The sequence below is a fragment of the Taudactylus pleione genome, unplaced genomic scaffold (genome assembly GCF_031769625.1).
Source record: "Taudactylus pleione unplaced genomic scaffold, aTauple2 ptg000848l, whole genome shotgun sequence".
In the NCBI taxonomy this organism is placed as follows: domain Eukaryota; kingdom Metazoa; phylum Chordata; class Amphibia; order Anura; family Myobatrachidae; genus Taudactylus; species Taudactylus pleione.
This window is the reverse complement of record NW_028285250.1, coordinates 227,711-290,670: the sequence shown is the minus strand read 5'-3', so window position 1 is coordinate 290,670 and position 62,960 is coordinate 227,711. Positions and strand designations below refer to the sequence as shown.

Below are 62,960 nucleotides of genomic sequence, written 5' to 3'. Positions count from 1 at the left end.
CGCTCCTGATGCGGTAGTTGGTACAATGACTCTGCTTTACACTATCTCTCCCTAGAAATTGGGTTGTGTGTGTGTGTGTGAATATATAATGTTTATACTTCCACATTCATTAGGTTTACCTATTATTCCACGGATGCGTAGCCGTCTGGGTTTACCATAAGCTGTAGGCTATATCCATTCCTATTATATGGTGGTTCTATAAACTAGAATCATGTTCTGCAGCTTACATAGTGATAGTCACAATTCCCTGGGCATTGCTTCCAGTATGGTCCCTATACATGTCCTGGGGCGCGCCCCATTCGGGGGATCTATTCTCATTACAACTACAGTGGTGCACTTGTATTAATATTTCCGAACAGGTACCCTTCTCAGTATCTATTCCGGTACTCCATATTTTTGTCGCATATCTCAATAAAATGAGTCTCAAAAGGGCCTTAGGTACAATTCATACCATGAGGCCTTGGGCCGCCCACAGAACAGGCTCAATTTAGAGTCCTGTTATACGACCACCTTGTCTCCACTAACATTTTATTAGTTTCCACAGTAATTTCTACTGCACTTCTCCAGACTAAGGTCCGTGCTGTGGAGCATTGGTCTTCGCCCACTGAAGCTACTCTTTATACCTAACATGGCGGGTTGCTGTGTGATAAAAGGTCAGTGACATTCTACATAGCGTCCAGAGTGCTTCTGGTCGCTCACAGGTAAGAGCTTACCTCACTAATGCCTAGGAAGATGCTCCTATTTCATGCAACCTGACATACATAACGTTAATCTCCCATACGGAGCCTAGCGGCTGTCCTAGCAGCCCTCTGCTCTTTTAATCAGTTGGCTCTACACTTTAGAGTTTCCCTGGTGTGTGGGTGCATAGTTTGTACATTGAGATTAGCGACACTATTCTACTAGAATCTGTTGGGGTTATGGACCAAAGCGCATCTCTGGGCTAGTGCACATCTTTACATAAGTGTGACAGTCACTATGTTCCACGCAGGGGGCCTGGTTGGGTTTTCCTGTTCAGTATATGTTTATATTTTATCACACTAATAGGTACCTGACGGGTACTTGCATGGTTGTCCTGCTGCCCTGGCCTTGCTGTGTGGGATGCTTCCCTATATTGGTAGCTCTCCCTGGGTGGGGTTACATTCGTGCTCCTTTACTGCTAAGTTCCTGGTTGTTTTCACACTATGTTCGGGCCGGCAGTTGGTACTGACTACGCACTTCCATCAGGTTGGAAGTTGTCTTTTTATCCCTGTTTTCAGTATGGGTTATACTGCTGTCTGACCCTCTGAAAGGAATTGTAGTCTCCATCCTCTCGTATTCGCCTCTGCCTCATGTCCCGTGGGATCTCCACACGTTGGAGACTTCTATGGTGTAACCTTTCCGCTGGTTCACAACTTTGTTGTAGTGGGACCTCAATTATCGTTCCAAGCGATTGTTCGGTCTTGTCTTTGACCTCCCAGTATACTCTTTATTGGGAGTCTGTGGACAGGATCAACTTTGTATCTGTTGATTGGTATTGTCATACTTCTATCTATATGATTATGACCAGCGGTGCTGGGATTCTGCTGTCTGCAGCTGTTGCAGTTTCCTGTGCAGACTCTAGTACGATTCACGAGTTTTTCTCGTTTTCTGCCCTTCTCCTATGGATTCTTGTTGGGGCTCTCTGCTACCAGCTGTCTGGTTTGGTCTATTTTCAGCCGCTTCTCAACTGTGATTGTTTTCTCGCCAGCCGTTCTGTTCATTTTGGCTTCCGCTGTGCGTACGCTGTGGAAGTTCTTCTGTGACTGTCTCCTGAGGAGTAGTGTTTGTCTACTGTGCTCTACGACACTTGATCCTCTGCCTCTGCTGGGCCTATTGTTCTTGGCAGTCCCTATTTCGGTTTGGCCGAGGGGTCAGCAAGTTCTCCGCGCTTCCCACCCAGGAGGTTGGCTTTGGGACGTCCCCACTGTCTTGAACTCCAGTGTCCCCTAGTGGATGAAGGAGAAAACAGGATTTTGGTACTTACCGATAAATCCCTTTCTCCGATTCCACAGGGGACACTGGACGCCCGCCCAGCGCTGCGTACCTGACGTTTTGTTGGGTTCATTATATGGTTGTGTGACTGCATGGTTCCCTGTTATGGGTTCCACTGTTCTCATTCAGTCGGTCTTGTTCCGTTCTGTGGTCTTCTCCTTCTCCTCGTTTTCTTTTCTCTTGTCCTCCGTCTCCTCTCGGGCTCAGTTCTTAAACTGGGGCTGATGGGGCATAGAGGGGGAGGAGCCAGTCACACTTTTAAATTATTTAAAGTGCCAAGCTCTGCTCTACCACCGTCTATACCCCACTGTCTTGAACTCCAGTGTCCCCTGTGGAATCGGAGAAAGGGATTTATCGGTAAGTACCAAAATCCTGTTTTCTCCTCTTGTGGCATGGCAAATGCTGTAAGTTGTGGCTCTGTGTGGCATGGTTGGGTCTAAAATGAAACAATTTGTGTCATTTCAGCCCCCCCCTCCATAGAGACCCACAATTCCCAGCATTATCTTCCCGGAATCATGTAATACCGCCGGCCGCATGGCAGCCTAGCAAGGGTGAAAATCCCTATCGTTAATTAAGGTAAGTATCGCTAACCTTACTCCCTAACCCTCCCTTAGGGGTACCTAACCCTAACCTCACCCCTAAGTGCCTAAACCTAACCCCCCTTCCTCGCAGCCTAACTCTAAGTCTCCCGGGGGTGGGGGCCTAACCCTAACCCCCCCTTCCCCTAGCCTAAACCTAACCCTCCTGGGGGGTGCCTAATCCAAGTCCCCCTCGGAAGCCCTAAAACCTAACCCCCCACCCCCCGCAGCTGTCCGCGTCCAGCTCACCTTCGTTCGGTGCGTCGGGCTCCCGGCGTAGGTCTAATGATAGGCGTCGGGATTTCAACTCCTGTCAGTAGTACCTTGCCGGGATTAGACAGTCGGGAAGCCAGCAGTTGGGATTTCGTCAGTCAGCTTCCCGACTGCTTCCTGTCCTGCCCACTTCACAAGGAAGGTGGGTGGGATGCGGGAGATCCATCCACTCCGAAAAAATAATTCTAGCTGAATTCTAGCATTGCTTTTCAAAGCTGCCACGTCTTCTGCGATTTTGGCCTCTGGTTTTAAAGGGTGCAATACAATTACAAACAATATCAGGAATGTTTTGTATATAATATTATTGACCCTTTAAATTCAGCCTCCAAAGACATGGAAAAATGCTGTATAGCAAAATTTACCACTATGGGGTATATTTACTAAGGTACAGGTTTTTCGAAGTGGAGTTGTTGCCCATAGCAACCAATCAGATCTTAGCTATTGGGTTCCGGACTATAGACAGACAGTAATTAGTTAGACAATGTCTAGATAGACACCAGATGTTAGACAGTTAATAGTTAGACAAGGATAAAAGTTCGACACAGACAAAAGTCAGACACAGTAAAGTTAGACATGTAAAATGTTTGACAGGTACAAAAGATCGACAGGGTCAAAAGTTTGACATGAAAAAGAGTGACACAAAAATGGTCGACACATTTTTTTAAAAAATTTTTTAGGATTTGGGTGAGGTTAAGGGTTAGGCACTTACTGGAGGGTTAGGCACTTACCCAGACGGTTAGGGTTAGGCACCAATGGGAGGGTTAGGGTGAAGATTAGGGCTAAAAAACAAAATTGTCGACCATTTTTGTGTCGACCATTTTCATGTCGAACTTTTGACCCTGTCGACCTTTTGTACCTGTTGAACTTTTTACATGCCGAACTTTAGTGTGTCTGACTTTTGTCCCTGTCTAACTATTGACTGTCTAACATCTGGTGTCTATCTAAACTTTGCCTAACTAATTACTGTCTATCTCTTATACCACACACCCAGCTATTATCTTCTAGAATGTGAGGGATAAATAAGTAGAATCTGATTGGTTGATATGGGCAACATCTCCACTTCTAAAAACCCGCACTTTAGTAAATATACCCTTAGACGTTCTTTTTCTTTAATAGTTGAGTTTTTTTTACTGTATCTCAACTCAGTATTACTTTTTCTTTTCTTAGACAACTTTAAAGGTGCATACACACACAACGATTTTTTGATGATTTATCGTTCAATCGTTGAAAAAATCATTCACTTTCTAAGTTAAAACGATGAACGATCATCGTTCATGCGCGTTCACGTTTGTAGTTCAGTCAGACTGAGCAACCCAACGATTTTCATTAAGGGAATATGCAAAAATCGTTTGTAGTTCAAAAGAATCGTTCATTACATTTAGTAAATGAACGATTTTAGTAAACGATTTTGGTTCATTTTTCCATTGAAAAAATGAACGAAAATCGTTTACTAAAATCGTTAATTTACTAAATCGTTGTGTGTGTATGCAGCTTAGAAATGGTTTTGGGTTCTCTTGTTATGACTGAAACATGCCACACACAGTCATGGCTATTGGAAGCACAAAGAAAGGGGGCCCAAGCACCCACAGAGCAGCTCCTACTATATGCCCTGTAGTACTGGTTAAGATGCTGGCTGAAGTTGAGCTGTTGTGAACTTTGCAGGTGCAGAGTTTTCATCTATGATTACACCTGTTGGTGGTTACCTGCGGAGGACGAGTGGGGCGTGCCAATGTCACCTTTTTGTTTTACTTTAAAAGTATTGCCAGAGATGAGGGACTCTAGCTCCATAAATCTGGCATCTGGAATGATCCGGGGACCCTTGTTTGAAAGAAGGGAGTCTCCTCTTTCAAACTATTTACCCCAATTGAGATTTGTGCCTGGTAATCAATGTGCTCACCGGGCAAAACCCCCGCACTACAGAAAAATCATGGAGTCCAAGGTTGGGGGACGGTCTCCCCTCAACCTGGCATGCATGAAATCAGTGGCACTCATTTTAGAAAATGATGGATTTCCTTTAGTACTTATTGTCTGGTGATCGCCTATGATCATTGGACAGTGTTATACTGGGCTATAGAAAGCTCTTTTAATGACACAGGCAACTCAGTGGGCACCCATATTTGCAAAATGAGAGTCGGCTCTTTCAAATTATGCGGTCCACTAGTAGCTATTGTCTGCTGTTCACCTGTGATCCCCAGTCAATTATATATGGGTGGGAGGGGTGTGTACAAAAGGTCGAAAATAAAAAGGTTTACACTAATTTGGTCAACATGAAAAACATAAAAAATGTTAGACAGTACAGGAGGTCGCAAGTACAAAATGTTGACATGTTCAAAAGGTCGACATGGAAATAGTCGACACAAGCAGGTTCAAACGGGAATGGTCGACACATTTTTTTTGTTCTAATACTAATCTTCACCCTAACTCACCCCTTGGTGCCTGACCCTAACCGTCCCTCCTAGTGCCTAACTTTAACTGTCGGGGTAAGTGCCTAGCTCTAACTGTCCCTCCTAGTGCCTAACCCTAATCCTCCGATAAGTGCCTAACCCTAAACATAAAAACTTTTTAAAAAGTGTCGACCATTTCTGTGTCGACCATTTCAATTGCCAAACTAAGAGGTTAAGTGTCCAGCGCTCACCTTTATGTTGTGTGTCTATCATATATAGGATATGTGTAGAAATGAATGAAATGAGAATCAAAAGTTCTAAAATTATGTTTATTAACTAGATTGCACTTATTGTTGAGACACAATGGTCCAGTCTAACCAAATAATATTGACAATGTCCTCAACCGTAGTGTGGGGTGGTTGTAGGTGAGGTCAGATGGCTCCTTTAGGGTGCCTCTTTCAGTACAGCACAGAGGGCCTGATTCAGAGCCGGACGCTCTGACAAGAGCGCTCGCTCTGAATCAGGGCCCTCCTACCTATTATTGGGGCGGCCTCCGGGCCGCTCGCATAGCTGTGGGTGACCACCCACAGCTTATGCGGGCACCCAAAAAGATGGTCGCGATGGTCAAGACCATCGCGACCATAGGGCTTGCGACGAGACCCTGCGGTAGGGTCTCGCTGCTGCAAGCCCAGGAGTGCTTTTGGCTCTATCAGAGCCAAAAGAACTCCCACTGACAACACTAGTGATGTCAGTGGGGCCGGCCCCAGACGGTAGGCGTTCCCATGGGAACGCTTCCGTCTGGGCAGCAACGCCCCCGGCACGCCCACCAAAGGGGACGTGCTGTCACTCACCATCGACAGCACGCCCCCTTTGGTGCGAGACCCATAGCGACGGCTTGGCCTCCCTCCGTCGTGCGCATGCGCACTAGGGCACCATTGACCCGCTTGCGAGCGCTCAGCGCTCGCGAGCGGGTCTGAATCAGGCCCAGTGTGTCTACGTCTCTCTTAAATACACCCAATAGTGTAACAACCTGTACGGTTAGATGGTCTGTAAAAAGTCAATGCCCTCCCTTACACCTAAGTAACCTGCAACCATAAGTTTTGGGTGCCTCTTTCCATATAGCATGTGGTGCCTACGTCTCCCTTTTAACACTGATTGGTGACACCCTTACTGGTGTGTATTTGAGTTCTGACTCCTTTCATTCACTTGTATTGCTGGCAATATGGACTGCCAGGGAAGTGGGTGGGCCTTCTGTAAATGGTCACCCTTTGTTCCAATCCTGTGGTCGTGGTTTCGCATCAAAGTAGCTTGCTCTGATGGTAATACAGTACCAGGTTGTGAGTCTGCCCTTGTTATGGGTGATCTTCCGTATACGCAGCTAGGACATACTGTACCTCCCCCTCACTGATCTAGTGTGAGTCAGTGGTGTTTGTGAGTGGAAGGAGTGTACTATATGCAGTGGCAGCGTACCACACTACTGCTCTTACTGGTGGAAGTCTTCTGACCTTCTGTACCGCTGATTCCATGATCTTCAGTGTTCCAATACAGCTCGCAGAAGCATCTCCCCTCAGGTCCAGGGCTGTGTCTCCTGCTGGAATAATGGTCGTGGTCCGTTACTTAAAAGACCTTAGTAAAAAAGTTGTGGTGTGTGTAGTTCCTGCAGACAGCGGCGGGTCACGTGTACTCAACGCGTTTCAGCCAATAGGCCTTTCTCAAGGTTACACGTGCTCTGGTGAGAGATGGCTATGTATACAGATTTTGCATTTCAATGACGACCTTCTGTACTGTCGACCTTTTGTCATGTCGGCCTTCTTCAGTGTCGACCAAATCATTATCGACCTTTTCATTGTCGACCTTATGAATGGAACCCGGGTGGGAGGGCACTACGTGCACTATCACACCCATAATTACATCTGTAAATCAGGGGTCACTCACATATGAAAGAGGGCCCCATCTCCCCATACTGGCCCGCGCACACATAGGGGCACACTGTCTATTAAGAGAGGAGTCTCCTCTTTCAAACAATGTGCCCCCTCAATTAATTTCTGACAATAACTGAAACAGTACACAAAAAAAGAAATGTCACACACGAGGGTGGATCTAAATCCCGTATCTCCTCCATTTTGTGCCAAATATAAAAAGTGAGCCCTCATTTAATGTGGTAGGTCGTAAACTTTTTTTTAAATGGTATGCCTGGTTCTTCCTACACTTTTCAATTATAGGGCCTGGTTCAGCTCGGAATGCTATTGCGATCGCAGGTGCCTAATCATACGCAGTTCTTCTGTGAAAATACGCTGTTTGTAACCGCTCAGCCAGCATAGAGACGCCCACTACCGCTATCTCACATCCGTAATACCTCGCAGTCCTGCATACACATCGGTAAGATTGAGTAACATCGGCCCTTCACGCATAATTACAGCAGTTCTGACCTGTCTTGTCGCACACAGTGAGTACTCAAACTGCGTATGCCATCGCAGTGGCTAATTTATGCACGCCCATGCAACGGTGTTCAAACGGACAGGCACGCCTGCGTTTCTCCAACCACTTCCCCGTCATCACCCCTCAACGCTGACGTCCCCGTCACTCACTCTGCGATGGCTTTCTGTGTGCAGGCGTGATCGTAGGGTGATCGCAATGCCATCGCTGTGCAGCACGCACCATCGGACGATCTGCGTATGCAGTTGCAATTGCGATCCGTGCTGAATCAGGCCCATAGTGTAGATTTTATTTATTTTTTTAAACTTTGAATTTACTATTTTGAAAATGTGATTTTTTTTTTTTTTTTCATCAAAACTTAACGCCAGATAAGTTTTCACCCTAGTCGCCAGTTTCGGTGCGACATTTGCACGCTCCCGTTTTTTCGCCCTATCCATTTACAAAAAAAAACTAGAAATCTACGCAGAGGGGAGGCCGGTGATGCGATTTGCGCTGAATCGCGTCATCGTGGCCCCGTCCCCTGCTTCACAATGCCCAAAATAACGGCATTGTGAAGAGGGGGCGGGGCCACGATGACGCAATCGCATGGCTCGACCCCCAATGTCTCATAACTGTCCGGTCACGCCCCCCGCTGTTAGCCGACAATCAGCTCCCTCACGGAAGGAGGGAGCTGATTGTCGGCATGTATGAACTGAGGCCCTGATTCAGAGCCGGACGCTCTGACAGAGCGCTCACTCTGAATCAGGGCCGCCCTCTGAATTTAAGAGCGACCCCCTGGCCGCTCGCATAGCTGTGGGTGACCACCCACAGCTATAGCGAGCGGCCAAAATGATGGTCGCGATGGTCAAGACCATCGGGCTTGCGACGAGACCCTTGCGGTAAGGTCTCGTTGCCACAAGCCCTGGAGTGCTTTTGGCTCTATCAGAGCCAAAAGCACTCCCACTGACATCACTAGTGATGTCAGTGGGGCCGGCCCCAGATGGTAGGCGTTCCCATGGGAACGCCTCCGTCTGGGCAGCCACGCCCACCAAAGGGGGCGTGCTGTCACTCACCATCGACAGCACGCCCCCTTTGGTGCGAGACCCATAACGACGGCTTGGCCGTCGTTATTCGGGTCTCGCGCATGCGCACGACGGAGCCGCCTCCGCCGTGCGCACTTGGCCAACATCGACCTGCTTGCGAGCGGGTCTGAATTAGGCCCTGAATTCCCCCCTAAGTGTTCTGAAGAAAAACAATTTGTGGATTTAATCGTTGATATTGATGTTGGAATGTGATGAACGCAAATGTGAAAAAATTACCGCAGCAGAAGGGTGAGAAACCCTCAGCAGCGAAGGGGTTAATGGGGTCCATGCAGAATTCTATATCCTTTTGGGAAGTTGCTGTAGATGTGGCATTTCTTTGAGCTACTTCCCACACTGTGGGGGTCATTCAGACGGAGTCGCAAGCACCAATGTGCTTGCAACCGGGTCGATGGGTAGCCCTGTGCACGTGCAGCGGCCGCACTGCACGTGCGCAAGCCCCGGAGCGAGATAGAAACTCTCTCGCTCCGGAGCTCGCTACAAAAGGGGCGGCTGTCGATGTTGGTCGACAGCTCGCCCCTTTTTGTAGGCGGGCCAGGGGGGGTGGTTTCCAAATGGAGGCGTTCCTTAACGAATGCCTACCATTTTGTGGGCCGCCGCACTGACATCATCAGTGATGTCAGTGGGGAGCTTCCGTCTCGATCAGAGCAGGAAGCTCCCTGGGGCTTGCAGGTGCCCAGACCCAACCTTAGGGTCTCGTCGCAAGCCCTGATGGTCTTGACCATCGCGACCATCACCCTGGTCGGTCGCTAGAGCTGTGGGTGGTATCCCACAGCTTAGCGATCGACCAAGAAGCGGCACTACAAGATGCAAGCAGCCACCCTCATTCAGAGCGATCGCTTGCATCTAGCGACCGCCTCTGAATGAGGTCCTGTATGAGATTACAAAGTAGTTTAGTATGATGACACAGAAAACAATGGGCCTGATTCAGACCCACTCGCGAGCGGCTGTCCGCTCGCAAGTGGGTCGATGTTCTGGACGAGCATGCGCACGACGGAGGGAGCTCCGTCGTGCGCATGCGCCAGACGCGATGAGCGAAGGAAAGTCCTTCGCTCGTTGTGTCTGATCAAAGGGGGCGTGCTGTTGATGTTGATTGACAGCACGCCCCCTTTGGTAGGCGTGCCGGGGGCGTGCCTCCCGTCAGAAGCCGGCCCACTGACATCACTAGTGATGTCAGTGGGAGTGATTTTGGCTCTGATAGAGCCAAAATCACTCCGGAGCTTGCGGTTGAAAACCTCAACCGCAGGCTCCGGCTCGCAGTTTCGATGGTCGCGATGGTCAAGACCATCGCGGCCATCAAACTGCACGCTCGTATAGCCTGTGAGTGGTGACCCACAGCTATACGAGCGTCCAGGAGGACGCTCCATTTTCATGGAGGCCAGCCCTCATTCAGAGCGTGCGCTCTGCTCAGAGCGTACGGCTCTGAATGAGGGCCAATGTTGTTTTCAAGATCCAATGGATTACCATCTCTGCTGTTGGACCCACTGAGTAAATCTTGACAGACAATCTTGACTAAAGAGGCCCATACATCTAGCCGCTATCATAGCAACAATTCCTCGTTCTGCCGGTGTCTGTGCCAGGGGATGGGAACAATCAACATGCTTCCCCGATCCTGACCCGAAAATGGTTGGAATTGGCGAATCAGGTATTTTTAACATGTTGAATTTCTCCAATCTGCCGGCGGATCGCCGTTCAACTATGTCTGCGAATTGGCAGTATTGGTCGCAGATCAGGCCGGCAGAACGGGGAATCGCAGCTCAGGTGTATGGGGCCCTTAGCTGTACCAATCTTACTTTGGTATCTCAGAGCAGCTAAACTATTACTACTGTTATGGTCCTGATGTATTAATTGGATCACAACTGTGTATTTTTGCTATTCACACAAATACATCAATATATTAAAAGTGCATATTCTGACTTTCACATTGAGGGCCTGATTCAAAGGTGGACATAATGCCGGTGCTTGTGCAGTTCAGCGTTTATTTGCTACTGCGCAAAACGTTCTTAAAACCCCTACAGCGCCTGTGCTCCGCAGTGTACGCAGCTGTTGTGTCGAGTCGCTGGCATCAGAATTGGCTAGGCAAAACCATGGGTGTTCCTGGCTGGTGGTCTGAGGTGGCCTGGTGTGCGCAAAATAAAAAGCCCATCTAATTGGGGTGTTATGAGAGCGTCACCGGCGTGTCAGTAAACGCTGCTGCATTCCCCAATGCAGAACCGCACCCACAGGGGTCATATTCATACAGATTTCAGGAGACACTGCGCCTGCCATAAGCTGGTTACAGGGGTCAGTGGTGAACGTGAGGGTGCGCTGGCGGTGGAGTGTTCAGAAATACCAGCGGCGCTGCACTGGTCAGTGCCAACAGTATCCCACGGCTTGCAGTCTGAAACTAGTATTTGTATATTAACGCCGCTGGGACTTCATAAAAAGCTGCAGTCGCTGGATCAGACCCTGAGACAAAAATCAGAGCCTGATGGAAATTAGGTCATATTTGTGTAATGTAATTATAGGGGAAATGCTGGTGCGCTTTGGGTCACTATTGTTAATTCTTTTTAGTGTTGCCCTGCTCAGACTCCCTTATATTAGTGATAGAGCCACGTGACATTTGTGCCACATTATATTAGTTATATTATATTATATATTTGTCTTATATTAGTGATATAACCACGTGACATTTGTGTAATGACCTAATCGCAGGGATGTAGTGCACGACTGCAGCTCATTGTACAGCAGACTGACCGGCCACTTATAGCAGCAGGACAGTAGCACTACAAGTCCAAGCATCAGTGAGTCACTACCAGAGAGGACACTACTGTAGTAGAAATAAAAGTGCACCTAGGGAGAGCACTACAGGCCTCCCACCCTCCCTGCTCCGCCCCGCCCACTCTCCCTGCTCCGCCCCGCCCACTCTGCTGTACTCGGTACGGTCACATGGTCCGCTGACGTCAATCTTGTGCGCGCCGCGGTGGCTGTCGGCGTAAACCCTTCAATAGCGCGTCATCCGTCGGCTGCTGTTGGGCTCGCCGGGCACACAGAACAGGACTCAGGAGAGAGATGGGCGCCGCCGAGGCCGACAGGACGCTATTCGTGGGGAACTTAGATCCCAGGGCCACCGAGGAGATCCTGTTCGAGCTGTTTCTGCAGGTAAGGGGGCGACTTTATGGACACACGGCGGCTCTATAGGTGGTGGGGGGCGGCGACCTATGTCTGTAGTGTTCCGGCACATCATGTTCCACTGGCTGATCGGTGGTGAGAGTGGGAGTAAGCTACACATAGGACGCGTGAAGCCATGTACTAAACGGTCCATCAGAAAGAGAAACCATAGGGCCATTTGCTGCAATTTCCTTGTAGGCCACTAGATGTCGCCATGTGTTGTGTTCCTTCTACCACTATGCTTCTGGCATCTACCGTATAAATTATTATTATTATTATTATTATTATTATTATTATTCTGGTTTGTATAGTGCCACTATTTATGCAGGGCTGTACAGGAAATATATAATTGATTTCAGTTGCTGCCCCATTGGAGCTTACAATCTACATACACTATGGTAATTTGGTCAGAATCCCAAGCGTGGGAGGAAACCCACGTAAACATGTAGAGGACATGCAAATTCCACACCTACGAGACATGAATGGGAAGTGAGCTCCTGACCTCAGTGCTGTGAGGCACTGGTGTAACCACTACACTAATTACGGAGCGCTGTACATAGGTCATTTGCCTGGAAGGTACTCGGGTAAGAGGATGGAAGCGTTTCAACACTAGCATGCTTGTGTATCCTAACAACCATTCCTTTTGTAGCATAGCCTTTTTTTTTTTTTTTTTTTCTGCTGGTCTTAACTAACTGCGTTTTGGTTTATAGGCTGGTCCTGCAATTAATGTTAAAATTCCAAAGGACAAGGATGGAAAGTCAAAACAATTTGCTTTTGTCAATTTCAAACATGAGGAGTCTGTTCCCTATGGAATGAGTCTATTAAATGGAATCAAACTCTTTGGGAGGCCGCTGAAAATCCAGTTCAGATCAGGTAACCAAGATGATCTGAAAATGATAATGTGAAGATACTTGGAGTAGGCTTTATTTAATTGGGAGAGGCAGGAATTGTCCTTAGAAATTTGTCCCAATGACCTGTATTTTCTGAGCTGATGTGTGTACAATATTTGTAACACTCAGAATATTAAACATTCTAACAACAAGTTATGATGTGTAGTAGCAGATCTTGTTTGCATGAAGATTTTTATTTATTTCTGGCTGGTAAATCATTAAACCTCATGAATGTGACACACTGCCACCCCAATGATGATCTCCTACAAAATGGATGGGTTTTGTGGGTGAATCGGTCAGTGGCTTTCAAACTTTTGGTCTCTGGGACTCCCTCTGCCAAAAATATATATATATATATATATATATATATATATATATATATATATTATACATAATATACATACAAGGACCCAGCAATTTACCATAGAACAGAGCTGCGAGAAAAAACATCCCTGCTTGCCCCTGGCATGGCCGCAAAGCTCCCCGCATACCGCTAAATCAGACCTGATTATACTACTTCACACTAACGGCCCCCATAGACGGGGAGATTTGTATCAGATCTGATCTGGCGTACGATTACCTTAAATTCTTTCCTTAACATTCTGTATGTGTCACATTGTACTGTTCGGTCGAAATCTTTCTGCAAAACCATTTGATCTACGATGCCAATACACGACTGCGGGGACACGCATCGTAATTGTCTAGAAAACAAAATTATTTTTTATGTTACACAATTGGTCGTTACGATTAGTCGAAAACAGCGATATCGTGTGAAAAATCATCCCGTGTATGGGGGCCTTTACTGTTTTGGTGGGACATGAATTCTGGAGCCTGTACAGATGGGTGTGAGGACACTCTCCTCCTCCTGCCTTGAATGCTGTATGTGTCTGGGGTGGGGTGGGGGGGCCAAAGAAAAGGATGCGTGTTTTTGACGCGTCCTCTTTTCGTCACTCCTTGGGGAGTGCCCGGCACTTACGGGCATGCCGGGCAGCCCCCAAGCGCTGCGGTCACAGTGAATGGATGCCAAGTGTATGCGCCTGGCATCCATTCACCGGCGAAGACCGCTGCGCTGATGTTTTGACCACTTGCGGGACACTGTGACCCGCGGGTGGAGACAGAACCTGCAGGCTGTCTCAGTGGGGAGCCGCACTGGAGGGCAGGGTGCTTTCTGCCCTTCAGAAATAGAGCAGGGCGCGGTGCCCTGCTAAAACAGCCTAGCGGGAACGCTAGGATCGTACATTGCATCCTCAGATCAAGTGAACATGCAGTAAGATCTGGAGGAGCGATGTACAACCCCACAGGAGCGCGTGCTGTCCGATATCATGCCCCCACATGGTACGATATAGCAGCGATGCACCAATCCATCGGATCGGCTGGTATATCGCACCGTGTATGGGCACCATTAAGGCACTGTGCTTCTCATCAGCTAGGAGCCAGATCATGCAACCTCATCACAACTCTGTTTGAGAACCGCTGCTCCGTTTAGATCAGAGGTTCCCAAACGTGGTCCTCGAGGCTCCCCAACAGTTCAGGTATTAGATCTGCGAGGGTTAGTAGTGACTGCTGGAGCAAGGTGTTTTGAAAAGCAAAAGCAATAAATAAGAGCAGCAAGCAGAGTGGAAACTCCTGGCAATGTTCAGGAAGGAGTTTCCAGGACATGCAGACAGCATATCACAGGCTTTTTCCTTTTCTCCATGTTTACAGAAGAAACCAGATTTTATCTTAAGTTTTAGTGCAGAGGTTCCCAAACTCCGCCATTAGATTCCATGTTTTAAGGATATTCATGCTTGAGCACAGGTGACTTAATTAGTACCTCAGTCAATTTGATTTAACCATCTGAACTCAAGCATGGATATCATTAAAACCTGGATTGTAATGGCAGAGTTTGGGAACCTCTGGTATAGTGCATAAGGTACTACAAAAATGGTTATTTCACTGCCACTGTTGTGCTATGTCTCTTTTTGAGAGACACTGAAAAGACCGGGTAATACAGTAATCTGTCCACGTGGACAGCATGCATATGTCTATGATAATACAACTTGTATTCCTAGTAGAGCTGGCAGGTTAATTGGCCATGTTTGCTAACTTTCATGTTGTTTTTGCATATGTGCTTTTGTTGCTAGGAAGCAGCCATGGGTCAGCAGAAGCGAATAGCGCAGCCTATTCACCACAAGGAAATGGCAGTTTTACTGGAAACAGTCCATCAACACATGACCGCAGGTAAATTGGACCAAACAATTCATGTTCTCATCTAAGCCTATTTCCTAAGTGTTACACTGTGAAGCTGCTTCCTCAGGTCTGTGATTTTGAAGCCTTGAAATGTTGTTGAATGCTTTGCTGTAGCCATTCACACAAGTGCCACTTTAGGTTTACAGATGTGCTGTAGTAGGAATGGGTGTATTGAGGGTACTTTTTAAGGGTGCCATGTTACTGGTTTGTCAGATGCCGTATGGCGAGAAAGGAAACTGACATTAACAGCAGAGTTAAGGATGGATGTAAATGGGGGGAGGCTAGAAAGGAGGAGATTATAGTGAGCAAAGTCAGAGATGAGTGCATGGCTGGGAGTTATGTCGGCATCTGGAATGAGGAAGGGGAAATTCCTGGGATGTTACAATGGCCTGAATGTTAGGGGTGGCACTGATGTAGCGGACAGAAGGTAAGGGTGATGGTCAGGGAAGTAGCAATAGATTTGAGTGTCATCAATGTTTAGATGGTATTGGAAGCTGAAGGAGATGAGATTTCCAAGAGTGAAGTGGGGGCTAAGAACGGTCCCTTGTGGGACGCCTATATGTAGAGGAGATGAGGTGGAGACGGTAGTAGAGACTGAAATGGAAAGGCAGGAAGAGAACCGTGAGTAGACCTATGCGGAGGCTGGTGGAGTGTGTGAAAGAGGTTATGATGGTGAACAAACAAATGAAGGAGGCTGGTCAGACCCTTAAATGTGGCTGTGAGAATGTCGATGGTGACCGCAGTTTCAGTTGAGTGGCGGGGGTAGAAACCAGGTTCAAGAGGATTGAGAAGCGAGTCTGGTATGGTTATGTTGAGGCAGACTATTCTCTCAAGGAGCTTGGAGGCAAGGGGGGGGATAGACCATGGCTCAAGATACAGATGTGTCCTCAATACACCACGCAGCGCAACTTGCTTGGAGTGAGTGAGCTGCCAGGTCCCGTGCTACTCTGCTACTGTCAGATGTGTTTTTTTTGCAGAAAATGCGTCTAAGTTGTGATGCGACTAGAAGACACCAGCAGTCTGTGATATGTGACACCTGTATATCTGACTGCACCTGAGTCTGTATATAGGAGACTGTGCTGAGTAATGTGATATGTGACATCTGTATATCTGTGTGCTCCTGATTCTGTATATGGAGACTGTGCTGAGTAATATGATATGTGACACTTGTATATCTGACTGCACCTGAGTCTGTATATAGGAGACTGTGCTGAGTAATGTGATATGTGACACCTGTATATCTGTGTGCACCTGAGTCTGTATATGAACCACAACGGAACTTGGAATGAAAAAAGCTTCGTCCATTACATTGTAGCACTTCGTATATATAGATTCAGAGACTCATTTGCACTCGTACATGCAAGTGTCACGTATCAAATAAATCAGCACAGTCTGCTGGTGCTTCCTAGTCACATCACAGATGCATAGATGTAAAGACACATCTGTAGGGCTTCTTAAGGCTGACTATGACAAAGATGTGGTGAAGGAGGGAACTAATCTGGGAGACGTGGGAACAAGTAGCAGGAAGGATAGAAGTGGTAAGGCCAGTGTGGGGTGATGGGAGGAGGCTGGGGGGGGGGGATAGATCGTGGTACATAGGTCAGAAAGAGCATGGTATCCAGTGAGATGGAGAATAGGATGGGGGTCTAGGGCATGAGGGTTGCATTTGGTGAGGGTTACCTTGCGAATGGGGTAGATGACTGAGAAAATGAATGGCCAAAGGAGAGCAGATGGTGTTCATAAAGATTTGGGAGAGGTTAGTGAATTCAAAGTTCACAGCCAAAAGTTGGTGGTTTCTAAAACTAGTTTTGTACATATTGCATGGTCCCAATGGGAATTGCTTAAGTTTTACTATGTTTGGCTTAAAAAATAGCTTGTGGGCATGAGTAAGGAGTTTCCATTACTAAAATAAAGACTAAATTTACCCAGTATAAAACTGAGACCTTAATTTTTTTATTACAAGGTAAACCAATATCCTTAAGCTGGGTGCACACTACACGACTTGTTATGCAATCATGGTAGCTGCAACCATTCTGCACGACCTTTGTGTATTGCGCACACTATTGTTAGAATTGTGTGGTTGCATCTTCCCATCTGACGTAGGATGCGGTAGCGTTCTCTATGCACATGATGGATCATGCCGTCATACGGCAGATAGTGTTGTGTTCCCTGACGCAATATTTCATTGTATCGTATTCGGTTGTCGGTAGATCGTCTGATCATTCGTGTGTATCCAGCTAAAGGCTTAATGTCACATGGAATAGCAATGAAGTCCTCCTTGGAGATTTGATTTTTCTTTATAGAAGTAAATTGAGGTCTCCGTCTTTTTACTGGATAAATTCGGTGATATTTCACTTTGCCCAATAAATTACACTTCATACGTAAATGAAAAAAACAGGAGACAGCCTTACACTCTATAGTGTTTAATGTCTCAGTGCACACAGAGTTTACTAATGAGTGCTGAAATAATGCATACCCAAATAATTGCAGAAGTGTATTAATGACACTTTGTGCTGTGTTTTTTACAGGTATGATGGCAATGGGGAGTTCACAAAATACTCTGATCTCTCACCCCCTGTTCCAAACTATCAGAGATCCTACTCTTCTCCGGACAGTCTTCAAAGACAAGCAATGGTGAGCTTACAAATCTGTGTAACTATACACCCATTTGCCGTCTTGCACATCTAGGGCGCTGCTACTTGCCTCAGTTATCTAATACAGCAACACCTGACCTACCCTTTGTAATGTGAAGGCTTGTTAGGATTACCACCTTTTTTTTTTTTTTTTTTTATTGCATATTCCCAAACAGGGCATGGCCAAAACCACAGTAGGTTTTAAAACCATTTGTCGGTTTTCGGGTCATGTTCTTGTCACTCTAATAAAGCCAGAAAAATGAATTTATGGCATCAGATTCGTAAGTATGTCTCTGAATATGGCACCCTCTCCACCTGCCCCATTTTTACCATCGGAGCCAACACATGCATTTCATATGCCATCAGGCCACTTTATCTACCAGTCTTTCCTGATCGGATTGGTGCAACTTGCAGTCTTGTTCCAGGTCATATCTGCCCATCTGCCACATTGGAATGAGCTGCTCTGTTTCTATGTAATCCTGGTGATTGGCGACCTGTGCATCAAGGACCACATTGAGAGTATTGGTCACTAGATCTCTGTGCCTGATAGAAATACAACCTCACAGTATTAATAGTAGTATTACCATATGTCAGTCTGCATATAGACTGTATATAGTCACTGTAGGTGTATTTATTTTCCACTCTTACCTTTTGCGTGCGGATAATCCGTATACTGTATTGTGCTTTAAAGCTGACCCTTTGTAGTGTTTGTTGCCCAAGAAGATCCAGTCTTCAGAGTCTGATTGTGACGAGATCAGAGAGCCCCAACATGTGGCCAGGTTGCCAGCATGCAGTGAGTTTCAGTAGTGCATCCAGGAAGTAGCTGCAGACTGCATGCAGCTGTCACCACGTCAGAGGAGGTGGGCAGCGGACGGGAGCTTAACTCCCAAGATTGACAGCAGCCTGTGACACTGCTGGGACAGAGGCTGAGCAATGCGTTCCAGCTGCCAAGACTAAGCAGAGAGGCCGAAAAAAAATAAAGTAGAGCTGGGAGTAGAGAGGGCTGGGTTTAAGGCGGACAGTACGGAGAGCCTGCTTCTAGGATGAAGCAAATGGGGCTGGAGCAGTGGTTTTCAGGCTCTGCCCGTCGGGTATTACTAAAGCTCTGGACTCAAAACAGCTGTCCTGTTTTCCTGGCTGTCCAGAGTAGTCCCGGACAGGTGTCAACCCTACTTTTTGTAGAAGAATAATTGTATATGTTTAATGGGGGAGGCGAATATGTATAGATGTATAGCTATCCAGTGGCAGCCATACAAAGTATATTTTCTTGTTGTCCTATTGGCCTGTGAAACACCTAATGTTTACCATCTTGTATCTTTCATCCTATGGTGGACACTGGAAGTGTGGGATACAGTGGAGTACGGGGACTGGGCACCAAGGAGTTATCTTTAGTTGAATTTGCAGCACAGGCTCCTCATCCCCTATAGCCCACCTGTTACCGTGTTTGTTTTTTCTCTCCAGCTCCTCGGAGCTCTAGCGAGCTGTCAGCGGTAGGCAGTCTGTGTGCCACTGACAGCTCCGTTCCCCGGGCGGAGGGCTGGCGCGCTGACCTCGTGGCCAGGGACACCAGCTCTCTCCGGTAGCTTGCACTCTTGGTGTGCTAGCGACTATTACCGCCGGTGGTCAAAGTCAACCACCGGTGGTCCTGGACAGCAGAGCACAGTCTTCTCTGCCACCTCTAGACCACCAGGGACAATTGGCTGTTCAGGGCTAGAACAGCGTCCCAGATAGTTTCCAAGAGGTGACGGGGCTATCACTATCGATCAACCCCCATCCCTCTTGGGTGTGCCTGCTCTGGGTTTCCCACCAAGGGGCTGCTCTCTCCTCCCACTGGGACTCAAACAGCGTGGCATTTGAACTGCAAGCAGTCTACATGAGTGGAGAGTACAGCGTCTGCCTCCCCAATACCTAACTGATTTGGTGCCAGGTTATCTATTCTCCCCTCCCTCACCTGTTGGTGTGTGGCAGTTGGGAACATTGTGCCTTTTTCCTTTTTCTGGTGTCTTGAGTATCTGTGAAAACTGTCTCTGATAGGGGGTCATTGAACTGGCACTATACTTATCTGATAACTAGCCATAGTTTATTTTTCTCATTAGAGTATTGTATTTCATGTGCATATAATACTTGTTAGTCACCTGCAGATATTACTTTCGTCTTCTGTTTATTTGAACAGTAAACCACTTACACTATTGAGTCTTGGTGTATCTAGTGCCTCGTCCACTTATTTATTTGTGGATTGTGTTCAGTGCTATCCCCTCTGGTTCTCAACCTAGTTACTTGCTCAGCATTGGGAGTATTTTTCATTGTACTGACATCATGTCCTCTAAGCGGTCCTCATCCAAGGCCTCCCAAAAGGAAAGGGGACCCTCTTGTGCTGCATGCTTACACCAAACCATACCCTTCCACCACGTAACCATGTTACCAGGTCTCTATCCCTCCCCCCTCAGCCATTTCTACCTTGCTTACTTCCTGCACTCAGGTCCCCCTCTACACACTCATGCCTAATGTCATCTGTCTGTCTCCCCTAGATTGTAAGCTCCTAGGAGCAGGGTCCTCCTCCCCACTGTCTCACAGCCTTCTTCTCTAGCACTTCAATGACAGCCTTCAGAGCTGTACTGTGTATGGAGAATTGTGTTGCTAATTGTTACTTGTGCTCTGTTTATATTTTGGTTACTGTATTGTAATGTAATGTTCTGTGTACCCTTTACTGTATGCACGGCGCTGCGGACCACTTGTGGCGCCCTATAAATAAAATGTAGTAGTAGTAGTTGTTAAACGTGCATATAGCGTATAGAAAACTATTCTAGTCTGGCGCAGGATCCTGGCGGCCTTTGTGACCGCTGTCCGCAGGAGCTTGGGGTGGTTCTACCACTGGGGAACCCGTGCAGCAACAGCCAGAGCGGGCCACCTCTCTGTCCTTAGCTATTAAGGATCTGGCTTCCCAACTTGCAGTGTCTCGGCTTCCACAGCCATCTAACACTATACCTCCTGATGGCGCTCCTCTGCCGCTCACAGAACCAGCTTGGGTTCAGGGTCTGTCCCAATCTGTTCAGGGCTTAGTCCAGGTATCTACCACCTTACAACATTCTTTGGCTACACCAGCTTCGCGCACCCAAAAACACAGTAGAGCACCTCGCCTTCCTGTTGAGAACTCCCTATCTGACAGCTCGTCTGAAGAGGAGGATCTGTCCCAGACTTCGGAAGGAGAGAACGACTCTTCGTTTGTTCCTGACGATCATATGATGCAGGTTGGAGTTGAGGCTCTAGTAAAGGCTATTAGATCAGTTTTAGAAATTACGGACTCTGACACTCCTTCCGCTTCGGAGGCGCCCTTTTTCAAGCGCAAGAAGAAGGACCCTTCAGTGTTTCCTCATTCTGCTCAGTTGGAGAACCTCCTGGTAGAAGCATGGTCACACCCAAATAAAAAATTTTTTGGTGTATAAACATCTCCCCTTTCTACTCTTTCCCTTTAGGTGATAGAAAGAAGTGGGAGACACCGCCCCCAGTTGATGCACATATTGTCCGATTGGTAAGATCCTCTACTTTACCTATTCCGGATGCGGCATCACAGCGGATTGGAAATTGGAACAATTCCTAAAGTCTGTTTTCACTAATGCTGGTGCAAATGTTCGTCGATCTTTGGCTTCGGCCTGGATATCCAAAGCTATAAGTAGCTGGGCCCATATGCTAGACGAAGGCCTTTGCTCTGGAAATCGCCGTAATGATCTACTTTCAATTGTGAATCTCATTAGGGAGGCTAGTACTTATCTAAGAGAAGCAGCTCTAGATTCTGGATAATTTGGCCTCCAAGATTTCGGCATCTTCTATTGTTGCCAGAAAGTCGTTGTGGCTGCGTTCCTGGCAAGCAGACGACTATTCCAAGAAAGCTTTGGAATCGCTCCCGTTTTCTGGTGAGGTACTCTTTTTGGTCCTGAACTAGATAAAATAGTCGCTACGGTTGCAGCCTCTAAGACCGCTTTTTTGCCCTTTGCGGCTCCGAAGAATAAGCCATCGTCCTTTCGGCCACATGGCAAATTTAGAAGTCAGCCCTCTACTAGGGGTCGGCCTCCATCGTCCAAGTACCACAAAGGCACAAATCCAAAAGTGGTCCGGTCTATACAGGTTGCCGACAAGCTCCTAAGCCAGCAGAAAAGCCAGCTGCATGACTGGGTGGGTCCCCATCTGGACCCTTCCAGGAAGGGAAGGGCAGCCGTCTTCTCCTTGCCGACATCTGGATGGAGACTTCTTCCGACTCATGGGTCCGGCCAATCATCTCCAGAGGTTAGACCCTAGGTTCAGTTCTTTTCCACCAGTCTCCCTACAGACGTCTGCCCTTTTGCCCCATCCTCAAGCTTAAAGACTCTGAGCCTTTTCTCAGGGTTCTGCGATTCCGGATGGTGTCCCTCCGATCCATCATGCAGTCCCTCCAGTTGGGAGACTACATAGTCTCTTTTAGACATTCGAGACTCTTATCTACACGTCCCAATTTGAGAAGATCACCAACGTTTCCTTCGATTTGCGGTTTGGTCAGACCACTATCCGTTCCGGGCTCTACCCTTTGGTCTCCACAGCACCGAGTGTTTTTACAAAGATTATGGCCTTCATGGCAGCACACCTGCGGCTTCAGGGCGTCCGGAATCTGGACGATCTTCATCTGATGGCCCACTCGCAGGTACTCCTTCAGGATCATCTCCAATTGACTCTGGACATTCTACCGTCACATGGCTGACTCATCAACTGGTGCAAGTCCAGTCTCAGCCCGTCACAACGTATGCTCCACCTTGGAGTCCTGTTGGGGACACAGGTCCAGTGGGTTTACCTTCCCGGAGACCAGATAAAGTCCCTTCAGGCTCTCACTTGTCAGTTTCTGAAGAAACACAGAGTTTCCCTACATCTATGCATGCGGGTTCTCTTGTTTTGAGATGGTGGAATTTGCGCAATTTCATTCCAGACCATTACAACTGGAACTTCTACGCCGTTGCAGCCACTCTTCCTTTTATGGTGGCTCCAGACCTTCAACTTAGACAAAGGTTGCCCATTTCTAGTCCAACAGTGGGTCCTCCTGACGACAAATGCCAGCCTCCAGGGGTGGGGAGCGGGCACGGGCAGTTACTCCTTTTAGGGCCGTTGGACAGCTCAGGAAGCTATGCTTCCGATCAATGTTCTGGAGATACGAGCTGTTTGCCACACTGTCAGGCGGGACCCCTCTTGCATCATCAACCTGTAAAGGTCCAGTCAGACAATGCGACGGCTGTCTCCTATATCAATCATCAAGGGGGCACTCGCAGCCCTGCACTCATGAGGGAGGTCACTCCCATTCTCGCTTGGGCAGAGAAGTTTCTCCCAGCCTTGTCTGCAGTCTACATCCCGGGAGTTCTGAACTGGGAGACGGACTTCCTCAGCAAGCGGGAGATCCGCTCGGGTGACTTGTCTCCCCATCCCACAATGGTCCGAATGCTCGTTCGTCGCTGGGGACGTCCTCAAATCGATCTTATGACTTCCCATCAAAACCACACGTTACCCCGGTACGGTTCCCGAACCAGAGATCCAGCGGCATTTCTGGTGGATGCCATGGCATCGCCATGGACCTTTTCACTGGTGTACCGGTTTCCTCCAATCGCCCTGCTACCGTGGGTCTTACACAAGTTGCGTTAGAGAGTCATGGCCATTCTGGGAGCCCCTCATTGGCCCAATCGTGCCTGGTACACAGACCTTCGAGACCATAGCTCCTCCTTGGCTCCTGCCTCTGAGGCTGGACCTTCTTTCTCAGGGCCCGTGTCTTCACCCCAACATCTCACGTCTAGCTTTGACTGACAGGGTTGCTATTGAAGCATTGGTCCTAAAAGCTTGTGGTTTCTCGGAACCTGTCATTCGGACTATGCTCTCGGCCAGGAAGCCTTCCTCAGCAAAGATTAATTACTGAATCTGGAAGGTCCGTCTTGTTTCAACGACGGGTGGCATGGTCTTCGGTGGTCCAGACTTTTTTCCAGGTGGTGCTTCATTTACAAACACCAGTTTGTCCGGTACATCCTTGGGATCTCACTCTAGTGTTCTGTCTGTGATTCAGGAGGCTCCCTTTGAGCCATTAGGCTCAGTGGACCTTATATGGCTCACTTTAAATAGTCTGTTCGTGTTGGCGATTGCATCCGCTTGTCGTATCTCTGACTTGGGAGCGTTATCTTGCAAAGAACCCTTTCTCATCTTCCATCCGGACCGAGCCGTGCTTCGCATACTGTTGAACTATCTTCCAAAGGTTTTTTCCCGGTTCCACATTAACCAGGAGATTGTGGTTCTGTCACTATCTGTACTAGACGTTTCTTGTCATGATTCTTTTAGATCTTTGGATGTTGTAAGGGCTCTTGAAATCTATGTCCGCAAGATAGATTTGCTTTTCGTATTATACGATGCCTGAAAGAGGGGCTGGCCGGCCTCTAAACAGATGTTGGCGCGCTGGCTATATTTTACTATTCGGCAAGCTTATTTGACCGTTCGGCGGCCGATTCCACTCTGTCCCGGTATACTCTACTCGTGGGGACTTCGTGGGGTTTCCGCAGACCAGCTCTGTCGGATAGCTACTTGGTCCTCCGCCCACTCGTTCATCAAATTTCATAGTTTGACACTTTCGCCTCGGCTGATGCAGCCTTGGTCGCAGGAGAGTTCCCGTCCTTGAAGGGACAGCTTTGGGACATCCCTGTGTACACCATAGGATGAAAGATAAAACAGGATTTTTTGTCTTACCTGTTAAATCCTTTTCTGAATCCTTGGTGGACACTGGGGGCCCACCCTCACGCACCTCACTGGCTGAGGGTTTTCTCTTTTTTTCGGCACTCTGTGCCAGGCTTGTTGAGTGCCTGGCTCTGTGTCTCTCTTCTGGATGTTTTTGTTTTTCTCTTTTCCTCTCTGCCTCTTCCTGGAGCTTGTTAAAGTCAAACTGGTCTCCGGGGATACAGGCGGGCTCCTTGGTGCCCAGTCCCTGAACTCCACTGTCCCAGTGTCCACCATGGATTCAGAAAAAGGGATTTGATGGGTAAGACAAAAAAAAAATCCTGTTTTCCCAGGAGTAGTAAAACTAAATCCATTGACTCTCACTTAAGGTGACCTTTTGAGTGAATAAGCTGATGTTTCTTTATTACTGATCACTTTTTAATTTTCTTTCTTTTTCTTTTCATACATTCTTGCTCCAAAGCCTGTGTACAACGCAAGCCGTTACAATCAGCCATGCACTGTTATGCTATCGATTTCCTATATATAAAAAAATCATAAGGCAATGTCTTTTCCTCTTTACATCAATGTGATTGTTGCATAGGGGCAGCATATGGAGGCTCCTCTTGGCATGTGTTGGGATTTACTAAATTAATTTGTCCATGTAATATCTCCATTGCTAATTCATTTTAATGTTTTATTTCAGATGAATAACTTCTATAGGTCAGAGACCCCTCATGGATCCAGCACAGCAATGATGGCCCAATCCAGTTACTCTCCATCACATTATCCACCTCACCAAAGTCGGTACAGTCACGGATCCGATCATTCTCCCCCACACCGACATGATTCCGCTTCCAGCCACCGAAACAGTAGAAGCCATAGCTCTCATCCTTATCAAAAGGAGAGTTACCACAGCAGCAGAGATACATACTACAGAGGAGGGCAGGAGGAGCACTATCATGGCACTGATGCCTGGAGTCCAAACCAGAGGAAAGAGCCTAGGTGGCATTCATCTCGCCACTAATATGTCATGGTCATGTCTACTTTTTACTGGATCTCTGTTTGGCCAGAAGTCTTTTATTTCACTTCTACGCAAACCGGTAAATCCTTTCCTTGAGCTGTTAGGCGTCCTCTAAAAGATCAGAGAATAAAACTGCAAAATATTATAGTATTATGGGCAGATGGTTATATTCTCACATTTTATATTTTTTATGGCTCACATTGTGGGGGTTTTGAATAAGTTTAATTTTTTTTTTTTATTGTTCCAAGGCAAGAGAATACATTTTAATAGAAAACTTAATGTAAAGAAAAAAAAAAAATATACCCTGTTTTAGAACAGCACATGTCCTGTTCTCAAGCAAATGAAAAAAAGTTATAGTAAAGCAAATCTTCAACTACACGCATTAAATGCAGGCTTTATATGAGCTGAAAGGGCCTCATTCTCTATTGATGACACCAGTTCCCAGTGAATGGATGTGCTGAATGTAGGTTCCACCCACACATTCACTACCTCTACCGCCCATAGGTATTTGGTCCACCGTAACACTTACACAGTATGAGAGATCTAATCCAAATATCTGCCCAAGTCATTGCTGAAAGGACAGCAGTTGGTGAAATGTTGACCTCAGATGGCTGAATTTCATACTTATGTATTAAGCCTTGGAAAGAGAAAGTGGACAGAGATCAAGTACCAACCAATCAGTTCCTAACTGTAATTTTTCAAACACACCCTGCAATGTGACAGTTAGGAGCTGATTGGTTTGGAATTTACCTTTGTCAACTCTATTTCTCTCCATGGCTTAGTCCATAGACCCCCGAAGCTGTCGTTCCCCTAAGGTGCGTACACACTAGGCGATCAGGAAAGGCCGTACGATTACGACATCGTAATCGTACAGTCGTTCCTGATCCACCTATAGTGCCTACACTGAACGATAAGTCGTTCAGTGTAGGCACCTTCTACCATTCCTGAACATGGCCAGTCTGTTATCGGCAGGTTGGCCTGCATGTTCAGGCGATGGACAATGTCGGAAATGACCAGCGGGAGCGCGCATCGCTGGTCATTTCCGACAGTTTAGTGCACGTTGACTGAGCGATTGTACGATTACGATGTCGTAATCGTACAATTGCTCAGTAAAATCGCCAAGTGTGTACGCACCTTTACAGTGCTGTCACATTGTGTACTTATATGGGTGTATCTCTTAGATTTATTTTCCACTTTATGCAGGATTGTGAAATGGCGGCTGCTCTAAAATGATGAACATAAAAAAACTGGAAGTTACAATCTACAAAACATTTCTGTGAGATATTTTGACAATTTTTGGGGGGTTTATTTGTTAGGTTTTATTTGTTTAAAATGTTTCACACCGGTTTTGATACCTGCAATTCCAAGTGGGTCATTCCTATGAGCAAGTATGATCAGTATTACACAGTGTCCTGATTGTAACACGGAATGGCGAGCTCTGGAATGAGTCCTGGCTTTGTGCAATGCTGTGTGAAGGTGTTGTGTATATAAAATGCTCTGACAGTAACATGTTGTAGAGTTTGTCATAAAATGCATTAAAAAATAGCAAATTTAAATCTATTTGTTAAAAAAAAAAAACAGTGATTTGTAAATGTTTGAACGTTCACACTTTGTAATGTGACCCCGACTGTCTGTAACAGGTACATTTATAATTGTTTTAAAACTGCATTTTACCATTTTACAAAACATGTTGGATTGGTATTTGAAAAGCAGAATAAATCCATATGTATTGTCCAATCTGGTTTTCTATTCATTGGAGTTCTCTGTATTCAGGTGATGTTATATTTATAGATTGGGGCCTAACTGACCATCTAGTATTATCCTGTATTGTAGTTGGTATTTGGGGGCTTTGTGTGCTGTGCCCTTGTTCACAGTACAGCTGCCCCATCTTCTATTTCCCTGATTATGCCACACAGAGCTCTGATCCTTACAGTAGAGTGCAGTGTGACTACATCAGGCCGCTGTATTCAGTGGTCATAGTCAGTCCTACATATTAGGTGTATGACCGGTGCTTTCAGTCTTTCCTTTGGTAGTACACAGGCTAATGTTGGTATATGGGTGTTTTTTGTGCTGCCTGCTGGGCTCATGCAGAAATCTGCATTCTCAGCACATGTCACATCCCTCGGAAAGTCTATTAATGCTCGTTAAACTTGTGGTCCACGTAATTGCTGTACATGGTCTTGAAAGTTAAACCAGCATTTTCACATGCATAACCGTGACCCGTGGGCAGAGGTTGTGGTTTTTTTTTTTTTTTGGGGGGGGGGGTTTGTTTTTGTTCCCCTCTTTTCAATTATTGAAAGTAAATGAAGAGCAATGTGTTTTCTTCCTCCCCCATTTTAAATGGACTGAATGGCACAGCTGGGAGACTCGGCATGACTGAGCAGCAGCAGGAACAGCGACCGCCTTCTCCCGGCAGCAGCCAGTACAGTAGAAGTGCACATGGACGTCTGCGTTGTGGTATTGCTGGTGGTGATCCAGACCAGCAAAGGCCTCTGTGCACCCTCCCTGCTGCTACATGCACTGTGCTGGTTTAGCTGCAGCCATGCTCTCCCCGGTCCCATCAACTGCCCGGCCTGGCCCTTAAACATAAGAAGGCCCACATCCAGCTGCTCATCTATCACTGCAATACCCACTGCTCCATCCCCAGCAAGTGTTACCGCAGCAGTATCAGGTCTCTATCTAACATCAGCAGAGAGGGCTCCTGTCACACTCGGGTACTGCATCAGCCTCAGTACTCCCAGGTACCTGAGGAGGCAGCACCAGATCTGCAGCATCTGATCGGAGCTGGAGTTCTACGCGGAGAGGGAAAGAGACATACTGGGGAGGGAGCAAGTTATGTACTCTGAGGTCAGTGGGACGCATCTATGAGGGCAGGGCGCGGCGCATTTTAACAGTTTACGTTTTGGCAGGGTCCAGTGTATACTAAATCAGCTTAGCGGGAACACTAATACCACTTTCAGACAGAAATTGGTAAAAAACCTGGCTTTTTCCCAGCATTTTGCGTGCCAGGTTTTTTTGCCATTTTCTGTCTGAGACCCCTTTCACACAGGAAAATGAAAATCTCAGGTCATTCACTTTGATATATCTTATATATAAAAATAATTGGTCTCTTTAGTTGTTTGTTTGTGTCTTTGTCAGTCCGGTTATGTGTTCGGACACCCCTGCACCGATTGGAATGTAACCAATGCGTGGTGGTCCAGTTGGATCCTGGCCAAGTTTTAGGGGGGGGTTAGAGTTTCGGTCGGACCTCCCGTTGATATATGCTGGGCAGAACTTTGACCCAGGGATTCTTTTTCTGATCCTTCCACTGGATGGATTTGGATGACCTCACATGATAAAACTTAATAACTTGAAGATTTAAAACCTGGCGATGCCGGGTACTTCAGCTAGTAGATGAGAGAGATATTTTCATGTGGTATAATTTGTAATTAATTAAAATTTCTGTTTTCCATGGTCAGCTTCCACACACAATTGGTATGGATTTCATGATTTTCAAAGGGCCGAGGATAATTGTCTAAGGTAGCCATTTTATCAATTGACACACAGTCTGCAGGGTATTAGTAATTCCATCTGTTGCCTACTGTCATTATGACATGTGACTATCACACCTGCTTAAAGAGTGGGTACCTCAGAATAAATGCAACAGCAATAAATAAAAGAGAACAATATTCTGTTGCTGGGTAGTCAGATTGTAGCTTATATAACAGTTGTCATAGCAATTAATTATTGTAGAGTGTAAAACCTGTTATGTGGAAATTAAACCTCATAATAGAGTGACGCATATGTAATATTCTACATTTACATTTTTAATGCGGTATGTAAGATGTCCGTCTTTCATGTGATATATTACAGATATAATCATATCCACATTTAGGGGTAAATTTACTAAAGTGAGCGTTTTTAGAAGTGGAGTTGTTGCCCATAGCAACCAATCAGATTCTAGAAGATAATAGCTAGAATCTGGTTGCAATTGGCAACATCTCCACTTCTAAAAACTCTCACTTTAGTAAATTGACCCCTTTATAGTGCGGCTAATAGATTAGTAAATTGTGTGAATTAATCTTTGTGTGTTGATGCTAATGGTAACGTATGACTTGTACTTTTGGTACCATATCGGTATATATGATCTACCATGCACATAAATTGGCTCGTACTGAATACAATAATACATTAATAAAAATAATAAATGTTGTGCTAGATAAATAACAGTTAAGGTGGGTACACACTTGCCAAACTGATGATGCCGATGAATGATATACTGGGTGGTTGGTATTGCATGTTCCGGTGAACGCCCGCCCGATATGTCGTTCACAGGCTGCAGCTGGGTCCTGATGTCAGCCAGTGGCGGTGCTCATAGTGGGTACACACTAGATGATGAGCGCCCAATATGTTGGCATGATCTGCGGGATCAGACGGCACCTGGCATTAGAAGCTGATTGGTGACTTTGGCCAAATCTCTCTCCCTCTTCCCTCTCTCCCCCCCCAAAAGGCTGCTGTATATAATTTAGGAGTAAAGAGCCGTCATTGAAATTCTGGAAAAAGAAGGCTGCAGTGCTACAGAAATCCACAGAAGACTGAATAAAGTGTATGGTGAGCGTACAATTGACTATAGCAATGTCAGAAGGTGGATGAAGCATTTTCAATCGGGAGAATCGTCCGTGTGCGACAAACCTCGTGGTGGCAGACCATCAACTTTGAAGCCAACCCCGAGATGTTTTTGGAAAATGTCATTGCAGGAGATGAGACCTGGGTATTCCTTTATGACCCAGAAACAAAGGCCCAATCAAACCAATGGAAACACCCAAGTTCACCTAGGCCCTTAGTGGCTAACCTTGACACTCCAGATGTTGTGGAACTACATATCCCAGCATGCCTTGCCACAGTTTTAGCATGCCCTAATAGCAAAATGGTAGCAGTGCATGCTGGCATATGTAGTTCCACAACATCTGGAGTGTCAAGGTTGGCCACCACTGACCTAGGCCAAAAAAGTTTAAATCACATCGATCCGTAAACAAAGTCATGGCCACAGTCTTCTGGGATTGCCGAGGTGTTGTTCTCATCGATTACTTGGAACCAAACCAATCAATCAACAGTGATCAATACATTATTACATTTAAGAAGCTGAAAGAAGCCATCCGCAAAAAAAGGTCAACAATTTCACTGTCAAATGTCATCTTACACCACGGCAATGCCAGACCTCACACTTCGATGGCAACATTATTGGGAAGGGCAATAATGCCACATCCACCATACAGTCCTGATTGGGTCCCTTCTGACTTTCATCTGTTTGGCCCTCTCACATACTGTCTCTGGGGTTAACATTTTGAAGACATAGTGGTTGTTAAAAATGGCATACGTTCCTGGGTCAAACGTCAACCACTGGAATTTTTCCAAAGTGGATTCACAGCTTGGGTTGAGAGGTGGAGAAAATGTTTGAGGGCAGATGGTGAATTTTTTGAGTAGAGTCATTCTGTTATTAAGACTTCAAAGTATTTTACTGCATATTTTCAAATCTGTATCTATAATAAAATTTAAGTTGTGAGCATTTAGGCATTACTTTTTGAACAACCCTAGTATGATTGTGTCTAGCAGCTATACAGCACCAGCAGGACAGGACAGTAACAGTCATATCAGTAATAATTTGTTGACCCTGTGAGAGTAGCAGTAAGGTATGGAGACTCAGGCAATGATTACATCAAATGTTTTTTTATTGTATGTTAAAATATATAAAAATTATATATTATGCTGAATATTTAACATCAAATAGTTGCGATTTGTCCCAGGAAATGGTCATTAGCAGGGGGTACCCACAAATATTAGGCGCCCCCTGAATATATGTACTGGGGACTGTAACAGATATTACTTTGATCAGAAAATCAGCCACCATAGGATTCTATAAATGTACCAGGCTCCGGTATACAAAGCATTGCTGAGCGTGGTCTCGGGGAGGGGGGTAATGACATTTATATATGGCGGTATACATTGTACTCTATGGGCTACATGGTGTAAAACTTCCCAGGAGAGGGTCATTGGGATCCCTACACATTACTATCCGCTCTCACATACACAGTCTGATGATTGCACATGTGCAGTAGCGCAGCCGGGGTCTGACCACAGAAGTAAAGTGTTGGAATTAGCCATCATTTTACTTCCTACACATCCCAGGGAAGGGCTCCAATCAGAGCCCCTGTTCCTGCATGTGATTGATCGGTGACTGATGGGTGATCATAATGGCATAACAGCCACATACTTGGGCAACCTCCTGACTCACGAAGAGTCATCCTTCAGCACTCAGGAGAGGAAAAACCCCCTGTGGGGGAAACCTCTGGGGAACCATGGCTTCAGGATCGCCCTTCCCTCTGGACATTAAGAGGTGTACTAATAGCTACAGGGAGGGGTGCAATACTTAGCAAAGATCAGCAGCTGCTGTACAGACCAAGGGGAAAAAGGAAGAAGGTCTCGGAGTTTCCCACGTGCCCCTTTTAAGCCCATCAGATCACCCACATGCCCCCTCATCTGTATGTACTATTTTATGGCCCCCAAACCTGTATATACAATAAATATATATATTTAGAGATGTGTATGACTAGCACCAAATTCCTTGTAAGATCCAATAGATCCAGACGTGCAGCTGGGAACAACAGGGGCCTTTCAACAGTGCCCCCAGAGAGTAATTGTGAAGAAATGGAATGGTTCCAGCGCTATCTTGAGATCTGTGTTGTAGATAGCTTTGATCTTGTTCCCGGTATATTCTGAAATATGTAAAAAAATATAAAACTAATATTGTGTGATATTGTTAAATGAAATATGTTATATTCAATGAAATTGAAAATGCACTCACCATTTGTAGGTGGTATATGAGTGTTGGACCAATTTCCACCGTGGTTCTACGGTGGTTGCGAGATACGTTGATCCAAGGGCGTTTTAAGAGAGGAGGGGGCCCGTGTGCAGCCTCCGTTTGGGCCCCCTCCTCTCTGACAGTGGCTCAGCGGCACTGAGCGCTGTAGATTCAGGCTTCATGCCAGAATCTACAGCGCATGCGCGGGTCTCTGGGAAAATGGCGACATCTTTTCTGCGCATGCGCAGATCAATGGAAAAATTGCCACCACCATTTTTCCAGTGAGTGTTTGCTGCTCTACAGCGCCAGTCCCGCGCTGCAGAGCAGCAGTTCAGGAATCGGCGGAGAGGTAAGTATAATTGTCTATGGGTGCAGGGTGTGCGATGTGAGCCCCCCTGGACCCGGGGGCCCGTATTCCCCGCACACCCTGCACCCATTATAGATACGCCACTGCGTTGATCCATCTGGATAAGCTTGACACCTGTTATCCAGTTTGAAAAGAAACCTTTTTATGCATGTAGCAGCTTATTAATCGGTGAGTCACGTACCATTGGGGGTGCCATATGATACTCAGTATATATAGAGAAGATTAAAGATACCTTTTGATGTACGCATCCCATTGATTTGCAGTGAGTCTGGAGATGCAGACGAAGTATTGAGAAAAAGGAATTATTTCTACTTCAGGGTCCATAGGGGGTCCACAGGGTTGACCTTGGGGTATAGCTGGATCTGGATCCATGGGCACCACGCAGTTAAAGCTTTGCTGCTCCCAGGATGCACTTGGGTCCGTCCTCCTCTATACCCCGCCCCCGACCACAGGCACCTCAGTTTTAGCTGGTGCCCGGCCGGAGTCGGGTCACCCTGGCGCAGTGAGGCTGCATAAGCAGCCCCTAAGCTTTATTTTAATTTTTTTAAAGAAGATTTTATTATTTTATTTTTTTTACTATCTTCAGAGCGGCAGCATAAGACTCTCCATCTGGACGTCCATGCTGCCGCTCCAACAAGCCCCGCTGGCGCTGCGACGCCGGTACTGATACGGGGATCGCAGCAGGACCCCGGAGTCAGTGCTAGCGTGGCTCCGGGACCTCCCACAGACTGCTGCCGGACACAAGGGGCCAGGTAAGCCGCGTGCAGCGCTGTCAGCGCTGCGTGCGGGGGAAGTATAAATGCAGTCTTTATGCCGCCGGTCTCTGGGGACAGACCGGCGGCGCTAGTAGCGGCGGCGGGCTCCCCCTGCAAAGGAATACCCCGCGTGACCGCTGGACCACCAGGGTGTAAGGCCGGCAGGGAACGGCGTCCCTGGGATTCCATTACTAGCAGGGGAGGCAGCCTTCCCTGCTTGAGCGGCTCCTCCCCTCAGCCCACCGCGCCTTCTCTCAAGCGTGCTGGCGTCGCTGGGCTGTGCTCTCTCGGCCACTCCTCCTCAGAGCTCTCCGGCGGCCATCTTCCCAGGCAGCAACGCAGAGCTCCCAGGCAGGCTTCCAGTGGACCGGTCCCCCTGCGTACCTCTCCCCTGATCAGGACAGTGTTCGCAGCGCTATAGCCCTCCCAGACACTGAATCTGGGAGGTTGATTGTAGCTGAAGGTGCAGTGAGTATACTTCTCTGCATGGTATGTGACTATTGCTAGTGCTGCTGTCTGTGCTTTTTCTACTTACTGTCAGCTTTTTACCTATCCCTTTCCTTCTCCTACGTCCCGCAGGTGCGTGGGGGAGGGGTTTTCTTTCTGTGTACCTCACTTTTATAGATCAACGTATTTGTGAGGTCTGTCACATACAGCAGTGTGCTACTCAGTACCAGATTGTGGGCTGTTTGAGTTGCATACTTCGGAGTGCGTGGGTGTTGTACGCCTTACCTCGTTTCGGTGATACACGTTTATTGCAAAAAGTTTGTGTCATGTCTGATGAGGAGAATGAGCGCTCCGAGGCTCCTGTGTTGTTTTCCTGCCGTCGCTGTTCGGCAGGGGTCGACGGGGCGGATTTGTCTCAGGACGGTCTGTGCGGGCGGTGCCAGCTGGAGCCTGGTCCCTCTAAACCCCCGGTGGCGCAGGATCCTCCGTGGGCGATGTTTACGCAGGTGCTGGCGTCGATCGCGGACCGGCTTGCGGTCCCGACTGCGGGCCCTTCTAGGGCATTGCCCCAGCCTACCATCCCCCGTTCCCCAGGTGTGACGCGTCTGGTGCAGTCTCCGCCCGGGTCTCAGACTGTGAGTCCTTATGCGGGTTTGCCTGTATTTGTGCAATCTCCCACAGTGCCGCAGCAGTCAATGGTGCCGTTTCAGGGGTATCCTCAAACGGTGCCCCCTCCCTGGGTGGATGTCCTCTCCAGCTCTGTTCAGAGCCTGGCGGCTTCGTCATCGGCCTTTCAATCTATGTTGCACAGTGATTTGCCCCCACGGGCGTCCAAGCGACCCGTTCCGGCTTCGCTGGCGGCTCAGTTTACGGACACGGATGTGTCTTCGGATGACGGGAAGATCCATGAAGACTCTGACTCGGATGCCGGGGCCCAGGAGGTGGAGGCTAAGTCCTCCATTAATGTGCCGGCGTTGGTTAGGGCGGTGCGGGCCATCCTTCATATTGAGGAGGATGTGCAGGCTCCCAGGTCAAAGTACCCTAACTTTAAAAAGGCTAAGGTGACTTCGACGGTTTTTCCCCTGTCAGACCAGTTAACGGATCATATGGCAGGGGCCTGGCAGTTGCCCAGCAAGAGATTCCAACCGCAGAAATGGTTGGCTTCAAACTATCCGTTTCCTGAGGCTCATTGCAGGAAGTGGGAAACTCCGCCTGCGGTGGATTCCCACGTTACCCGCTTAATTAAAAGCGCTACGCTGCCTCTGCGGTCTATCTCCTCCCTGAAAGATCCCACGGATAGGAAAGTGGAGATTTGTTTAAAGTCTATTTACTCTCTCTCGGGGGCGGTGGCCCGTCCGTCCATGGCCATCTCTTGGGTGGCTAAGGCCATCGAGAGCTGGGCCAACGCTTTGGAGGATACCTTTCCGGAAGATGCTCCGGAGATCCAGAAAGCGTTGATAGGACAAATGAGGGATGCGGCTTCCTACATTGGGGAAGCTTCGTTAGACGCGAGCCTGCTGACCTCTCGGGTGTCGGCTGCCGCTGTGTCGGCGCGTCGGTCCTTGTGGCTGAGGTCTTGGAGAACTGACGCGGACTCCAAAAAGGGCCTGGAGGCCTTACCTTTTAATGGGGAGTTGCTTTTTGGTCCAGACTTGGACAAAATTGTGGATACGCTGGCTAAGTCTAAGTCAGCCTTCCTCCCTTCGACTTCTGCACCTACCAAGGTACGGAACTCTGCCTTTCGGGTACAGGGCAAGGCAAAAGGTCAGTCCTTCCCGAGGTAGTCGGCGACCAAGGCCGCTTCTAAGCCCAAGAAGCAGGCCTGGAGTGCCAGGCGCCCTTCTTCCAAGCAGGAGGATAAACCCTCTGCCTGATGGGACGGGCCTCCCTCTGGGGGACCCCAGAGTGGGTGGCCGACTTCTTCTGTTTGCCCAGTGCTGGCACGATACCACCATGGATGCCTGGGTTCGAGAAGTGGTCTCCCAGGGGTACGCCCTGTCTTTTCGGCACAGACCGCCCCGCCAGTTTTTCTGCACCAGTCCTTCTCAGGATACGACCCCGAGACCTTACAGACTCGGGTAGCTATAGAGTCCTTGCTGAAAGCAGGGGTCATTGTTCCCGTTCCTCAATTACAACGAGGGACGGGGTACTGTTCTTCTCTGTTTCTGGTGCAGAAACCCAATGGTTCTCATCGCCCTATCCTCAACTTGAAGTCTCTGAACAAATTCCTCAGAGTTCCCAAGTGCAGGATGGAAACGTTACGTTCCATCATTCTGGCGATGGAACCGGGGGATTACATGGTGTCCCTGGATATCCAGGACGCTTACCTTCATGTTCCGATAGCACCTTCGCACCAGAGGTATCTGAGGTTCGCTATCCTTCAACACCACTATCAGTTCCGGGCGCTACCCTTTGGTCTCTCCACGGCACAAGCGGGTGTTCACGAAGATTGTGGCGGTCATGGCCGCACATCTGCGGAACCAGAATGTACGGCTGCTGCCGTATCTGGATGACCTCCTGTTGCTGGCGAGCTCCCCGGAGGTACTGCTTCAACATCTCCACCTGACGATCGCTTGCCTGCAAGCGCACGGGTGGCTGATAAATTGGAAAAAGTCCTCCCTGATTCCATCTCAGCGGATGGTTCATTTGGGGGCCCTGCTGGATTCTCGTCAGCAAAGGATCTTCCTGACTCCGGAGAAGGTCTCCTCCCTTCAGCTGCGGATACACAGTTGCCTGAGCAGTTGCCGCCTGTCGGTTCATTCAGCTATGAGAGTTCTGGGGTCCATGGTGTCGACATTCGACATGGTGGAATTTGCCCAGTTCCATTCCCGGCCCCTGCAGGGGCTGATTCTATCGGAATGGAACGGGTTACCACACCGGATCCGCTCTCAGTTGCTGGTGTTGTCCCCGGAGGTTCGGCAGTCTTTGGCTTGGTGGCTTCAGACGGCTCATCTGCTCGAGGGGTGCCCCTTTTGGATCCCGGACTGGGTCCTGCTCACGACGGATGCCAGTCTTCGGGGTTGGGGGGCAGTGACCGGCTCATTATCGCTTCAGGGTCGTTGGTCCGCGAAAGAAGCTCTTCTTCCCATCAACATTCTGGAACTGCGGGCAGTATACAGGGCCCTGCAGTCATCCGGCCCCGCTCTTCACGGAAGGGCGGTTCAGGTGCAGTCCGACAACGCCACCACGGTGGCGTACATCAACCACCAAGGAGGAACTCGCAGTCGGGCAGCGATGTCGGAGGTGTCTCGCATTCTTGCTTGGGCGGAGTGTCACATTCCTGGCAGTCTTCATTCCCGGAGTCCTCAATTGGGAGGCGGACTTCCTCAGCCGTCACGACGTGCATCCCGGGGAATGGTCGCTTCACCCAGAGGTGTTTCAGCTACTCGTGGACAGGTGGGGGCTGCCAGAGCTGGACTTGATGGCCTCCCGTCACAATCACAAGTTGCCCGTTTACGGGTCAAGGACAAGAGACGCAGGCGCCTGTCTGGTAGACGCGCTGTTGGTGAAATGGATGTTTCACCTGGCGTATCTGTTTCCTCCGATATCCCTGCTTCCTTGGCTTCTGCGGAAATTCAAGCAGGACGGCGGCACGCTCCTGCTGGTAGCTCCGGTGTGGCCCAGACGTCCTTGGTACTCCGATCTGAGGTGCCTCTCCATCGACGCTCCGTACCTTCTTCCTCAGCGTCAGGACCTATTGTCTCAAGGGCCCTGCCTTTACCCGGATCTGGGTTGGCTGTCTTTGACGGCGTGGCTCTTGAGACAGCCGTCTTAAGGTCTCAGGGTTTCTCCAGTTCGGTCATTGGTACCATGCTTAGGGCACGCAAGCCTGCTTCCGCACAGATTTACCATAGGGTGTGGCACACTTACTTTCGGTGGTGTGAATCCAGAAGCTATGATCCTCAGGTGTTCCGGGTTTCCAGAATCTTGGAGTTCCTTCAATCAGGTTTGGACCTCGGCTTACGCCTTGCCTCTCTGAAGGTTCATGTGTCTGCTTTGTCCGTGTGGTTTCAACGACGGATTGCTACACTGCCAGATGTTCACACCTTTTTCCAGGGTGTTCTCAGGATCCAGCCTCCCTTCGTGCCTCCGGTGGCTCCTTGGGACTTGGCGGTGGTACTACGGGTCTTGCAGGGTCCTCCTTTTGAGCCGCTTGAGTCGGTGGAACTCAAGTGGCTGACGTTTAAGACCATTTTTCTCCTGGCAATTGCTTCTGCCAGGAGGGTGTCAGAATTGGGGGCGCTTTTCTGTCGCCCTCCTTTTCTGATTTTTCACCAGGACAGAGCGGTGCTCCGCACTCGTCCTGAGTTTTTGCCCAAAGTGGTCTCAAAGTTCCACAGTAATCAGGAACTTGTTGTGCCAGCTTTTCAGTCACCTGATCTTTCAGCTGGTGAGGCTTCCTTAGATATAGTCCGGGCACTTAGAATTTATGTGGACCGGACTGCTTCGGTTAGGAAGTCGGATTCATTGTTTGTCCTCTTCGGTTTTTACAAGAGGGGTTGGCCTGCCAATAAGCAAACGTTAGCCCGTTGGCTTCGTTCCGTTATTTGTGAGGCTTATGCACAGGAGGGTTTACCTGTGCCAGCCTCTGTTAAGGCTCATTCCACTCGTTCTGTGGGTCCCTCTTGGGCTGCTAGACGTGGCGCCTCCGCTGTTCAGCTGTGTTAGGCGGCCACTTCATCTTCAATTCAAACGTTTTTGAGGTTCTATGCGTTTGACACCTTCGCCTCTCAGGATGCATCCTTCGGGCGCCGGGTGCTCCTTTCAGCACGGGAGCATCCCCGCCCTTAGTTGAACTGCTTTGGGACATCCCCAAGGTCAACCCTGTGGACCCCCTATGGACCCTGAAGTAGAAAACAAGAGATATGGTAAGAACTTACCTTTGTTATCTCTGTTTCTACGAAGTCCATAGGGTCCACAGGGAGCCCGCCCTGAAGCACCTGGCTTCATATGGGCTATGTGGCTGGTCACCGGTTTTCCGTCTCCCATTTCTGTGAGTATGGTTTCTTGTGTGTTCCAGTCTTCCTTCTCTCTGTTTAGTCTCCTCCTTCGGCCTTAGCTGCTTACCAACTGAGGTGCCTGTGGTCGGTGGCGGGGTATAGCGGAGGACGGACCCAAGTGCATCCTGGGAGCAGCAAAGCTTTAACTGCGTGGTGCCCGTGGATCCAGATCCAGCTATACCCCAAGGTCAACCCTGTGGACCCTATGGACTTCGTAGAAACAGAGATAACAAAGGTAAGTTCTTACCATATCTCTTGTTTTACGTTCATATATCACTGTTTTCCTTTAATTTGTTGAAATATTTCAGAAATCCACTACAGAGGAAGTCAAGGGTCCTCTACATAAATTGATTCTAACAGCGCTTGTGAACCACTCCAGTTTTTCTTACCAGTCCCAGTCTGGTTACTCCTGCTTCCAGCATTTATCAGCTCTGCAGCACTACTGCTTCCAGCAAATACCAGTCCCAGTCTGGTTACTCCTGCTTCCAGCATTTATCAACTCTGCAGCACTACTGCTTCCAGCAAATACCAGTCCCAGTCTGGTTACTCCTGCTTCCAGCATTTATCAACTCTGCAGCACTACTGCTTCCAGCAAATACCAGCCCCAGTCTTGTTACTCCTGCTTCCAGCAAATACCAGTCCCAGTCTGGTTACTCCTGCTTCCAGCATTTATCAGCTCTGCAGCATTACTGCTTCCAGCAAATACCAGTCCAAGTCTTGTTACTCCTGCTTCCAGCAAATACCAGTCCCAGTCTGGGTACTCCTGCTTCCAGCATTTATCAGCTCTGCAGCATTACTGCTTCCAGCAAATACCAGTCCAAGTCTTGTTACTCCTGCTTCCAGCAAATACCAGTCCAAGTCTTGTTACTCCTGCTTCCAGCAAATACCAGTCCAAGTCTTGTTACTCCTGCTTCCAGCATTTATCAGCTCTGCAGCATTACTGCTTCCAGCAAATACCAGTCCCAGTCTGGTTACTCCTGCTTCCAGCATTTATCAGCTTTGCAGCACTACTGCTTCCAGCAAATACCAGTCCCAGTCTGGTAACTCCTGCTTCTAGCATTTATCAGCTCTGCAGCATTACTGCTTCCAGCAAATACCAGTCCAAGTCTTGTTACTCCTGCTTCCAGCAAATACCAGTCCAAGTCTTGTTACTCCTGCTTCCAGCAAATACCAGTCCCAGTCTGGTAACTCCTGCTTCCAGCATTTATCAGCTCTGCAGCATTACTGCTTCCAGCAAATACCAGTCCAAGTCTGGTTACTCCTGCTTCCAGCATTTATCAGCTTTGCAGCACTACTGCTTCCAGCAAATACCAGTCCCAGTCTGGTAACTCCTGCTTCCAGCATTTATCAGCTCTGCAGCATTACTGCTTCCAGCAAATACCAGTCCAAGTCTTGTTACTCCTGCTTCCAGCAAATACCAGTCCAAGTCTTGTTACTCCTGCTTCCAGCAAATACCAGTCCCAGTCTGGTAACTCCTGCTTCCAGCATTTATCAGCTCTGCAGCATTACTGCTTCCAGCAAATACCAGTCCAAGTCTTGTTACTCCTGCTTCCAGCAAATACCAGTCCCAGTCTGGGTACTCCTGCTTCCAGCATTTATCAGCTCTGCAGCATTACTGCTTCCAGCAAATACCAGTCCCAGTCTGGTTACTCCTGCTTCCAGCATTTATCAGCTTTGCAGCACTACTGCTTCCAGCAAATACCAGTCCCAGTCTGGTAACTCCTGCTTCCAGCATTTATCAGCTCTGCAGCATTACTGCTTCCAGCAAATACCAGTCCAAGTCTTGTTACTCCTGCTTCCAGCAAATACCAGTCCAAGTCTTGTTACTCCTGCTTCCAGCAAATACCAGTCCCAGTCTGGTAACTCCTGCTTCCAGCATTTATCAGCTCTGCAGCATTACTGCTTCCAGCAAATACCGGTCCAAGTCTTGTTACTCCTGCTTCCAGCAAATACCAGTCCCAGTCTGGGTACTCCTGCTTCCAGCATTTATCAGCTCTGCAGCATTACTGCTTCCAGCAAATACCAGTCCCAGTCTGGTTACTCCTGCTTCCAGCATTTATCAGCTCTGCAGCATTACTGCTTCCAGCAAATACCGGTCCCAGTCTGGTTACTCCTGCTTCCAGCATTTATCAGCTTTGCAGCACTACTACTTCCAGCAAATACCAGTCCCAGTCTGGTTACTCCTGCTTCCAGCATTTATCAGCTCTGCAGCACTACTGCTTCCTGCAAATACCAGTCCCAGTCTGATTCATACAAGCCTACTTTCTCGGGATGACCAGGTCTCCTGAAAATTGGGTGGCGCTCCCAGCCCCCTCGGAAAAGTAGGCATATCTCCCAGCTGGCCGCCACCCCTTTGCATCCCCCCACATCCCCATACATACACCCACGCAGCGGGTGGGGCGGTGATGCAATTCGCAGTGAATTGCATAATCATGGCCCAGCACCTTGCTTCACCTCTGGTTCCAGCAGTTCAGTCCCATTCCAGGGTTCCAGTGTTTCAGCAGTCCGGTCCTGTTACAGCAGTCTGGTCTTGCTCCGGTTTTCCAGCAGTCTGGTCCCGTTCCGGTGTTCCTGCAGTACGGTCCCATTCTGGTGTTCCAGAAACCCGGTCCTGTTCCAGTGTTCCAGCAGTCCGGTCCCGTTTTGGTGTTCCAGCAGTTCGGTCCCTTTCTGGTGTTCCAGCAGTCCAATCCCATTCTGGTGTTCCAGCAGTCCGGTCCCGTTCTGGTGTTGCAGCAGTCCGGTCCCGTTCCGGTGTTCCCACAGTCTGGTCCAGTGTGCGTTAGCCGGTCCCAGTCTGGCATCCAGTATACTGGTTCCAGTCTGGTCACCTTCCAGTTCCAGTTCAGTCATACATATAAAGAACTTCACTACTGTTTACAGTTAAGCACCACTACACAGTCATCACTCATATCTGTCTCATTCATACAGCCCAGTGGTCCCAGTTCCTGTGCCCACAAACAAAACCCGGATTCCTGACACTTACTACGCCACTGCGACAGAAGCATCTAAAATCCTACAGGTGGGAACTGATACTCTGCAGATCCTATCTGCCTCCACTCTACAGCTCCCTCCAGTTATCTGTAGCCCTAACTTCACCACTTCTCCAGAAGCATCTGACGTCCTACAGGTGGGAATTGACTCTCTGCAGATCTCCTTGCCAGAACCCGTCAGATGATGATCTAAATAATCAGAATTTCTTGGTTAGACATACTATTTCTATAATTGTACTAATATATTTTGTTAGGTCATTTTAATTTAATCTATTTGCCATTTATATGTTTCATTGACTCTTTCATCCAAAACCAAGACCCTGCCTCATAGAGACCCAAGTTATCTGTTACAGGTTTGATCCTCCCTAGTGTTAGGACCACGTTAGTACCAAATAATACTCACATTATGGAGATTACAGTTATAATGATAGAGCTAACTATCCTCTATATTAGAGATGAGCAGTTTGGATGGGTTGGGTATGAAATCACGGCAGCTGAATAGCTGCCAGTTCATATCCCGACGCCGCAAGCCTGAAGAAGCAAGATGCCGACAGGGGTGGTAAGTAGCCTAACCCTACTCCTCTCTCCTCCCAACCCTTCCTTAGTGGTGCCTAAACCTAAACTCTCCCTTGGTGGTGCCTAACCCTAACCTCCCCTCGGGGCTGCTTAACCCTAACCCCCCCTTCCCGCTTCCTAGACCTAACCCTCCCCGGTGGGGTGCCTAACCCTAACTCCCCCTCCCTGTAGCCTAACCCTCCCCGGTGGGGTGCCTAACCCTAATGTCCCCCTCCCCATAGCCTAACCCTCCCCGGGGGGGTGCCTAACCCTAATGTCCCCCTAGAGCAGTGGTGGCAAACCTATGGCACGAGTGCCAGAGGGGGCACTAAGAGCCCTCTCTATGGGCACGCGCCGTCGCCTCAGCACAGCACAGCCCAGCGCGGGGCCGGGCTGATCCCCTCCGTGCACCTAAAGACATCCAGCCAGCACTCTACACAGCATAGGCTGAGGGAAGCAGCACAGGAGGTGACATCTGTCTCCGGATCAGGTTGGTGATCTTGGGTTATGGGCAGGCCCGCTGAGAGCCGCTCTGGGCCCGGGTAATAGGGGGCGTGGCCTAATCGTGGGAGGCGTGGCCACGCCCCCTTCCCGAAAAAAAAAAAAGATTTGCGGCGCTGGGGAGGGGGGCACACTGGGGAGGGGGGCGCTCTGGGCCCCCTCAGCCCTGCTCAAAGCCAGAGGGGCACGATCAGTGTGATAGCTCCCCCCCACAGGCTTAGGAGACTGCTGTGGCTGCTGCTCAGCAGCCACGAGCAGTCTCCACTGCAGCTCAGCACACGCTGTGTGCTGGGTTGCTGTGAGGGAGGGGTAGCGGTGCCGTACCGGGGCCCCCGCCGGGCCCCTCAGGAAGCCCGGGCCCCGGTAATTTGTACCCGCTCCCCCCCCCCTCTCGGCGCCCCTGGTTATGGGTCTTCAATTCAATTTGGTGAGCGCGGGTCGGAGGAATGGTGCGGGGGCTGTGGCGCGATGAGTGGGGTGTGTGTGTCTGTTATCTAGGGATGGAGCTGTATATATGTCTATGGGGCATAATATATTATAACTATATTGCAGAACATGAACTATGGAGCATAATATGATTTGGGGCATAACTATATTGTAGAACATGAACTGGGGGGATAACTATGGGGAAAACCTCAGTATGCAGGTTAAATTGCCGTGTTGGCACTTTGTGATAAATAAGTGGGTTTTGGGTTGCAGTTTGGGCACTCGGTCTCTAAAAGGTTCGCCATCACTGCCCTAGGGTCACTAAAAGTAACCCCCCCCTCCCAGTGGCCAACACCTTACAGGTCCCCGCCTACCTTTGTTCAGGATGCCGGCTGTTGGGATTTCTCCTTCATCCACTAGGGGACACTGGAGTTCAAGACAGTGGGGTATAGACGGTGGTAGAGTAGAGCCTGGCACTTTAAATAATTCAGAAGTGTGACTGGCTCCTCCCCCTCTATGCCCCATCAGCCCCAGTTTTAGAAATGTGCCCGAGAAGAGCCGGTCACATAGGGCTGAGCTCCAGCCCACACTTAGTAATTTTACTTTTATTTTAACTTTTATTTATTTTCATAGCTTCAACAAGCATTGAGGACAGGCTGACAGAGTGCTGCGTCTGTCAGCCTGCTACATGGAGGCATCAGGAGACCCGACACCACTAATAAAGAGTGCGTGTCCGGGTCCCAGGCACCCTGGCAGTAGCTCAGGGAGGGACACGCCACAGTTTAATATAGAAGCTGTGTCCGTGCTTCCCCATGCCTAGCCGCAGTCCTGATGCCAGCAGCTGGTAAGTATAGCTCTGTTCCCCTGACTAGCGTGGGACTGAGTTAGATCTGCGGCCCCTCCGCCCCCTCCCAGGCTCATACAGTCCTGGATTCCTGGTATAACGCCGCTAGCGTTATTACAAGGGGCGGAGCTACCGCGCATATAGCGCGGATACCCATCAAGGGAGACTGTTCAGACAGTCTAATTACATAGGTGCGCTGTGCAATGCCCTTCTACGAGCTGCTGGCGCATCTCTTAACATCCCTGCACTGCTGAGTCAGCGCTGGCTCACTTAAAAGAGTCTGACAGCGCTGTGTGACTGCTGCCGATGTGATCTCCTCCTCCCTCTGCTCTATGCCATAGTGGTGAGCAGCAGGGGTTAGTTTATTGCCGGTTAAGACCGGATGCAATAGCGCCGGGGCTCTACTCCCGGCAGTGAGGGGGCGTGGCTTAGGTCCGGCAGCCATTACTGCTCCCGGGGAGCAGGCGCCGCATATTTTTTTTTCTAGCCTCTCAGTTGGCGCGCACTACAGCGCAGGCATATGCAGAGACTGTCACTGTACAGAATACAGGCAGTCTGTAACTTTGCAGAGGCAGCTGTTTGCAGTGCAGGGAGAGGGTAGAAGTTTGTGCCTGAAGATGCTGCACTCACTGTACCGCTGCTGGAGTTAGTTCCAAGCACATTTGTCTACCTATGACATAATGCAATATGGGTGGCTTTGTATACATGCCTACATGAGTTAAGTGTATGTATGAGTATATATGTGTATATATACGGGGCTTTCCTGCTTATGTATGCTGTCTGTTAAAACCAGTTTTGTTCTATTGATGTTTCCAATGAAAGAACTGTTAATAAATATATAGATGAAGAGGACCTATGTGTATAGTCTCCCCTGTGCATAGCTGTAGAATCTAGATAGAACCTAGTTTGGTCTCTATTATAGTACAATGCTGAGGCATACTGAGCTGTTTACAAATTATACACGCAGTGTAGCAGTTTTCCTGCTTAGTCACGCAGCGGCATGGTCCATATAGAACTTGGCTCATTTCTGTAGTTCCTATATGGTGGTCAGATAATGTACTTATATTCTGTAGGGGAGAGCACTTCAAAACTGTCGACTCCACAACTATCCTAACTGCTGCCCTATGTCATTGTGATGTCACTGTGTAGAGATAGTTGCGACTATTTTACAATTGTCTATCTCAAGATGGCTGCTGTTTGATTAAGAAATTAATCAGTACTCACTAATGTCAGATGTTATTGACGCAGTACCTCTACAACCCGCCGCCACTATTATAGAGTGAGTGTCTGGACCCCTGACACTAGCTCAGGGAGGAACATGCCGCAGCCTAATACAGAGGCTGTGTCCATGTCACTTTGCCCTCCGCATGACAAATATGCCTGTATTCGTTAAATATAATGCAGTATACTTCATTGACCTGAGGTCGTCCTTTTGATCCCCACTTTGAAAAGGTGGGTTCAACTGGAGCTCAAATGGCTCACCTGATAAGGCAAGGACAGAAGGCTCCCAGGATCTATACCAGTCTGGGACAGCACGCTGCTAAAATATCAGGCCTACAGAGGACACACAGCACATCAGCAGTCTCCCTGCGTGGAGGTAAGCCACAGTTCATACTTACCTGGCAGGGGAGATACCATGATCACAAAGGTGGTTCTCTCAGGGCGAGGCGCATCCATTGCACCATGGGTGTGCTGACCCCCGATGATTTCTCAAAATGCGGAAATCTCGACTGCATAATTTGTGGAAGTGGGGGACTGCGTTCACGTTTTCTCCTGGATAAATTATCGTTATCTGTGACCTTGTATGAGGGTACATGTATGCGATGTGTGTATATATGTATATGTGTATGTATGTATGTATATATATATATGTATATATATATATATATATATATCGCTTCTTATCCTTGCCATAAAGGCAAGGGTAGGATTTGTTCTTATCAGTTTTATATCTGATACCTTGCATATTTTAAAAAGAAAGATACTGCAATTGGAGGCTGGACTCTCCTGCTGCGGTGGGTTGGTACAACAACTTCGATTTACACATACTATTTATGAATGTATTTGTTATATGTGTGGGTATACCTATGCTTCCGCAATCATTAGGTTACCTCTAGTTCCACAGATGGGAAGCCAGCTGGGATTACCAGAAGCTGTAGGCTATAATATATTATATTGGCTCTATAGACTAGAGTCATGTTCTGCAGTTTACATTGTGATAGTCACAATTCCCTAAGGCATGGCTTCTAATATGCACCATATACTTGTCTGGGAGCCTTCTGGTAGTCCACACATGTATATAAGATAGGCACTTACACCCTTCTGGGGTTACAGTTTTGTTCCTGTCAGTTTATATCTACGGCGCCCCCTTTTTGGGGGAGTTATTATTATTACAATGTATGTGTATATACTTGCTTTGACAAAGGGGCACGTATCCCCCGAAACGTCGGCCTGTTTGTTTCAACATAGTTTAGATATACCTTTTTGATCACTATTTAAGTCTCGGAGTCCCGCTATTTGTGGTTCCTACTATGTATATATTTATATATTATATAGAGCATAATGATCTCCTGGTGCAGGAGTCGGACAAGTATACTTACTATGTTGACTTCTCATGCAACTATTTGTCTAAGTGTACGTGTGTATGTATACCGATATATTCATGTTCCTCGTATGACTACTTCCTAATAATTGGGAAACACCTGTTTTTTTTTTTTTTAGCCCTAACTGGGGTTTTCTTTACAGATATATCCTTTTTTACTTGGGATAATTATTGCATTCTATGTCTATGTACAGGTACCTTTCTCTGTATAGGTTCCTGTACTCCATATTATTGTTTAGTCGCATATCTCAATAAAATGAGGCTATAAAGTGGCCCCTGGGTGCATTCCTATCAGTACATAAAAATCCAGATACTATTCCATCCTCAGGGCTTACTTGGTTAAATGACAACAGACCACACTTCTGTGCCTGAAGGTCTAGGGCCACCCACCGAATAGGCAGGGTCAGGCCTGGCTTGATTAGATTGGTGGGTATCCAGTAAATCATGGGCCCTGCGGTTCAAGTTTAATCCCTCATTGTGAACACTATGATTGTCAAGGGTCACTGGTGGGATCCATTATCAAATATGTAATATTTCTATGTGTATCTTGACCAGTACAGGGTCTTATTTAATTCTTTCACTATCCCGCCTCTTGACTAATACGCACTTAACCATTCTAAGTGTTAATGTACTAATACTTACTCTAGCAGACCGTGCTTGGGGTATATGTATAATCTATATAAGGATACATATCCCTAATGGAACAAGCTCAGGTATAGAGTCCTGTAGTACGACCTTCTTGTTACCACTAACATTTTGCTAGTTTTCTACAGTCTCTCCTACGGCAACATCGCCAGACTGAAGACTGTGCTATGGAGCATTGGTTTTTAGCCCACTGAAGCTACTCTCTATTCCCGATGTGACGGGTTGCTGTGAGATGGAGAAGGTCAGTGACATTCTACATAGTTTCTAGAGTGCTTCTAATTGCTCACAGGTAAGCGGTACCCCACTATTGCCTCGGAAGATGCTCCGATTTCATGCAACCTGACACGACATAGCCGTTATTCTCCCTTATGCATCCTAGCTGCAGACTTAGTAGCCATCCGCTCTTTTTAGCAGTAGGCTCTACCCTTTAGAGCTTTCCTGGCGTGCATAGTTCCAACATTGAGAATGTCACTTTATTCTTCTGTTGGGGTTATAATGAACTGTGACTGTAGCGCCTGTGGGCTAATGCACATCTTTACATTAAAGCGTGACAGTCATTATGTTCCACGCAGGGGGCCTGGTTGGTTTTCCTGTTCAGTACTGTGAATATTTTCATCACACTGACAGGTACCTGATGGGTACCTCTATGGTTGTCCTAGTTCTGTAGCCTTGCTATATGGTTGCTTCCCTATATTGGTAGCTCTCACTGGGTGACTGTTGCATCCGTGCTCTTTAACTGCTAGGGTAACCGGGTTGTTTTTTATACTATGTTCAGGACAGCAGTTGATACTGCCTACGCACTTCCATCATGTTGGATGTTGTTTGGAGTTTGTTGCTGTGGGTTTCTTTTCAGGTCGGCACAGTGGCTTGTGCTGTAAGGTCTCCACCTGGGATGCCCCATACACTAATTCGAGACCCGCCCCAGGCAGTAGTAACCACTCAATAGGCAGACAACTGATGGGCTGCCAGACATTCTGCCAGTGGTCTGGTATGGGGATTTCCAGCTGCAAGGTTTCAGTTGCTGTTTTTCCCTCTGTTTCTGAGTTGATTGTACTGCTGTCTGACGCTCTGAAAGGAATTGTGGTCTCGATTCTTTCAGAGCTGCCTCTGCCTCATGTCATTGGGATCTCTATCCTTATGGGAGACTTCTATGGTTTCACTCTGGTTGCCAACCTTGTAGTAGTTGGACCTCAAGAATGGTCCAGGGCGACTGTTCGGTCTTGTCGTTTGCTCCCTGTATACTCTTGTTAGGAGTCTGTGGACAGGATCAACTCTGTATCTGTAGATTGGTATTGTTATATGTACAACTATATGAGTTATGTCCAGCAGTGCTGGGATTCTGCTGTCTCCAAATTATACAGCTTCTCATGTTCAACTCTGGTTCGTGCTTGGTCTGTTTCGGCTGAGCTTACGGTGTTCAGCTGTTTTCATCTGCGGCTGTTCTCTTGCTAGCAGTATTCCATTCGATTTACGCTGTAAGGTGTGGAATTTCTATGGCTGTTTAGCAAGTAGCCTTGATTGTCTCCTCTGCTCTACAACACTTGATCTTCAGCTCTTGCCTTTCCATTAGGCCTACGGTTCTTGGTGATCCCGGTTTTCGGTTTTGCCAAGGGTTCGGCAAGTTCTCCGCGCTTCCCACCCGGGAGGTTGGCTTTGGGACGTCCCCACTGTCTTGAACTCCAGTGTCCCCTAGTGGATGAAGGAGAAAACAGGATTTTGGTACTTACCGATAAATCCCTTTCTCCGATTCCACAGGGGACACTGGACGCCCACCCAGCGCTGCGTACCTGCCATTTTGTTTGGTTTCTTATAAGGTTGTGTGACTGCATATGTTCCCTGCAGTTGGTTCCTCTGTTCTCCCTCATTCGGGTCTTGTTCCGTTCTGTGGTCCTCTCCTTCTCCTCGTTTTCCTATGGTCCTCCGTCTCCTCTCGGGCTCAGTTCTTAAACTGGGGCTGATGGGGCATAGAGGGGGAGGAGCCAGTCACACTTCTGAATTATTTAAAGTGCCAGGCTCTACTCTACCACCGTCTATACCCCACTGTCTTGAACTCCAGTGTCCCCTGTGGAATCGGAGAAAGGGATTTATCGGTAAGTACCAAAATCCTGTTTTCGGCGTCGGGCTAGAGATAGGCATCGGGATTTTTACACCTATCTTTAGTCCCGGGTTGGGGTTCTACTTGGGTTGGGAATCTACTTGGCCGCCAGTAAATTCACTACATCCCGTTTGGACAAATGGGGGGTCATATGTGACAATAGGAGGGGTAGGGGAGGACAAATATAATAAGCGATGGGGGGCATGTCTCTTGCTCACAGCCCATTTGCTTATAAAGAAAAAATCTGCTTAATCATTGCATTTGGGGCTTAGCTGATAAATATGCCCCTAAGCTTCTATATATACAGTCATTGTAATCACATACTAAGCACATTTACCTCATCTAATAATAATGATTTTATCTGCCCCTGTCTGCGTTTCACTCCATCATCCTGTTTCTCCTCACAGCCCATTGTGTTACTAATGATCCCTTTGCCAGCAATCCTCATGTTGCACTGGTAATTGGGGGATCTTGCATTAGCATTATAGTTTCATACCATATTGTTGATTTAAAACAATACTGCATTTGTTTTTTAAGATCATCATGTAAAGTATCAATCAGGGGCGTAGCCAGAAATTTATGGGTCCCATAGCAATATCTTGAAGGGTCCCCTGTCCCAATGCATCTAGATAGAGAGACACCTCTCCGCAGCAGTTTTAATTTTATTCTCCAATAGTGCGCTAGTAGATTTTCTGAACATTAGTAATGCCCTAGGTAATGTTATGCCCCATAGCAGTTCCCTAGTTTATTATATGAACCATAGTAATTGTTACGTTCTGGGTTATTTGTGGACCCGGGGTGGTAGCAGGAGCGATCACAGAAGCAGATTTGTAAATAAAACTAGGATTTTTAATAAGTGCTCGAGTGGACATATAATGTGGCAGTAAATAAAAGTCCAGGAAAATATAAATGTGCACAAGAGTTCTGTGGTGGGAGCAAAAGGGTTAATGTCCAGGTAGAAACAATTAGAGCAGTCCAGGTGTGCAGGTAGTGAAACTGAAAATAAACAAGCCAGGTTTGCAGATAGTGAAACTGAAAATAAACAAGCCAGGTTTTCAGATAGTGAACTGAAGTGCAGGATGTCAGCAGGCTCAGGCACTCAGGTATGGGCAAGGGTAATGGAGGTAGCGGGGTAGTCCAGTGGGAACTAGGAGCTGACAGGCAGACTGGCAGACAGCGGATTCACAGGAACAGGAAAGCACAGAGAACTCCCTCTCAGCTAGGCTGAGATACACGTTGCACTGGCAAAGAAGGAAGGCACTGACCCTTCCTAAATACCCCATGCCGTGCTGTTACTGGCTGGAGGGAACATGTGACTCACCAGGATTGGCCAGCCGCATCACATGGCCAGAAAGCAAGATGGCAGCGCCCATGCCAAACGGAATGGAGACGCCGCCAGGCCTTACCAGCGCAGAGTGACAACAGGGCCGCACAACAACGCGTGCAGCCAAAGCCCCCCGCCAGACACCAGCTCCGCCACCAGACAGCCCGCGCCACAATGACCTCACAGGTAACACTCGCCTAGCGCCATGCTGAAATACCCTGGCCGTGACAGTACCCCCCCCTTTTGGGGTGGCCTCAGGACACTCACCAGGCTTCTCCGGATGGGCAGAATGGAATCTCCTGATGAGCATGGGAGCGTGGACATCACGAGCATCGGTCCAGCAACGTTCCTCTGGACCGTAACCTTTCCAGTCCAGCAAATACTGTAGATGACCTCTGCGTAGACGAGAGTCCAAGAACTGGGCGACCTCAAACTCAACTCCTCTCTCCATCTGGACTCGAGGAGAAGCAGGTAGAGCACTATGGAATTTATTCAGGACCAGGGGCTTCAATAAGGAAATATGGAAGGAATTAGGGATTTTTAAGTATGGGGGTAACTGTAGACGATAGGCCACTGGATTAATGACTTCTGTTATGGAGAAGGGACCGATGAAGCGTGGTGCAAATTTCATAGAAGGAACCCTCAGACGAAGATTCCGGGTGGATAACCAGACCTGGCTTCCAACTTGCATGCGTGGAACTATTCTACGCTTCTTATCGGCCTGGGTCTTATAGCGAGAGGATGCCTTCAACAAATCAGACCGTACTTGAGTCCAGATGGCAGCAAAATTCTGCACCGTGTCCTCCACGGCCGGAACATCGAAAACAGGCAGGCTTCGGAATTCGGGAACACGAGGATGAAGGCCATATACAACCTGAAATGGCGTTTGGTTAGTTGACGAGTGGTAGGAAGCATTATGTGCAAACTCAGCCCACGGCAGCAAGGCAGCCCAATTGTCCTGGGAAGATGACATAAAAATTCTTAAGAAAGTCTCTAGATCTTGATTAACTCTCTCGGTGGAGCCGTTGCTTTGCGGATGGTAGGCCGTGGAAAAGTTTAACTTCACTTGAAGAACAGAACACAAAGCCCTCCAGAATTTTGCAGTAAACTGCACACCACGGTCAGAGACAATTTCAGCAGGAAGGCCGTGTAGACGAAATATGTGTTGGACAAACAACTGTGCCAGGTCAGGGGCAGAAGGTAACTTCTTCAACGGTATATAGTGGACCATCTTAGAAAATCGGTCTATTACAACCCAGATAGTGTTGAAACCTTGAGAGACTGGCAGGTCTGTGACGAAATCCATGGAGAGATGCGTCCATGGACGTGATGGAGTAGGTAATGGAAGCAATTCCCCAGCTGGAGCTTGTCGTGATGATTTATGCTGGGCACAGGAGGAGCAGGAAGAGATAAACTCCATTATGTCTGTCTTCATAGAAGGCCACCAATAGTGTCTTTTCAGGAACTCCAAGGTCTTCCGAGTGCCTGAGTGCCCTGCGAAGCGAGAGGAATGTGCCCAAGTGAGAAGCTGCTTCCTTAATTCCGGGGCCACAAATGATTTTCCCGTAGGAGGCTGAAGTTGTAATGCGGCGAAAACTCTTGATTCCAAGACAGGGGTATTGTTTTGATTTTCAGATTGATCATCACAGAGGAGAGATCTCGATAGGGCATCAGCCTTCTGATTAAGTGCTCCAGACCAAAAGGTCAGGGTGAACTGAAACCTGGCAAAGAATATTGCCCAGCGGGCCAAACGAGGACTCACACATTGGAGGTTTTTGAGAAATAGGAGATTTCTATGGTCCGTAAATACAGTAAATGGAAACTTGGCGCCTTCTAGCAAATATCTCCATTCTTTCAACGCCAACTTTACAGCTAGTAGTTCTTGCTCACCTATGGCGTAGTTCCTTTCGGCAGGAGAGAATTTTTTAGAAAAGAACCCACACGGATGGACTCGGTTGTCCTCATAACGTTGAGACAAGACTACTCCCACAGCTTCAGATGATGCATCTACTTCCAACAAAAAAGGCCTGTCCAGATCTGGTTGTCGAAGGACTGGTGCTGAGATGAAGGCCTGTTTTAGAAGATGAAAGGCAGACTCTGCCTCAGGTGACCATTGGGCAGGATTAGCACCTTTGCGGGTCAAGGCTGTAATGGGAGCCAGCAGTGTAGAAAATCCCTTAATGAAGCGTCTATAATAATTGGCGAAGCCCAACAATCTCTGGATGGCCTTCAGTGTCTGAGGTCGGGTCCAATCCAGAATTGCTTGTACCTTCTTGGGGTCCATTTCTAAACTGGAGCCAGATATTACATAGCCGAGAAAAGGTACACTGGGCACTCCAAAGACGCACTTCTCCAGTTTGCAGTAAAGGTGGTTTTCTCTCAAACGGGTCAGGACCTCCTTAACATGTTTTTGATGTTTAGCCACAGAGGGTGAAAAAATCAATATGTCATCCAGATAGACAACAACCGAAACATATAACAGATCCCGGAAAATCTCATTAACGAAACTTTGAAAGACAGCAGGGGCGTTACATAATCCAAAAGGCATTACCAAATACTCGAAATGTCCATCTCAGGTATTAAAAGTGGTCTTCCATTCATCGCCAGCTCGGATACGAATGAGGTTGTAAGCCCCTCTTAGATCTAATTTAGAAAAAATGACAGAGCCCTTGACCCTATCAAACAACTCAGTAATCAGGGGAAGAGGGTATCGATTTTTTACAGTAATGTCATTAAGGCCTCGATAATCGATACATGGTCTTAGACCACCGTCCTTCTTGCCAACGAAGAAAAACCCAGCTCCGGCAGGTGAAGTAGAGGGGCTGATGAACCCCTTTGCCAGGTTGTCCCGGATGTACTCGGTCATGGCTTGAGTCTCAGGCAAGGACAGCGGATAGGTACGACCACGAGGTGGCATCTTATCAGGTATCAATTCAATTGGACAGTCCCACTCCCTATGAGGGGGTAAGATATTTGCTTGTTGTTCAGAAAAAACGTCGGCAAACATCTGATATTCCTTGGGAATGGCAGAAGAAACTAATGAAACTGTCTTTCTCACAGGTCGAATCTTTGGAAGACAGGATTTCTGACAGTCCATACCCCATGACAGAATCTGCATAGAACTCCAATCAATCCTGGGATTATGTTTACGTAACCAGGGTAGACCAAGAACAATTTCTTGAGAGGCCTCTGATATCACCAGGAATTTTAAGGACTCAGAATGAAGTGCCCCAATTCGGACCAATACAGGTTGAGTCTCTTTGGTGACTATCCCGTTAGTCAGAGGGCGTCCGTCTATCGAGGTCAGAGAGATAGCATGGTTGAGAGTCAAACAAGGTATCTGAAATTTATCAATGAAACTAGACGTTATGAAATTTCCGGCTGCTCCTGAGTCGATTAGAGCAGTAGCAAAGACAGGTTTGGGTTTAAGATCCAAGGCTAGGGTAATCGTGAAATCTTTAATTTTTGGAGACGGGTTCATAACTCCTAACTTGATGTCTCCAGGGTCAGTTAGGATTTGGCATTTCCCGGTTTACGGGGACAGGAGATCAGCAGGTGACCAGACTCTCCGCAGTACAGACAGAGGTTCTTTTGCATTCTTCTCTGCCGTTCTTCTTTGGAGAGGTGTGTATGATTCACCTGCATAGGCTCCTCTTCAGTGGGAGAAGGAATGGGACGGGTAGAAATGGAGGGGGTAAATGATCTTTGCCGGTCAGTTCTGTTTTTTTCAGCCTGACGTTCCCTGAAGCGTAGGTCAACTTTGATACACAATGAAATCATGTAGTTCAGATTAGTAGGAAGCTCTCGAGTGACTAGATCATCCTTTAGTCGGTCTGACAACCCATGCCAGAAGGCCGAGGTGAGGGCTTCCTCATTCCATTTGAGCTCTGATGCTAAAATTTGAAATTGCACGGCATATTGACTGACAGGACGGACCCCTTGCCTCAGTGTCATGATGTTTGATGATGCTGATACAGTACGCCCAGGTTCATCGAAAATCCTCCTGAAGGATGACACAAAGCCTGCGTAATTATCCAGCAGTGGATCTGAGCGCTCCCAGAGTGGGGAAGCCCATTCCAAGGCCTGGCCGGATAACAGAGAGACTATATAAGCCACTTTAGTTCTTGCAGTTGGAAAGTTGTCAGGCTGCAGGGTAAAATGTATGTCACACTGATTTAGGAATCCTCGGCAGAGTTTAGGATTGCCGTCAAATTTATTTGGTAAAGGAAGACGTAAGCGGGAAGATGATCTGCCTCCTGTATTCCCAGACGCTGATGCGGATGTAGTTGCTGGTATTTCAGGGGTAGAAAAGGAAGTTTGCAAACTATCCTGTCGCTTGGACATCTCTTGCAGAAATTTAGCCATCTGATGCTGCATGTTTTCCAGATTTTCTAATCGACCAGAAATGCACCTGAACAAATCCACTCCTGACTCCTAATCCGTGGCCGGCTCCATGGGGCCAGTGCAAACTGTTACGTTCTGGGTTATTTGTGGACCCGGGGAGCGATCACAGAAGCAGATTTGTAAATAAAACTAGGATTTTTAATAAGTGCTCGAGTGGACATATAATGTGGCAGTAAATAAAAGTCCAGGAAAATATAAATGTGCACAAGAGTTCTGTGGTGGGAGCAAAAGGGTTAATGTCCAGGTAGAAACAATTAGAGTAGTCCAGGTGTGCAGGTAGTGAAACTGAAAATAAACAAGCCAGGTTTGCAGATAGTGAAACTGAAAATAAACAAGCCAGGTTTTCAGATAGTGAACTGAAGTGCAGGATGTCAGCAGGCTCAGGCACTCAGGTATGGGCAAGGGTGATGGAGGTAGCGGGGTAGTCCAGTGGGAACTAGGAGCTGACAGGCAGACTGGCAGACAGCGGATTCACAGGAACAGGAAAGCACAGAGAACTCCCTCTCAGCTAGGCTGAGATACACGTTGCACTGGCAAAGAAGGAAGGCACTGACCCTTCCTAAATACCCCATGCCGTGCTGTTACTAGCTGGAGGGAACATGTGACTCACCAGGATTGGCCAGCCGCATCACATGGCCAGAAAGCAAGATGGCAGCGCCCATGCCAAACGGAATGGAGACGCCGCCAGGCCTTACCAGCGCAGAGTGACAACAGGGCCGCACAACAACGCGTGCAGCCAAAGCCCCCCGCCAGACACCAGTTCCGCCACCAGACAGCCCGCACCACAATGACCTCACAGGTAACACTCGCCTAGCGCCATGCTGAAATACCCTGGCCGTGACAGTAATGCCCTAGTTTACAACATTATGACATAGAGTCCCCAATTAATATTATGCCACATTACAGTACCTCCAGTTCATATTATGCCACACTACAGTGCCTCTATATCATATTGTGCCACATTACAGTGCCTCCAGTTCATATTATGCCACACTACAGTGCCTCTATATCATATTGTGCCACATTACAGTGCCCAGATCATATTATATAACATAGTGCCCTCATGTTCATATTATACCACAATGCAATGAGCAGGTCAGATTATGCAACATTACAGTGCCCCTTATCATTATAACATCCACTACACACATTACACATACCTCTCACTGAAAATGGAATGTCATCTAATTTAGTCTGGGCAACAGGTTGGACCAAATTGCTTAGCAAGTAAATTCATAAAACTGGTATGCAACTAAAGTATATAACCTTGGTCTGGGGCCCATTGAGTCTCCGGCAATGGTACCCCCTGCACCCACTATAGATCATACTTGTCGACTATCTGGCTGCTTCTTCCGGGAGGGAGCAGCCAGATTGGCTTGACTGGGGGGGGGCATGGCCAGCAAACGGGGGCAGGGCCGGCCAGACGACAATAGTTTGCGGGCGGGGTGGGGGGCAGAGCCACATGATTGCGTAATTTTGGCCCCGCCCCCACTACACACAGGCAGTGTGAAGCAGGGGGTGGGGCCAAAATGAAGCGATTCGGCGTGAATCGCGTCATAGGCCCCCCTCCAAGGGATTTTCTTGTAATTGCGGTGGGGGACAGGAGGGGTCGGTAGCTGTCGGGTGACTTGCTTGCCTTCCCGGGAGGTTGGGAGCGGCACCCAATTTTCGGGAGGCTCCCGACCAAATCGGGAGGGTAGGCAAGTATGCTATAGATACGCCCATACTAGTAATAAAGCTTTCCCAAAGTGTTCTGTTTTCTCTGTATGAAGGGAGGATTCAACCCAGTCCATTTTAAAGACCTATTATAATCTCTCTTTAAACATAGAGGGGTCTATTTACTAAGCAGTGTTAGGAGACAGAGTGAAAAGTGATAAGAAAGTGATAAGGTGCCAGCCAATCAGCTCCCAACTGTCATCTCACAGGCTGTGTTTGAAAAATGACAGTTGGGAGCTGATTGGCTGGCACCTTATCACTTACTTATCACTTTTCACTCTGTCTCCTAACACTGCTTAGTAAATAGACCCCAGGGAGAGAAGGAGGAGTGAGCTGAATCCTCTCCTGAAGAATTCATTTTGTGGCTACAGCTGAAAAAATTAGCAGCAACTTTTTACAACCCAAAGATCCTCTAGTATTTCCCGAAAGATGTCCCAATATCGCCCATTCCGGGGTCAGTGGAATGTACTTGACTATATCAAACAATGTAACTTGTTTAACAGCGATCCAACATTGCATACTAACACTACAATCCCGCTGCCCTCTTTATCCCTCTAAAATTATGAGTTTTCGTTCCAACATTTGTCATTCCTCCCTGTACTTCTCCTAATTATGCGTCCTTTTACATATATTCCCTGTTCTATCTATTTTGTCCTGACTTTCACCCTAATAGACTGCACTCTGCTTCCCTCACCCCCCTCCATCATGCTCTGCTATGTAGGACTTACCTTCCTCCTTCTTCCTGGCCAGTAACTGTAAACTGCAGCAACTGTAGGTAGAATGTTACAGGTTCTGGCACTGTGATGTCACGGGATAGGTGTATGATGTCACAGTAACCATAGCAACCAATGCTGCTGAGTTACAGCTGTCATACATATACATTTTATACATCAGTTCTAATTGGATTTACATAAATTTACAGTAAAAAAAAAAAAAGTAAATAGTGTAGAAAATTATCTATAAGGCAATGTTGTACAGAGTGCCCCAATATATAAGTGAAAGGAAAATATAAGTGAAATTAGATTATCTCACCAATTATATTGTAGAAGGAAAGAAAGCTATTTATTTAACAGGATGAATAATTTAGCATTTTATACTGTGTGCATGAATAGCGTAAAGGTTAGCATTACTGCCTCACAGCACTGTGGTTGTGGTTTTGATTCCCACCATGGCCCTCTCTGGAGTTTTTATATTCTCCCCATGATTGCATGGGTTTTCTCTAGGTATGCACAATTATTCCCAAAATTCAAAACATATACTGGTAGGTTAGTTGGCTCCTGAAAAAAAAAAACCCCTAGTGTGTATGTGTGTGTACATGTGGTAGGGAATATATGTGTATGTGTGTGTACATGTGGTAAGTAATATGTGTCTGTGTGTATATGTGGTAGGGAATATATATGTGTGTGTACATGTGGTAGGGAATATATGTGTACGTGTGTGTACACGTGGTAGGGAATATATGTATGTGTGTGTACATGTGGTAGGGAATATATATGTGTGTGTATGTGTGTGTACATGTGGTAGGGAATATATGTGTACGTGTGTGTACACGTGGTAGGGAATATATGTATGTGTGTGTACATGTGGTAGGGAATATATATGTGTGTGTATGTGTGTGTACATGTGGTAGGGAATATATGTGTGTGTGTGTGTGTGTATGTGTGTGTACATGTGGTAAGGAATATATGTGTCTGTGTGTGTATATGTGGTAGGGAATATATGTGTTTGTGTGTGTACATCATACTTGCCTACTCTCCCAGGACTGTTGGGAGCCTCCCGAAAATCGGGTGCCGCTCCCGACACCCCGCAAGACTAGGCAAGTCCCCCGGAATGGACGCTGGCACCCCTCTAACCCCCGCGCAAGCCGCAAAAGTGGGCGGTGCGGGGGTGTGATGATGCGATTCGCGCTGAATCGCATCATCGTAGCCCCGCCCCCTGCCTTATAAAGCCAGTAATATTGGCATTATAAAGTGGGGGGGCGGGGCCACAATGACTCAATCGCGGCAGAACACCCCCACTCCGCCTATTTGACCCACCCCCATCCTCCCTGCTGGACGGACCTGCCAGCCCCCTCCCGGATTCCCCTGCCGAAATGTCGGCAAGTATGGTGTACATGTGGTAGGGAATATATGTATGTGTGTGTGTTTGTGTACATGTGGTAGGGAATATAAGTGTGTGTGTGTGTATGTTTGTGTACATGTGGTAGGGAATATATGTGTGTGTTAACATGTGGTAGGGAATATACAGTCAGGTGCATAAATATTGGGACATTGACAGAATTTTAATATTTTGGCCTCTATTCACCACCACAATGGCTTTGAAATGAAACAAACAAGATGTGCTTTAACTGCAGACTTTCAGATTTAATTTGAGGGTAATTACATCCAAATCAGGTGAACGGTGTAGGAATTAAAACGGTATATGTGCCTCCTACTTTTTAATTGGCCAAAAGTAATGGGACTATCAACTCAAAAGCCATTTCATGGACAGGTGTGGGCTATTCCCTCGTTATTTCATTATCAATTAAGCAGGTAAAAGGTCTGGAGTTGATTCTAGGTGTGACATTTGCATTTGGAATCAGTTGCTGTTGACTCTCAATATGAGATCCAAAGAGCTGTCACTATCAGTGAAGCAAGCCATCATTAGGCTGAAAAATCAAAATAAACCCATGAGAGAGATAGCAAAAACATTAGGTGTGGCCAAATCAACTGTTTGGAACATTTTTAAAAAGAAAGAACGCACCTGAGAGCTCAGCAACACCAAAAGACCCGGAAGACTACGGAAAACAACTGTGGTGGATGACAGAAGAATTATTTCTCTGGTGAAGAAAAACCCCTTCACAACAGTTGGCCAAATCAAGAACACTCTCCAGGAGGTAGGTGTATATGTGTCAAAGTCAACAATCAAGAGAAGACTTCACAAGCAACCAAATAGTTTTTTAAGGCTAAAAAGTGGAATGTTATGCAATGGCCAAGTCAATCCCCTGACCTGAATCCGATTGAGCATGCATTTCACTTGATGAAGACAAAACTGAAGGGTAAATGCGCAAGAACAAGCAGGAACTGAAGACATTTGCAATAGAGGCCTGGCAGAGCATCACCAGGGATGAAACCCAGCGTCTGGTGATGTCTATTAGAGCAGGAAGTCCACTGGGGCTTGCGGCCACGAGACCCTACCGTAAGGGTCTCGTCGCAAGCCCGATGCATCGCGACCATCACCTGGCAGGCCGCATAAGCTGTGGGTGGTCACCCACAGCTATGCGAGCGGCCAAGAGGCCGCAACTTAAAAAACAAGTGCCCGCCCTGATTCAGAGCGAACGCTCGCTTTTTGCGAGCGGCTCTGAATCAGGCCCTATATGTGTATGTGTGTACAGTACATGTTGTAGGGAATATATGTGTGTGTGTGTACATGTGGTAGGGAATATATGTGTATGTGTGTACAGTACATGTTGTAGGGAATATATGTGTATGTGTGTGTATAATGTGGTAGGGACTATATGTGTGTGTACATGTGGTAGGGAGTATATGTCTATGTGTGTGGATAATGTGGTAGGGAATATATGTGTATGTGTGTGTACATGTGGTAGGGAATATATGTATGTGTGTGTGTTTGTGTACATGTGGTAGGGAATATGTGTGTGTTTGTGTACATGTGGTAGGGAATATATGTGTGTGTGTACATGTGGTAGGGAATATATGTGTGTGTGTACATGTGGTAGGGAATATGGCCCTCATTCAGAGTCGATCGTTAGATACAAGCGGTCAGGACCATTGCGACCATCGTGGCTTGCAACGAGACCCTAAGGTTGAGTCTCGGCAAGCGCAAGCCCCAGGGAGCTTCCTGCTCAAGCAGGAAGCTCCCCACTGACATCATTGCTGATGTCAGTGGGGCCGCCCCCAAACGGCAAGCGTTCCTTCGGGAATGCCTCCGTTTGGCCGGCCACGCCCCCTGCCCGCCTCCCAAACGGGGCGAGCTGTCACTCACCATCGACAGCTCGCCCCCTTTGGTGCGAGAACCCAAGCAACGGAGCGCCCGTCGCTAGTCGGGTCTCGCGCATGTGTATGTCGGAGCCGTCTCCGACGTGCGCATGCCCAGTGGGGCAACATTGACCCGGTTGCGAGAGTGTGTGTGTACATGTGATAGGGAATATATATGTGTGTACATGTGGTAGGGAATTGTCGAAGCTGGATGATTGGCTGAGGCAGAATCTGTTTACAATCAGAATCTGCAAGACGCCATTTTGCGACTGATCTCCCAGCGCCATTTTAAGTTACAACTCACAAGCTAAGTACAGATGGCAATGTTTTGGTAATCCTTTTAGAAGCCATGACAAGCCCATTCTGAGGACAACCTTGCATTGAAAAATACCAAAACAAACACAGTATCAGTTAGTAACTAGAAACAGCTTCCTGAGAAAAGTAATTAGAAAAAAAAATACACCAGGAACTGTGGGTGTTTTTGCATGTAAATTAAGAAACCTCACATGTAGACATGTATAGCTATGGCATTTGAAATATAACCCAGACAATGATCTGCACAATTGAATTTGTAAATAGGCAGAAGAAAACCATTAGTTTCACTGTCAGACAGGCTGGCACCAGCAAACAGCTGGGGGTCTCCAGTGGCAAACGCAGGATTTCTAGAGGGGGGTTTCCAAATGCTTGAATGTAGAGTGAGTGTGGCCTCTCCATGAAGAGGGCAGAATTAGTACTTATCCAGCTTTAATATGTGTCATACAATGTGTATTGTGTGTCATAATTCCAGCATATACAGGATCACAGTAAGTCATTTGATGTGGCAGTAAGCCATCCTGCCTGAGCTGAATGTTTTTATTTTAGATGTGAGCACCATTCCAGAGCATTGGGGCAAATCCGGGAGCCTGGAGGAGCAACAGAAGAACCTAGCACTTCCCTGGACATATATGTACATAGTACATATTGGGCTCTATAGCAGTGCATCTCTAACAGTGCATGTTTTCCAGATTTCCTAGTTGGTGCACAGGTTATTTATTACTGGCTGATACATGTTAAAAGATCCACAGGTGGTGCTAATTTCATTTGTGATACTGAGAAGAACATGTATCACTAGAAAAATTCTATTATATTACTATTTCTACTGTGGTCATGGTATGTGCTGGGGAGGGGGGTTTCCATGTAGACGGAACCACCCCCTGCCTTTGCCTATGGTGTCCACCCTGTTTGGGTGTGAAACTCATTACTAATGATACATTGCATTGCAGTTTAAAAATGTTAGTAGGATGATGTATATGTGTATATAATATATATATATATATATATATTAGGGGTGAGCGGATTCGGTTCTACTCGGTTCCGTTCGGTTTTTTTAACCGAATCTTATTGGCTATCCAAAACTCATGACAGCGGATAGCCAATAAGATTCGGTTTAAAAAAACGAAAGGAATCGAGTAGAACCTAATCCGCTCACCCCTAATATATATATATATATATATATATATATATATATATATATATATATATATATTAAATCCATCATAAATAGACTCACATGCATAAACACCGCACATTACGCACAGTTGTGCTGTTTCACTCTACAAATAAACGCACCACGCATATTAGCAACTTTATGCAATATTCTCTTACACTTACACATACACAAATTACATGAAAGGTTCCCTTATATTAAAGTGTAATATTCAAGATTTACTCAGTGATTATTAATGTTGTGAAATAAAGATTATTTGATATCTAAGGTCTAGCACATGATAAGCCAACCATGTTTGGTAGCGTACTGATCTACTCTGTCTCATCAGCTTTCCGGTGTCATCGGTGAGAAGATCACAACATTCATTCTCAACTTATGGATTGTAGAGAGTTAAAACACCAAAATGTACTTTGTAATGTTAGCAGTTGCATGCAGGGGGAATAAGGAGACAATAGGCTGTCGGAGGCCGATCCTGTGTCCGTTTGAATCAACCTGTTAAATATCCTGTAACAGATGCACCCGCACTGGGAACCAATGAAACCATGCCAAACTTTTCTATTGTATTGCTTATCCCTGTAAGGGTATAAATGTGCTTAC

The 62,960-nt window shown here is 47.4% G+C and overlaps 1 protein-coding gene and 1 non-coding gene across 2 annotated transcripts; both read left to right on the top strand.

The window, feature by feature from the left end:
• The first annotated feature begins 11,692 nt into the window (after positions 1-11,692).
• Positions 11,693-27,125, top strand: RBM7 (RNA binding motif protein 7). Its single transcript, XM_088458732.1, has 5 exons — positions 11,693-11,901; positions 12,621-12,783; positions 14,924-15,020; positions 17,558-17,663; positions 25,071-27,125. The coding sequence occupies exons 1-5, from the start codon at positions 11,812-11,814 to the stop codon at positions 25,389-25,391; spliced, it is 777 nt and encodes a 258-aa protein (XP_088314858.1). The 5' UTR covers positions 11,693-11,811; the 3' UTR covers positions 25,392-27,125.
• An 18,600-nt stretch (positions 27,126-45,725) lies between these two features.
• On the top strand, positions 45,726-45,890 carry LOC148474356 (U1 spliceosomal RNA). Its single transcript, XR_015872892.1, has one exon. It is a non-coding gene; the product is annotated as a U1 spliceosomal RNA (small nuclear RNA).
• Positions 45,891-62,960: the final 17,070 nt, after the last annotated feature.

Coding starts and splice junctions, on each gene's coding strand:
- RBM7 (XM_088458732.1), top strand. CDS start 11,812: ATGGGCGCCGCCGAGGCCGACAGGACGCTATTCGTGGGGAACTTAGAT. Junction 12,784..14,923: donor GAAAATCCAGTTCAGATCAG/GTAACCAAGATG, acceptor TTTTGTTGCTAG/GAAGCAGCCATGGGTCAGCA. Junction 15,021..17,557: donor CCATCAACACATGACCGCAG/GTAAATTGGACC, acceptor TGTTTTTTACAG/GTATGATGGCAATGGGGAGT.